The sequence below is a fragment of the Periplaneta americana genome, chromosome 14 (assembly GCF_040183065.1).
Source record: "Periplaneta americana isolate PAMFEO1 chromosome 14, P.americana_PAMFEO1_priV1, whole genome shotgun sequence".
NCBI classification, from domain to species: domain Eukaryota; kingdom Metazoa; phylum Arthropoda; class Insecta; order Blattodea; family Blattidae; genus Periplaneta; species Periplaneta americana.
In genome coordinates, this window is record NC_091130.1 from 80874453 (window position 1) to 80946541 (window position 72089).

The window sequence follows — 72089 nt, forward strand, 5'->3', positions numbered from 1 at the left end:
TTTCGAACTGTGTTTTGCGCGGCCAAGTCGTACGCAGGGTATTTGTTATCATCGGTTGCGTACGGCAACACAAATCAAATGCTCCGTGTCCATGTTGAACCGTCCAAGTTAATGTCAACAAATACGTAAGTAATCGTCTTAACCCTCTTCCCATATCCCGACAGTAAGAAAAAAAACACCTCAGTACATGTTTCGAAACAGTTCACATTCCTGCCACTACCGGCTTTACCGTACGTATCGGTAAGTACTCTTCTGAATGAACGCCGTACTTGCTAGGCAACTTCTCTGGCACGTAAGTAATACACCTCTGCGGAAGTGTAGGAAGATTGAATTCTCTAGGCTCATCGACTAGCCACATGACGGTATACAGCGAGTCATGACACACTTTGAACTGAACACCCAGTATATGCGAGTTAAATAAAATGTTAATAAGCATACTACCGTAAATAAATTATAGAAACTGTTTCAAAACAAAAATCATCACTTTCGCACGTACGTTGCTCAAGAATTACTGAATATGGTGACGTACTCCCCGTCCTTGTACTGGTCGTGGAAGCCACCGAATGCCCAGTTCGCAGTGGTCTCCTTCCAAAGCGGTACCAGCGCGTTGGCCTCGAACTCAGAGTTGATAACGAGGAGATGAGCACCTTCCTGTGTGCAGATGTTGAAAGCCTCGTGCCAAATGGTGGGCTCCGTGTGTATCTTGTAGTATCCCAGACCAGACAGCAGTTCGTATCCAGCTCATGGGGGACCTTTCGGCAGTGGAACTTTGCTTCGAAACGAAGCAGGTCCTAAGAAAATAATACAAATGATGAGCCAAATCACTTCTGGAATTGAGCCGGAATTCGAGAGTATATAAATGAGAAATAGATTTATTACAGAAACAATTTGAAGGACAACTTTTCATATTGGTTTTTGCTTATGCCTTTAACTGAAGAATGTGGATGTGGTTGTGGAAACATGACGATTATGGAAGTCTGAGAAAATGGAGTTAATGGTAATGAAAGTTGTGTAAGAGAACAACAAGATTTTCGGAATGTACTAAAGTGAATAATAAAATACACAATTTGGTCGATGTTCATTAAAGTTCATAAAATACAATAAAATTTAATAGGTAATACAACAGCACATGTGTTCATACAACTGTTGTATTATCTATTAATGTTATTGCATTTTATGATAAACTGAAATTTTCAATTATGAATTTCTTTCTGTATCCCACGTTTGTGGGTGTAATGAATACCTGATAACTGTTCATATAATAAACGGTAATTAAATTTGCTATATAAATAATTGCCTTTCACAACGGCTGCTATGAGGATGGACTCGGAATCTTTGCACTTCGTAGTCGTGTGATCGACGTCAACCGCCCACGGTCCAGCTTCTTGAAGTCCTCCTTCATGCCCTTCTCGACCTGGTGTAACAGATATTAATATCGTTTGATTAATAATTAATTTGCAAGTAAGTTTTTTTTTAAATTTATTCACGAATTTAATATTTCATCGATTTGTTTTTTCATTCTCTTCTATTTTGTTCCATCGGCGTTAGTTCATTTTATTAGAAAAATTTTTTTCATTTTCTTTTATTTTAGAAGTTCTGGTCACAGTGTTTTTTTTAATCTCTCGTATGAAAATTTTTACAACTCCCATATATATTTTACAATTGCAATATGTGATATTGTTTTTACAATATTTTGTCCAACAGTGTAGTTTCCTTATCGATCTTCTATCTTATATGCTTCTATTTATATCACATTTTGCTAGCAGAAGGATTTGTGTAAAATATATCTGTTGTGTGTACTTCAGATCTTGAAGCTGAGAGGAACAGAAATAATGTAACTCATTCCACGAAGCCATAAATATTTGCTAACAGAAGTCATAATATACAGGCTGGAGGCTATGCAATAACAGCTAATTTATGGGACTAATATAGACAGACAGACAGATAGATTTATTCGTTCTATAATTAAATAGTGTTACAGTTGTTTTGTAGCAAAAAGTTAAGAATATGTCCAATTCTTACCCTTAACATATAAAAATGCAAATCTATGTATACCATTAATAAATCTATAACCAAAATTTTTCTACTAATTTCTTTTAAATAATTAGTCCTAACATGTATAATCAACTGTCCTGAGAAGAAAATGGAGTCAATATTCATTTCTAATAAGTAGAACGAATCGCACAGGTATGGCTAGTATGAAATATATATAGAATTAATAACTTAATGGCAATAACATATAATACAATACAATATATTTACCATTTTATAGTATTAAAATATTAACAAAGTACTGTGAAATGTCAAGAATGGAGCTACAGACTCGAAAGAGTAAGATATTAAGTATTTGTTTAGTTTTACTTTAAATAATTCAAGGTTTTGGTTATGGTTCTCAATGTATTCAGGAAGACTATTGAAAACTTTTATTGCCATTTAACATACTTTCCTTTGATTGCATAATAAATCTCATGATGGCGTATAAAAATCATTCTTTCTGCAGGTATTTATACTACGTATGACCGAATTAGTTGGAAAATGTTCTTTATTACATAAGAGGAATTTTATTAAGAATATAAAATGTACTGATTTGTAATGTTTGGAGTCTGTAATTAAAAAAAATGATCTCTAGTTTTCGCTTCAACTATATTTCTAATTGCTTGAGCATATTATAAATGGAAAACTTCTACAATTTTTTTTCTTTTCGTTTAGATTGCTAGACTTAAATTATTTTGTCTGATAACTTTTGATTCCAATATTATAAAACGCCTTAAATATACATATTTATGAATGTCTTTACATTGGAATTGTCGCTTCCGACAAATAATTTTGCATAATATTCCTGTCATGTTTACGGTTTAGAAGTAGGTATTTTAATATTAAATAAGCCACTTTAAATAGTGGATGTTTAGCAACTCTCTTGCCAGACATGTTCTCCATTCTAAGAATGCCTGACTACCGCGGGAAGTAAGGACAATCACTTTGTGAGACAGGTTTTATGTTGACATTGGCTTTGTAGCCGTTTCCATTGTTGTGGAGATGTGATGTTTTCAAACGTTGCCAAATGCTACTGTATTTACTGCGATGTTGCAATTTTTCTAGAAACATAATCGGTCTTGCTCTAAATAAAGAGAAATAAGGAAAAATGAGAAAAGAAAATTCTGTTTCTATTGTGTTAAGGATTAATTCCGTGAAGTCACTATCATTGAACACCTTGCAGCATGTATTAGGAGAGAATAACATTAAATCAAAGAGATCTGCAGACTTAAAGTATATAAAACTACCAAGCATTCTAAATATCTGCCGGAATTTCGAATGCAATCATTGAAATAAGCTAAGAAGAAAATAATCTTCTATACGTTAATACATCCAAATATATCTCTGTAGAACTGAACGTTTTTGACCCATCACTATCTTTCATTTTGTATGACTCTGGTATTGTTGATACTTTTGAATGGTTTACTGATGGTTACTTACGAAATAGTGATGAGCTTAAACTCTTTTAATTGCAGACAAATAATTTCCTGCAAGTCTTACCTCAGCGATCCAGTTGCCAGTTTGGTTACGTCGACTGACGATGGAGAACTTGAAGGCGGAGTGGCACACTGGAGCTCTGATGACTCCCCGATGCACACCAGCACACAGCACATCACAACACACCTCAACATCGTACAATGTAGGAGATACAGCTGTCTGACTGCTCTGAAGGTACGGGACTTTATATATATCAGCAGATTGTTGAGTAGACTCTGGATTATCCGGATTATTCAAGATTAAGAAGTAAAGGATAAATTAGAGCATAACAACTCTGGACACTTGTTAGACACGAGAGATAATACAGAGCGTTTATTGGGACTGTGTAATATCATAAAAAAAAAACAAAAAAATCTGTGATGTAGTTTACTCATAAAGTAATGGGGATTATGAATGGACAAAGGAGCAATGGTAGTGTATAGACGGATAAATAAGTAAATGGATGGATGGATAGACATAATTCGAGGAATAGTAAGAAAACGGATGTACTTGGAAAATGAACGCATACCAAAATGTAGCTGAACCAACTCGTTTAAAGAATTTTTATATAATTAAAGGATGCAGAACCATATTGAGCCAAGCACCACTTACTAAAACCGCAGAAAACAAGGGTTAAAATGAAGTTATCACCATAATTCAATGTAAACCTATAGGAAGTAATATAACGTATACACTTTCAAACTAAATGATATGTCAATCTTCATTAAACTATGGTATTCACTTAACTTAAACCCTTGCTTTCTCCGTTTTTAATAAATGGCGCTTGGTCCACTATGGCTCTGAACACTTCAATTGTCGTAATATGATTCTCATTCATCTGTTTGAAGTCCGTCTGTTCCATGAAATAAATTAATGAAAAATAATAACTATTTATTTTCCTTCTGATTGAAGTTCTGGCTGATATGTAGGCTACATCTATTATTAGGCAGTACATTTTATTTGACGATATATGTCAGAGAAAGAACAATGATTGTTCATATGTGTCTGAAATCTGACTAGTGTAATATGTAGTTAGTCGGCGATGTGTGCAATGGAGGGGGGAAACGAACTAGCCACCTTAACTCATTACCTCGTGGCCTAGTTGCCCTCATATGTGGTGTCTTCTTGTTATTACTTTTGAGGTTGAAATCTGTCTTCGGACAATTGACTAATCAACAACAACTATTTTACAGCAAATAAGGAAAGCCCCTTTTAAAGCGCCGATTGTTTTTCCTGCAGCATTTACTAGAATCGCATCAATAGCGAATTAGCTTGGTTAGCAATACAATAACTCATCCTATCCTTGGATTTCCCCGGACCGGACACTAAGTCAAACTATATCGGAATGAGACCTAAAAGATATGGGCCATTGACCTGGTCCCTTCCTTCAAAACTTCTTCCCTTAATTTACTTGGCACATTTTTCTGAATTATCGATATTTAAGTTCTTCATTAGGCTCTCACATCTTATGCTTTTTTAAGCAGTTTTGAGGTAAAGTGCGGCGAATTCACAATGTAGTCCTCGAGAAATGCATTCCTCCATTGGGAGGGAGAGGCGATGACAGCATTCAGTGCGACCAACTTGTTTTCAGTAGTTGAGAGTATGTCACGCATCATTAAAGATGGACTTTACTGACAACATATGTTGTGATGTTAATATCTTTCATGTACAGTTAACACGATATATTCCAACGAAGTATTGGCGATTGACAAATGAAGGATGAATATTCCAACGTGATCTTGAGTTGGTTGTGGCGAGTTCATCACGTCATCTACCCGTAAATTTATTCGTAAAGAACCAGCTACAGCCTCAATTGAACAAGTCGAGAAGTTAAATTGGAAATCTTTGCAAGTGAATTTAAGTGAACAGAAAAATTCACAAAATGTCGAGGCATATGCAGTGCAAATGGGAGCGGTCTTACTGTAAAAACACTTGGTAGCAAACAATAGAGCATAATGGTTAGTGTAGCGACATGTTTACTCGGAATTCATTACAGATGACTAATTTCAGGACTCCCAACACAGCGAAGAAGTGTAGGGTTTTCAGGGTATCTGGAAAGAAGAGATGTTAATTGTCACTGCTGACGTTTACCTTTACAACAATTCTGTCAGGACGTATTAACCAAACCTTGCTGCTGTGTCTCCGGTACAGCCTACCCTATTGGGATGGAGATTGAATTAGCCTGAATCTGTTATAGTGTGTTAAGTTATTTTGAAACCTTGTGTAGTTATAGGAAAGCTGTACGTTTAAAACGTAAAAAAGGAATGGTAATTGATTTTTAAATATTTATTTTGGCAATATTATTATTTCAAAATGAAGGCGAGAACAATAGTTTTCTTTGCATTTTTATATGTTAAACGTAAGAATTGGACATGTACTTTATTCTATGCTATAAAGCAGTAGTGTCAGAATTGTAAGCTCCAAAACCGGTTGTGGAGCTAGAGTCGGAGCCTGAACTTGGTTATGTCTGTGGAAACACCGGAGCAGGCAACGAGTCTAGTGGAGCGCACCGCTCCGTTTAGTCTCTGTCTGACAACGCTGAGTATAAAGCAAATGTAAGAATGTAATGGAACGAATAAATCTATCTATCTATGTAGCTTGAAGCGAGAAACAGTTCAGGATATTTGTGGCAACATATCTAGCATTGGACTGCATCCGTGGTCTGTTGATCTGCATGCTGGCTTCCAGATCAGGAGTTCCCGGGTTCGATTCCAGGGTACGGTTCTCTGTGAATTTTTCTTGAAGAAGAAAAATTCCCTGGGTGTCTAGAGTCTGCAAATTTGTATGAATGTGAGTGTGATTGTAAGTGTGCCGGGTTAATATTAATTAACCAATCATCAAAAATATAAAGTACATCAGGACTGTCGCTGGGCAGTAACCTGAACACACGTTGCATTACATTATAACATTTCAATTACAATCGCAACTAACTTTTCGGACGGATATGGAGTTAAAATTGTCGACGTAAATATGTCTACGAAAAAGCTGATTCGATAAAAACAGCGTCATGTTAGGTTTAAGTGTAAGATCAACGCTGACATACCGTCAACTGTTAATTACTCAGGATTGGATAGTGTAATGGTAATACAACCTATAGATAAAATAACCAGAAAATTGATAACTTTAGTAACCTGTATTGTATTTTATTACAGTTACAATATTTAATTTTACATTATGTAATAAACAAATACAGTGTAACATCTCAGGTGCCTCCTGGTTCTCCATGCGGTTCGTCTCACTCCATTGGCTATGTAATTTATTAGATAGAGTGCATTTATCTCTGAGACATTAAGACAAATTTTCGGACGTAACCTGAAAGAAATGGGCTATGAACCCATCACCTACTAGTATACATTTTGACCTCCTAATTTCTAAATTATTTCGTTCACTTATGTTCGTATGACAATGAAACTTTAGCGTTCACTGAGCTCCTTAGAACTCTGGTAGGCAACAGAGACTTGTCTTTGGCGGTGCTGTTTTCCTCTCTCGGTTCGACGACTGGGCGGGGGATGCTGTGGGTTGCAGCGGTAGTAGCTGTCTATGCTGTTGCGATATTTGTGTTCGGTTGGCTTAACTGCCCAGCCACTTAACATTCTTTTACAGGAAGGTCCTTTCAGATTTCCCCCCTGCAAAATTTACTTAAACCATTTAATTGGAACAGTGTGAACGATGTGATACAGTTGGCCTTTAGGTTCAGAGCTCTCATAAATGTTAAGGTGAGTTCAAAGGAATCTTCCAAGGAGTAATAAGTCTCGTGTATCTTTCAAATTATACTTATTCCTTTCTCTCTCTTTTCATTCATTCGTTTGTTCGTTCATAAAATGTATTTGGACTAATACAGAACAGAATAATTTATGATATTTAAGCACCAACAACCAAAGTGGAGACTATTTTTCTTACGTGAATTTATCGAAGGTCGCTCTGCTTAACAAATAATTTTAATAGAATATGTATTTACGTCAATTTCTTCGGAACCACGGTTCCACTGTCAATTTTTTGTTGTTTTGAGGGACAACGAATAACATGTGGAATTGCCGACTACAGCTCTAGTTCACATATGAATAGGTTTTTAGTGCTGCAGGGATTGTCGGCTAGCAAGAGCTTTCGTCCAAATAAACCACACTTGTAGTCACCACTCCCCGGGTGACCGCTGTGCCACTTGGAGAAGCCAGCGGACGCGAGAGTCTCATCTGGAAAAAAATATACATCAAATGGAGTTGGTGTCTGAGATGAAACAGATGGGGCAAACATGACTGTAAAGTACTCTCACGTTGTTGACGTAAATAAATGAAATTGGAACAGACCAATAGAATTAATGCAATACAATGCTCTAAAAGCTATTAATACATTTTTCCATATAGGGATTATCATAAATTCAATTGGTCTACAAAAATTCTTAATTCGGTAATATATTATGTACTATTAAATACAAAGCTTCAATGATCGGTTCTTGATTCTAATAGTGTTTCAAAGCTTTGAGTTAGAGACAGGCCATTTTATTTTTTTCTCAATTTTGAGATTTTCCCACAAATGATTACGAATGAAAATAATGAATCAGATAGAAGTTAAGAAAAGAAGATCGCTTCAAAGTAGGTTTTCTGGCGGATCTCAGTATATCGTCGTTGTATCGTACATAGGAGACTGTGAATTCTTACATTTCCGAAAGAAATAAGTGTTGTAATGATAAGTAACAATTTTATTGGTATTATTGGTGTTGTGTAATTGAAGTCATTATTTCGTCAGAATATGTAACAATTTCGTGAGACTGAAATCTGGACCTTCAAAATTTGTGTTCCAATTATGTAGTTGTCTGAGTCTGTCTTGCTTCAGTTAAATTGTAACGCTAGATTTAAAATCTTTGCTTCATTTAAACGATTCGGTTCATTTATGAAACTATAAGAAGTAACAAGCAAATGTAAGACTTCTATTAAAGCCTGACTCCAAGGTTAAGGAAGACTACAGTCAAGAGGTTATCTGAGCTTGGTCAGCGTCCTCTTATCACTCTTTCGAGATTCTATATAAACTCTTAACTCATTGTAAAACGTGCTTGCCTGTCGGAATCGGTGTTAAAACTTTTCTGTTACGTACGCACTGAGGACTTAGTTCCTGCAACGAACCTACAACTTCAGTCTGTTCGAAACCCGAGGGCTACGGATACGACAGTGTAATTACTAAAGCGCTTTCAGAATTAGAAGGCATATAAGGCGGAGCTAGTTCAGGCCGGTCTATGTCGACTAGCCAATGCTAGTGAGGCGGTGTTGCCCAGTTAAATGGTCGCGAAGTCTCGCTGATGCGTCGCGTATTACTTTCTTTCTTGCGCGCACAATATTTATACTCAGGATTGTATTTTAAGCTGTATCGTTCGATAGAGCTTTGAGATCTGAATCTGACGGTACAAGAACGGAATTCATACATCACCTGGTTCGCATGTTATCGCTTAAAATAGTTCACATGTTATCGCTTAAACTGGGTCGCATGGTATCGCTTTAAGACTAAACAATTGATTATATCCAAGCCTTAACACCATATGCTGTGAAGTCTCTCGCTATAAAGAGAGATAGATTTGGTTTCTTTTCAAATTCAGACGTGGACTGTTTTCTGTGTTTACTGAACAGCCTTTATTGAACAATAATAATTACGTACAGTAGCAATGTCTCTTGAAAGGATTCAAGTGGATCTAGTGTTTCGTATGTTACACGCAAAAGGAAAATTCTAGGCTATGGTAAGATTTTAACTTTTCATCATAATATTACACACACTGTAATGAAGAAATATCGCAAAGAGTATGAGGTAATAGATTGATATTGTAAAGATCAATACCCTCCTCCCTTTTTCAGTTATTAATTACTAGCCGTACCCGTGCGCTCCGCTGCACCCGTTAGAAATAAATATAAAGTAATTACATAATTAAAATAGGATATTTGATCCAGGGAACATTCGTGTTTGATATAAGGATAAATCGTTTATTATGTTACTTAATTTAAATTGTATTTGCATAATTAAAATGCGACCATTTTGATCCAGAGACCACTCATTTGGTCTAAAAATTATTTTAGGAAATACATGAAACGAATGTACAGAATGGCCTATCAAGTTTTCTGTGCATAAGAAGCTATTTTAATCCTACCTGTCCTCGATTCACTCAGAAGTTAATGTAATAACATTATAGCATTATGTCCATCTAGAGAAACTACACTTTCCAATGGTGAATTAATAATTAATTATACAAATCGGTTAATTTAGCTTCTGATATTACTTCATACAAACACAGAAACATTTTCTGTAGGCTATCTTTCATAGCTTTCGATTGTTGCTGTCCAAGGCCCCTTATAGACGAAGTCATTAGTTTTTTAATTCATTACACGGCCTTAGATGGCAGTTATTTTAATTTTAAAACTCATTCATCTCATTAAATATCAGTCCTATCAAAATTTTTCAAGGAATATAACTTATCGCAAATTATTTTTAAAGAACCTTTTGTTATGTAACATTTTTCACAAAAATCAATAATAAGCGAGATATTTCGATTTATTTAATTATAACCCCCCTTTTAAATAATGTATTTTGAATGCCATGTAGCTAAAATCTAAGTTACAACGAACTTAATTTATATTCCAGTTTTCATCGAAATCTGGTCAGCCATTATCGCGTGAAAAGGTAACAAACATACAGACAGACAGACATACAAACAAAAATTTCAAAAAAGCTATTTTCGGTTTCAGGGTGGTTAATTGTATATGTTAGGACCAATTATTTTTGGAAAATCGAAAATTACCAGAAAAATTTCGGCTACAGATTTATTATTAGTATAGATAAGAAAGAGCATTAACATGCCCCTTTAATAAGAATGGAACTTTTTAAGATGAACCAATAATTAATTGCATTTCCAGTGGCATAAAAACAGGGTGGTGAGGGGTTAAGATATACCCCCAAAAATTTAGAGGTGTAAATATTATACACTCCTAAAATATTGGAGAGCTTTATAGTATAGTTTTTACCTTTCTTTGTGGCCAAAATTTGAAGTTTATAATTTTTAATTTATTTTAATGACATCGAAGAATTTCAAAATCATTTTACTATAATAAAAAAATAACAAAATTCGAACTATTGCATTGAGACAATGACACCAAATTAATCTTCTTTTTGTCTGTTCAAAACATCACAACAATGAATCGAACGGAATTACGTAATAGCAATAAGAAACTAAACGACAGAAACCTGTTTTCCAGATATTGACCATTGAAGTATATCTGATTATTTATTAAACATTTTACACAAGAAGTATTGTAACACTCATACTATTAAAAACATAGCACAAATAATAATAAGAAAAGGCTAACCGATTTTTAATAACAGACCAGCAGTTTACTTTTTATAATTGCTAGATTTTGGTTTTCTATTTATCGATCGAAGTATTATTAATATTAAGCTGTTGTTATGAAGAGGTCTGTCGCTAAATTATTCCAAGATCACACATTAAAAGAAACTACAAATGGAAGAGAACGGTAAGAACAGAACATACAGTAATATTATCACCAGGGAAAGGATTTATATGTAAATACATATTTACTTATAAAGCTAATATAATTTATATTTTGCATTATCTTTATGTTTCACAATGTGTAGGGTTGAAAAATCCTACTTTTATTTTCCATATTTTTCCATATTTTAGAGTTTAGTACATATTTTCGTTAATTTCCATATATTTTCCATATTTCATATAAAACAGTCCATATTATATTAGGTTTAACAATAAAACAAAACAAAATTCCATTAACTTTTAAAAATACATTTCAACAATAGAGATTTAAACACATGTTCAGTAATCCCTTTAACATCAGAGTTATTTGAAAATTAGCAGTCCTATCAACAATGGGAAAGTAAGTTACAAAACTGTATTAATTTAATTTAAAATTTTTAACAGACTTCAGTTGTGCAGCTCAACAGTTAAATGCCAGTCAGAGTACACATAGGTTCAGTTTTGTAAATCATACTATAAAGACGGTAAATATGCCAAAAGTACGTCATTCAGTCAATTTAAAATCAAAACTAACAAGTTACATTTCAGAATTTAAAGAAGATGGTTTATCAACTGACAATAAAATATTATTTTGTAATTTGTGTCAGTGTGCAGTATCATCTACACAAAAGTTCCTGGTGCAACAACACATTACAACTAGTAAACATCAGGCCAACAAACAACTAAATTCCAAGCAGAGACAATTGTTTTTAACACAACCAACAACATCGAATGTAAGATCTGAGTTTAACATCGACCTGTGCCGTTCTCTCATCTCTGCTGATATTCCTCTCTACAAACTAAAGAATAAGGTCTTCAGGGAATTCCTTGAAAAATATACTCAACATACAATCCCGGATGAGTCAACACTTAGGAAGACGTATGCTCCATCCATCTACGATGAGACAATACAGAAGATAAGAGATGAAATTAAAGATAGTTCAATTTGGGTTTCCATTGATGAGACTCCCGACAAAGAAGGTAGACTTGTTGGTAATGTAGTTATCGGTTTGTTAAGTGAACAATATTCTGAACGAATTCTTTTACATTGTGATGTTCTAGAAAAGTGCAATAACAAAACTATAGTTAAAAATGTTCAACGAAGCTATGGGTATCCTGTGGCCAAAGGGTATTATGTACGATAATGTGTTATTCTTTATTAGCGATGCTGCCCCTTATATGGTCAAAGCTGGACAAGCATTATCTGTTGTATATCCTAAATTGACTCATTTTACTTGTGTGGCGCATGCATTTCATCGTGTGGCAGAAGTGGTCAGAGACAATTTCCCTAAAGTAGATTTGTTGATTTCATCAGTGAAAAAAGTATTTCTCAAAGCTCCCAGTAGAGTTAACGTGTTGAAAGAAATGTACCCTGAAATTCCATTGCCACCAAAGCCAATTTTAACTAGATGGGGTACATGGCTAGAAGCAGTTGAATATTATGCCGAACATATAGACTCTATTAACAATGTTCTCCTTGCATTGGACTCTGAAGATGCAGTCTCAATTGATACTGCGAAAACAGTTACCTGTGACATAAGTGTGAAGAATGACTTAGCTCACATTCAGCATACATTTTCATGCATCATAAAAACGCTCAAAAGTCTCCAAAATAGACACCTTTCACTATCTGAAAGTTTTGAAATTATAAATAGTACTGTGGAACAACTGAATCGTGGTAGAGGTAAAGTTGCAGATGCAGTAAGAGCTAAGGTGGACACTGTACTTTCAAAAAACCCTGGATATGAAGAACTACAAAAGGTTGTTGCTGTGATGAGTGGTGAATCAACAGTGAAGATTAACTTGGACTTATCCCCAGCAGACATTGTGAAATTGAATTATGTACCAGTTACTTCTTGTGACGTCGAACGCTCTTTTAGTCAGTATAAATCTATCCTCAGAGACAATAGAAGAAGATTCACTTTTCAGCACTTGAAAGAAATGTTTGTAACCTATTGTTATGGTAACAGACAATAAAAATTGTGTTTTGTTGAAACTACATTGGAAGATAAGGTACGTCCATTATATTTTTTGTTTAGTTTGATTAAAATGTACCAATATTTAACGTACATAGTCATTTTTTTATAATTTTAAGTCCATATTTAATTCCATATTTTGGTAAAAATCCATATTTAATTCCATATTTTGGTAAAAATAACTACATATATATTTACATATTTCATATATTTTTAGTCCATATAAATCCGTTCCCTGATTATCACCATTAAATCGAGAAAAATTCGTTCCGGCACCGGGAATCGAACCCGGGACCTCTCAGCTTTGCGCGCTGAGGGCTCTTTCCAACCTGAGCTATGCCGGGACACGGTCCACGGTGCCGGTCGAACTCCTCTCATTGTACTGTTCTCGGGTTCGATTCACGGTGCCGGAACGAATTTTTCTCGATTTAATGGTGATAATACACATTGACTACTTCATAGTAGTCGTGTTAATATTCAGTGAGGATGGCGAGACCTCATATAATGAATATTTGATGTATACAGTAATATATATGTTCTTAAGGGGGCATGTTAATACTTTCTTATAATTATTAATAATTGAAAAACGGAAGAGGGTGTTCACTTTACAATATCAACCAAATACCTCATAGTTTTTGCGATATTTCTTCTTACACTGTGTGTAATATTATGATGAAAAGTGAAAATCTTACCATAGCCTTCCTTTTGCTTGTAACAGACTATATATATATATATATATATATATATATATATATATATATATATATATAGTCTTGTACTCTTCACTTTGTTCTTATCAGAGGTGGACATTTTGTAATTGATTACAGGATTACAGTCACAATGAGTAAAGCTATTATTTATCAGAAGTGCAAAAATACGCTTACTGTAACGTTCTGTTTCCTGCGGAGGAATGGAGACTAATAAATTCATGATTGCTGTACAGGGAAGTTTGGACATTTGAATGCACTTTCTCGCTTACAGTTTCTCAGGCGAGAATATCCACATACCAGATAGTGCAATACAGCCTACAATTTTTTGAAATGAAGTCACTGTTTCTCTCTCATTACGAGCAACATTTCTACATGTATCTGTCGCTTTATTTCGCAAGCTACTGACTCCAAGATCGGCTGATTTTTAAAGCGACTAAATAATGAAAATTGGGGTAAAAATGACTTTAGTAAGAGTATTTAAACATAAGACATAATGATGGAAGCAAAACGCTCCCTTCGCTAGCTGATATTTTCCGTCCTTGTCCTGCTGACTCTTTCACGTCTCACGCAACATGTGCCAACGCTGTACAGCAGCGAGCACTGTATTGGCTTAGTCCATATGCCTTCTTATTCTGAAACCGCTTTAGACTTCGTTGAATTGCCACACGCAGCATGTAATCAGGTTGCCGATGTACGGTAGTATAGAAGAGGTGAGCGACCTCGCGGTCTCGTAATATAAGCAGTTCATGTTAAGAATTGTGACCGGTCCAAATAGATAGAGCAGCTACAGCTAATGTATACCTAAGTAAGCACTTGTTTTTGCATTACTGTGATTGGAATAGTCAAAGCTTAACATTTGTTCAGTGCAGACAAGAATTCAATCAAACATGCTACAATGAGAGTGTTGCTGTTCCAAACAATTGCCCCTGGAATACCCTTACCCCCGCAGCCAGTCTTGACCCATTGGAGAACGTGGTTGGATGCTGTTAATTTTTGTACAAAACATTACGGCAAAATAATGGAGTAATTGATGCATTGGATAGCAGAGACAGTTCCGCTGTTGCAGCTGTAAAATCATTGCCTTCTGAACAGCTATTGGAAGATATTCTGTTCATTGATTCTAATTTTAAAATCATGTCCTAAAGCATCACCCTGTTAGAATCGTCTAAACTACAACTCTCAGACGCCCTTAATATAGAGTATAAAGTATCACAAACTGTTATCCAAAATAACAATTCACTAATTTCAGAAAAAGTGAAATGTAAGTTGAGAAATGTTATTGCTAAAACTTCTGCCTATTCACAACTTCGTATTATAAATGATGTACTATCAGGTCACGACAAGACGTCTGAAGTTGGTGTACTAAAAAGTAGTGACTTTCCGTTCTTCAAATATGTACGTATTACATCGTGTGATGTTGAACGTACATTTTCCCAATATAAAAACTGTTTGAGTGACCATCGGAGGAGGTTCACTTTGCAGTCGCTCAAAATGTACGTAACTCTTCACTTCAATGCACATATTCAAGGATGATGTAAGTACCTTACATTAAATTTTAAGAGTTAATATATCTCACTATAAAATAGTTGTGTATTTACATGTTTAGACATTTCCTAATTCAATGATCATTCATTATATTTCTTGCATGCAGGATACAGGTTTTATTGTAACCACAGTATACTGCTCAGTGTTTACATCAGAGGCATAGTCCATCCGTTGCACGTCCCCTTCTCATACAGTCTATACCCCGTGCGTAGTAAACCTTACGATTCTCGTGACAGTTCCACGAAGTCTAGTAATTACATATAGGAGATTTTATTATTTGCTGTATCACTATTTAAGTTATTTAATAGACCAAAAATATGAAAATCGATAAATATGTCACATATGAGTTATTGCAGGAACACCGACGATATGATAGTTGTATAAACAATGCGTAAAACTATTGACATACGATATTAAACGAACATATCTATAGTCTATTGTAAACCAAGCAGCTGTTGTTGCATTAGGGACAGAGGAAAAATGGCTTCATTGAAAGAGGCTTACAGGATGGAGAAGAGAAGTTACATGAAGTAGTTGCATTAAAAGTATATCTCAAGAAATAAGATTGGGATTTTGAGTACATTGCCACTGTCTTAAATTTTGAGACAAAGATTCTTCTCTTAACATTACGTAATATTTTGTGTAGTTGCTGTACTAAAAGCAATAATGGTAATATTTAAAAATATGAGAACATAAAACAAAATATTTTCATATGATTTCATAATTTGCATATGCGAGTTAAATAATATATTTTGTAAGCTTACTACTGTAAATCAATTGTAGAAACTGTTCTAAACCAAAAAGCCTCACCTTGGCACCTAAGGAACTCAACACTTACTGAATATGGTGACGTACTCCCCGTCCTTGTACTGATCGTGGAAGCCACCGAATGCCCAGTTCGCAGTGGTCTTCTTCCAAAGCGGTGCCATCGCGTTGGCCTCGAACTCAGAGTTGACGACGAGGAGGCGAGCACCTTCCTGTGTACAGGTATTGAAAGCCTCGTGCCAAGTGGTGGGCTCCGTGTGTATCTTGTAGTATCCCAGATTAGACAGCAGTTCGTATCCAGCTGAGGGGGGACCTTTGGGCACCGGAACTTTGCCTCGAAACGAAGCAGGCCCTAAGAAAATGATAAAAATTAAGAACCTAAATTAGTTTTGGAATTGGGCCGGAATTCGAGAGTATATAAATAAGAAACATTTATCACAGAAACACTTTGTAAAACAACTTTGCCATATTGGTTGATGATATGCCTTTAACTGAAGAATGTGAATGTGGTTGTGGAAACGTGACGATTGTGGAAATCTGAGGAAATGACTTAATGGTAATGAAGATTGTGTAAGAGAACAAGTAGAATTTCTGAAAATGCTAAAGTGAACAATAAAATACACAATTTGGTCAATTTTCAAGAGTGTTCATTAAAGTTCATAAAATGCAATGAAATTTAATAGATAATACCACTGTTGAAAGCATACGTGTTCATACAACTGTTGTATTATCGATTAAATGTTATTGCATTTTATGATAAACTGAAATTTTCAATTATGAATTTCTTTCTGTATCCCACGTTTGTGGGTGTAATGAATACCTGATATCTGTTCATATAATAAACGGAAGTTAAATTTGCTATATAAATAATTGCCTTTCACAACGGCTGCTATGAGGATGGACTCGGAATCTTCGCACTTCGTAGTTGTGTGATCGACGTCAACCGCCCACGGTCCAGCTTCTTGAAGTCCTCCTTCGTGCCCTATCTCGACCTGATGTAACAGATATTAATATCGTTTGATTAATAATTAATTTGCAAGTAAGTTCGTTAATTTATTCACGAACTTAATATTTCATTTTTTTATTTTCTCATTCTTTTCTATGTTGTTCCACCGGCGTTAATCCATTTTCTGAGAACAATTCTTTTCACTTTTTTATTTTAGAAGTTCGGGTCACAGTGTTATTTTTTTAAATTTCTCGTAATGTATATGAATTTTTACAAGTCCCATGTATATTTTACAATTGCAATGTGTGATACGTTTTTACAATATTTTGTCCAGCAATTTAGTTTCCTTACCGATCTTCTATCTTTTATGCTTCTATTTATGCCACAATTTCCCAGCAGAAGGATTTATGTAAACTATAGTGTGATTCAGACCACCCGTAACAGTTATTTATTTCGGAAACTACAGCATTAAAACTTTCGAGACAAAAATATTTATAGCTAAAGCACATGTGAACTTTCACTAAATCTTGATTTCATCAGTCAGTCCTAACAGGAAGTAGGGTCAGTGGCGTATTACTTTAAAAATTTAAATGAAAGTCAGGGTCAAATAGTTTGATAAAGCTCTTCAAAAGAAAGAACTTTCATAGGAAACGTGTTTATGAATTTCTATTCTTTCAAAAATATAAACAATTCCATCAATTTTGAGAAATGTTACAATACGAAAATGTAAACAAGGTAATCGCCCCATTCAGAAAGGGCTTCAGTCCATTAGACCTAGTTTTGAGAAAAAAAAACATTCTGTACACCGTATTCCTTTCTGCATAGAACTCTGAGCCTCACGCTTCACTTTCTATCTTTTAGAGAATTGGACTGAATACCTTTTTTGCACAGGCCGAAGGAGCCACCCATAAAGATATGATTTTCAACGATATCTCGGTTTTTTAAATTTGTGACTGAAGCCCTTTCTATATGGAGCGATTCAATTAATGTTGACAGATGTTACTGAAAGACTGGACAATGTCATTAATTTTAACAAACGTTCAAAGTGTTTGCCGTTCTGAGCAGCACAGACCCGTACTCTTCTTCTACCACTATTATTGACTCCTAACACTTCGGCGTGGTCAAGTGAATGGAATATCTCTCGGATTCGCTGCTTCGTGTCATCTCTTATTGTGGGACTATCTTGATAGGCGATGTTTTTTAACCGTCCCCAAAGATAGAAATCCAAAGGATTCAAGTCAGGAGATCGTGCTGGCCATGACACAGGGCCGCATTTGTTTGTAGTACGTAGGAGGTATTTGTAATCACTCTTCTCTTTTAGGTACTTATTTTATTAGTCACAAAAGTAATTGGAAAATTATAAATATGTACATACGTAGGTACAGAGAAAGCAAAACACTTTCTTCTTATTGTAAATTGTTGGGTAAGGCCATCTGAGCTTATTTGCCTAAGTGCAGTGTACATATAGGCCTGGCCGTAGATACTGCATTGGAGTGACTAAAGGAAACACTGCTGAGCGAGCAAAGGGGGAAGGGGTAGTTTACTTGTATTCACCCCTCGACGGTGCTGCCGGCCACCAGGTCTACACTCAGTCACGTAATTGTGCATATATACCACAGTCTTATACATACAGTCGCGCAACTTCAACACTTTTTTTGCCAACATTCGCGACACTAGCGCCCAAGCGGCAGGCAAGGCACTGGTCATAGGGTTGATATGCCAGCACGTGCTTTAAAGGGATGCGAGATGTTATAATAACGTTTTAATCATGCGTCGGAATAAAGGCAATGTGTGCAATGACGAAAATTGCAGTAACAACAAGTTTAAATCTCCGAATTTGTCGTTCTTCAGATTCCCCAAAGACCAAGAGAAAATCATAACTCAGTCATAACCAATAATCCACGTTGTAGATAGCCTACGTATTGTGTTCTATAAACCATTTATTAGTTATCGGTTACCTATTTGTATGTCAGGAAGGACAGTTTGAATAAAAACAAAGTAAATACCTGTTACAGTATATTATTTTTTTGCAGAGATCATATGTTTAAATGTGTAACCATTCCGATTTTGGATAATATATCTACAGTTTTTAATGCAAGTAATTCCATAATTTTTGTATTCGTGTTTTTTTTTCTTTATATTTTTAAAAAGTTGAATGTTATATAGCATTCAAGTGGGTATCATGGTGTTAATTTTGCAAGAATTCATGGAGTATAGTAATCCTTTTGTAAAATATTCACTTCTTGAATAAATCCAGACTGTGTCGATAAATTTCTGATGTGTTGGTGTAGATTCATGTGGCAGACGTATTAAGTTCTCAAGAAATAAAAGAGCCTTTTTAAATTTAATATAAAAAGCAATCTTTTCTGTAATAATTTGCATGACTGTTATTGGTGTTGATTTTACATTCCCAGTGATTATTTGAGCCGTTCAGTGCAGAAGTGGTGTAAGTCAAAAGCAGGTAATGGGGTTTACAGTAAGAATTCTGTAAAATACAGCGCAAAGTAGCAACTAATATATCCTTCGTTCTATTCACCGACTATTAATAGTTTAAATACATTCAATATTAACTGCCACTTTGCGCTGTATTTTACAGAATGTTTACTTTAACCCCTCATTACCCATTTTTGACTTACATCACTTCTGCTCTGAAAATAAAATTAGGCCTACATTTTCTGAGTTAATTGAAGTTACAATTTTTTTTAACAAAATTGTGTGTTCATTTATTTGTTCTCACCTACGTCATATTAACAGTAAGTGCGTGTAAATTACGTATTATATAGGTAGGATAAGTTAAACTTAGGCATTATGTGTGAAAACTGGAAATGTAATGTAAAATGCGGTAAACTTGCCATAAAAATTTAAACCATAACATCAGCACACTTTGTGACTCAAAATAATAAAGGAAATACAGGTTCTTAAGAAATGGAAAAATAATGAACTTCATATTAATGTTTAAATCCTCCCCTTTTCTTTATTTTCAAGTTTACCTCAGCGGCCGAGTTTACCCCAATTTGCGGAATGCAAAATTGTTAATTTCTCAGGAAATAGGGAGAGGAGTTCACCACGCGATGTACCCTACGAGATATGCCTTACAATTCTGAAGCTACTAATTTTTACTCTTCTCACAGGAAATACAAAGTTCCAATGATTCATAAATATATTTAGGAATGAATGAATTAACCGACCACGCACGAACAATTATATTATTTGAAACCATGATACGTGATCAGAGCCATGATTCAGTTGTAAGGAGCAGAAAGAATTACGTTTATTCCCAGCTTCTGAAACTTGTAGATTAGCTGCGTGTGAAATTCTTCCAGGATTCTGAAGTAGAATTAATAAGAACCATATACACTTATTGTATAGCATAAAAATATAAAATAAACTACGCAAAACCCGTTTTCTAATGTGTTATCATAAGTCGTGTGCACACTTTTAACTTGCCTGCCGCTAGAGGGCTACTATCGCGCCAGCTGTCAAATGTTGGCATATTTTATACGTATGAGTTGCGTGACTGTATCTATTAGACTGTGATATATACTATGTCAACATTAAATGTGCTTATCTAGTTTACATTTTCGTCTCGTAAAATTTCTCAGTATTAATGACATTATCTTTTCGTATGTTTTCTCATTGATACAGTAGGAATTAATAAAAACGTTTCCTTTGAAAGTTGTTTGTTTTGAAGAGCTCTATCAAATGGTACCCTATTTGATCCCGATGCTCATTTGAAATTTTAAAATGATACGCCACTGACCGTACTTCATGTTAAGGCTTATTGATGAAATCAAACTCAAGTGAAAGTTCACATGTGCTTTAGTAACCAATATTTTTGTCTCGAAAATTTTAATGCACTAGTTTCCGATATAAATGACTTACGTGTGGTCCGAATCACCCACTGTCTTTTCGTACGTTATCTCATTGAAAGAGTAGCAATTAATAAAGTTTCATATGAAAGTTGTTTTTTTGACGAGCTCTATCAAATGGTACCATATTTGACCACGACTCTCATTTGAAATTTTAAAATAATACGCGACTGACCCTACTTCCTGTTAAGGCTGATTAATGAAATCAAACTCAAGTAAAAGTTCACATGTGCTTAAGTTATAAATATTTTTTCTCGAAAATTTAAATGCCCTAGTTTCCGAAATAAATTACTGTTATGGGTGGTCTGAATCACTCTGTATATCGGTTGTCTGTACTTCAAATCTTGAAGCTGAGAGGAACAGAAATAATATAACCAATTCTACGAAGCAATAAATATTTGTCAACAGAAGTCAACATATACAGGCTGAAAGGTGTTCAATAACAGCCATTTTAAGGGACTAATTCAGATAGACAAAAAGACAGAGAGATTTATTCGTTCTATAATAGTTTTACAGTTGTATTATAGCAAAAACTGAAGAACATGTCCAATTCTTACGTTTAACATATAAAAATGCAAATCTGTACTAATAATAAATCTGTAACCAAACTTTTTCGGTAATTTTCGATTTTTTTTAATAATCAGTGTTAACATCTATAATTAACTGCCCTGATACCAAAAATCGGGTTTTTGAAATTTTTGTTTGTGTGTCTGTCTGTCTGGATGTTTATTGCCTTTTGCGATAATAGCTGAACCGATTTCTATGAAAATTTAAATCAAGTTTTTTTCTAACTTAGATTTTAGGCTATATGGCATTCAAAATACTTTACTTAAAAGAGGGGGTCATAAAGGGGCCTGAATTAAATAAATCGAAATATCTCGCTTATTACTGGTTTTGTGAAAAATACTGCGTGTTCAGTTCAAAGTGTGTCATGGCTCGCTATATGACGTCATGTGGCTAGCCGATGAACCTAGACAATTCAATCTTCCTACACTTCCGCAGAGGCGTATTACCTATGTGCCAGAGAAGTTGCCTAGCAAGTACGGCGTTCATTCCGAAGAGCACTTACCGATACGTATGCTAACTCCAGTAGTGGCAAGAATGTGAACTGTTTGGTAACACGTACTGGGGTGAGTTTATTTCTTACTGTCGGGATATGGGGAGAGGGTTAAGACGATTACTTACGTACAGTATTTGTTGACATTAACTTCGACTGTCAACATGGACACGGAGCATTTGATTTGTGTTGTGGAATGCTCCCGTACGCAACCGATGATAACAAATACCCTGAGTACGACTTGCCCGAACAAAACACAGTTCGAAAGAGGTTATGGTAGCACACAGGCCGTACAGACCGCCATCTGTTGATACGACGTTCAAGTTATACCGTACACGTTCTCAAGTTCAGATTGAACGCCTTGATTAATAGGCAACTTCTCTGACATAAAAGCTGAAACTCGCTTCAAATCGCTGACTCACAACAGTGACGTCATGACACACTTTGAAATGAACACCCAGTATTACGTAACAAAAGGTTCTTTAAAAACGATTTCCGACAATTTTATTCCATGCAAAATTTTGTAGACTGATATTTAACGAGATAGACGAGTTTTAAAATGACAGTTGTTTTTTATCATTGCTGCCTCAGACTAGTAGGCTACAATGAAATGAAAACAAATGATTTAGTCTATAAGGGATCTTGCACAACAACAAACGGAAGCTATTCGTTTAAAACTATTTATGGATTTCTATGAAAATTGTAATTTTGTGTCATGGGAATATATAAATGTTTATCAATATTCATATGCAGAGAATGTTTGTGTGCTTTATGAAATAATCTGAGAAGCTAATTAATCGATTATTTCACCATTGGTAAGTGTGGTTTCTCTAGATGGACGTAATGTTTATGCTATTACCGCAGTCTAGTATATACAGTCACAAAGCTCAATGCGTAGTAAATGTGCATCCATAGATAGTTGCTAACGACTAGGATCGCTAATATCGCCTCATTACAGACAATGCGAAATAGTACCGGCACAGTCTATTGTTCCTAGCACCCTCACAACTCAAGCTTCGTGTCTGTATATACTAGATTGTGCTATTACAGTAACTCCTAACTCCTTGAGTGAATCGAGGACAGGTGAGATTAAAATAGATTCTTAAGCACAGAAAACTTGATAATCTGTCGCAATTACATATTGCTTGATTACTTAAACTTTATTTGGTCCACATAAAATACTCTAATTTTATCACTTCAGTTTCTTTTTGTCGTAAAGATGAGTATTTTTGAGGGACCAAAAATACAACACATAATATGGAGTAAAAATTAGTATTTTACCGTTGTATTCACGGAAGCCGAGTTATTTTATAAAGTGTCACGAAATAGTGTTCCTGCACTCATCATTTATCCATATTCGTTTCCTGTGTTTCTTAAAATAATATTTATGAATCACATTCATTTTCATCTCAGAGAATTAGCGGACAATGAGACTGTATTGATTTAGTATGCAGTAATAATACGTTAGCTTTGCAGTTCATTATTTCAGAATCCAAAAATTATGTATGTTCATTTGAATTGTGTTGAAATAGATAAAATGAATAAACTATGCAATAAATGTAATACAAAAAATGGGACAATGAGCCAAACATATAATGTGGCGCTGTTGTAAAAGTTGTTTCTCCTGAGACTCAAGAGCCCCCACAACTAATTAAAAACTTTCGTATCGGAGCAAATCCGTTATCAACACACCTTTTTAATAATACCTAGGTATAAGACTGTACAACATATTATTTCAAGTGACATCGTTTGGCGCAAAAGAAATACATAAAGTCAATTCTACGCCATCATTAAACGTTCAAGAACAGTTTTATCATTTAATTGGAAATATTCCATCTGGGAGTAAGTGCCTTCAATTCTTACAAGTGTATTTCATTTCAGGCGCTGACCAATTGTTTATTAAGTCTAATATAGTATTAATCTTAAAAGTAGAATTGACTGAAGAACTCCAGAAAATATTGCTTGATAATAACAATTAAATTCATAGTTTTTAATACGACTTTGAAAATGATTCAGGAGCAAACGACTTACAACATATAAAAAGCTATTATTCACTAAGTAAGTAGAAAACTGTATTTAGATTTAAGTGAATATTTATTCTAACAAGAACAGCGAGCCGGACAGGTATGGCTTGTATGAAGTATATATAGAATACCTTAATAACAGTAACATATTATACAATGCAACATGTTTTCCATTTTATAGTATTAAAATATTAAAGTACTGTGAAATGTCAAGAACTGATCTACAGAATAGAAAGAGTAAGATATTAAGTATTTATTTAGTTTTACCTTAAAAATGCATTGTTTTGATTATGATTCTTAATATCTTCAGGAAGACTATTGAAAATATTTGTTGCCATGTAACGTACTCCCCTTTGATAACATGATAAATCTGATGACGTATGAAAATTATTATTTCTTCGGGTATTTATATGTTGTATGGCTGAAAATTTTCTTTATTACTTATGACGAAACTTATTTAAGAATATATTATGTATTGATTTGTTACGGTCGGAATCTCTAATTAAAAAAATGGTCTCTAATTTTCGCTTCAACTATATTTCTAATTGCTTGAGCATATTATAAATGGAAAAGTTCTACAGTTTTATGTCTTTTCGTTTAGATTTGCTAGATTTAAATTATGTATTTTACATGATAAATTTTGAACCAATTATTTTAAAACGCCTTAAATATATACATTTTATTAACGCCTTTACATTAGAATTAATTTTGTATAATATTCGTGTCATGTTTACGGTTCACAAATATATATTTTAATACTCTGAATAAATCAGTTTAAATAGTGAATGTTTAGCAACCAACTTACCAGACATGTTCTCCATTCTAAGAATGCCTGACTACCGCGGGACGTAAAGACAATCACTTCGTGAGAAAGATCTCATGTTGACATTTGTTTTGCAGTCGTTTCCGTTGTTGTGAAGATGAGATGTTTTCATGCTTTGCCAAATACTACTGTATTTACTGATATGTTGCAATTTTTCTAGAAACAAAATCGCTTTCGCACTAAATAAAAAGAAATAACGCAAAATGGAAAAAGAAAATTCTGTTTCTATGGTGTTAAGGATTTATTCTGTGCAGTCATTATCATTAAACATCCTGGTTTAGGGGAGAATAACATTAAATCAAAGAGCTCTGCAGACTTCAAGTATATAACGACCAAACATTCTAAATATCTGCCGGAATTTGGAATGTATCATTAAAATAAGATAAGAACGAAAAATCTTGTAGACATTAATGCAACCAAATATATCTTTGTAGGACTGACCATTTTTGGCCCATCACTATCTTTCATTTTGTATCACTCTGGTATTGTTGATAATTTGATGATTTGCTGATGGTGACTTAGGAAATAATTAATAGCTTAAACTCTTTGAATTGCAGACAAATCATTTCTTGAAGATCTCACCTCAGCGATCTAGTTGCCAGTTTGGTTACGTCGACTGATGATGGAGAACTTGAAGGCTGAGGTATGCGGAGTGGCACGCTGGAGCTCTGATGACGCCCCGATGCACATCAGCACACAGCACATCACAACACACCTCAACATCGTACAATGTAGGAGACACAGCTGTCTGACTGTTCTGAAGGTACGGGACTTTATATATATCAGCAGATTGTTGAGTAGACTTTGGATTATCCCGATTATCCAAGATTAAGAATTAGAGGATAAATTAGGGCATAATAACTCTGGACACTTGTTAGTTACGAGAGGTAATACAGGGTGCTTATTTTGACTGTAATATCATAAAAAAGATGAAAACTGTGATGAAGATGATTAATAAAATAATGGAGATTATAATGAACATAGGATTAAGGTTAGTGTATAGACGGATAAATAAATGGATGGACGGATGGATGGACAGACTTAATTCGAAGATGAGTAAGAAAACGGAATATATCATGGTAAAATGAATGATTGTACGGCGAAAATGAATGCATATGAATATGTAACCGAACTAACTCGTTTAAGGGAATCTTAATGTAATTATCGTAATATGATTCTCATTCTTCTGTTTGAAGTCCACCTGTTCCATGAACTAAATTTATGAATAATAACTATTTATTTTCCTTCTGATTGAGGTTCTGGCTGATGTGTAGGCTAATCTACTATGAGGCAGTACATCTCACTTGACGATATGTGTCAGGGGAAGAACAATAATTGTTTGTATGAGTCTGAAATCTGACTAATGTAATGTGTAGTTAGTCGGTGATGTATGCAGTGGAGGGGGAAAGGAACTGGCCGATAACCGTGATGCCGCGTGGCTGCCCTGAGTTTGTAGGAGCCCTTCCGATCCCCAGAGAGAGACAGCGAGCGAGTGGGAAGGAGACAAAATACCGATCGCTGAGAGAGTTACACGCGTGCAAGGGGTAGAGTGAGCCAGTGAGGTACATATATGGATGTCACATTTCATGTCACATGGGAAGAATTCAAGAATTACATTAATCGGCCATTACAAAATCATACAACAAAATAAAATTGTCCTTTTTTCTGTAGATAGAAAGACAAATAACATTTCTTTGATTTCACCAACTTAGCTATGTCAGGGAAAACTGTTTAAGTAGAATTAATGCGTAACACTGCTTCCAACTCAACATGGGACAAACATGACGTAGTTTTACTTTTATTCAGGTTCATGACTGAGAATATGTGTTCACAAAGGTATGTAAAGCCAAACACAGCAATTAACTTGCATGCCAATGCGTGGATAAACGGAAACTCTTTTTGTTCCAAGTTCTTATAAAACGTACGAGGCTGCCTGGAATATTGTAATATCTTTCAAAATTGTGTGACACTGAAGCCTTATCAATTCTCTTTGGAATTTGACTGGCCCTGCTCAACATTTACAGAAAATGGCGTCATAAAAATTTTCACATAGTTCCTGCACGTGACGACAGATTGATTGTGGAGAGAGACTAATTGTCTCAAATAACGTCACCAGGGAAGGACACAATATGCCTGAAGTTGAAATCATGCACTCCTTTACAAACATTCCTTCCGTAAAAGGTCGGCTACTTTTGACGATATTTAGGGTAACAATGTAGCTTGCATGAACAGCTCTTTCGAAACTAGGCTCAATGTGCTGGGAAAGGAAGGGAAAATGAATTTTTAATGGCATTGACACTAAAAAAAATCCATTACATAGTTAAACGGACAGAATATCCTTTAAGTACAATTTAACAAACGTTTTATAATAATTCCCATACATTGTTGACAACTGTTGAAAATAACCTAATAATTAGTTTAATCATATTCCTCTTAGAGTACTTAATTAGTTGAAATGATATTTACCTCGTTGTAAGAAGACAGCATTTCCAACTTTATTTTCGTCATTAATACATTCTCCTCGCCGATAATATGAGCGTGGGTATCAGAACGTTTAACTTCAAAGTGACGCTTAATGTTGTACGTTTTTGCCCATACATTGATATGGCATATTAAATATTGAACATTGTTGTCATCAGATTAAATAAGATACAAACCCTCCCAAGAGGTGTTAAATCTTAAATCGACTCGCGGCGCACTTCTCTTCATTCTTATTCAAAGCAATTAAGTACAAATATGGATGAATGAATGACTGATGGAACTCATAATCCAGCAGTGCCTGCAGTATATCATCAAACAGACGAGAAGAGTTGTTGAGCGCATAGATTCGTACACCACCACAGCCTCAGCGACAGAGAGGAGTGGGGGTCCGCCCTGCACACAGGACAGCGTCCAGGCGCCCTAACCCTCAAACGCTGTGTTGGAATGGTCTGGACCAGGCATGTCAAAACCCTGCACAATGTGCAATCGCGCAAATTGTGCACTTGTCTCTATGCGATGTGCAGTTCCTATTCCCCTACCTAGAGGGAGTGAATCGGGTCGGAGGGAAACGCTACAGGGCTGTACATTACCTGCAATAGCAGAACAGCTTTGGTTTCAGTACCGTAACACACATCAGTACGGGTGTGCTCATTGAGCTGTGATTGTGAATGCGTTATGAGAAATAAAGTGAGGAGTCCACAGATATAACGAAGAAGAGAAATCACGAATCATATAACGTAACTGTTATGATGTTTTCCTCAGCCAACAGTAATTATTTTAAAATGAAAGGCTTTCATCATATCATATGGACCTAATAGTGATGTGAGAATTTAAATCAGATTAGTGAAGTTCTCAAAATAAAATATTCGCCAGCTCTTATTTCTTAATTAGTACTCTCACGGCAAGACAAACATGACAATGATGTTGTTTTGGAGTCTGTACTCACAGCCATCAATGGTTACAGCTGTCAGCCCACTTTGAGGTCTGTGGATATAGAGGGAAAAATTAGATCGGTGTCTGGTAGAGTTCCCAGGTAGCTCAGTTGGTAGAGCGTTGGTTCGTTAAACCAAAGGTTCCAGGTTCGATTCCCTCAAAATTATTCAAATCGACTTTACACGGAGTTATACCTGAAAGCTTGATTTGTATATTTGATAAAATTTAAGGTTTCATAAATAGAAATACAGCAGACGTTTGAGATGGGCAGGGCATGTACCACGTATGGGCGAATCCAGAAATGCATATAGAGTGTTAGTTGGGAATCCGGAGGGAAAAAGACCTTTGGGGAGGCCGAGACATAGATGGGAAGATAATATTAAAATGGATTTGAGGGAGGTGGGATATGATGATAGAGAATGGATTAATCTTGCTCAGGATGAGGACCAATGGCGGGCTTATGTGAGGGCGGCAATGAACCTCCGGGTTCCTTAAAAGCCAGTAAGTAAGTGAGTAAGTAAGCAAGTAAGTAAGTAAGTAAGTAAGTAAGTAATGGCAAGATATGTAATTTTTTTAAGAATGGTCTGAAGCTGGTAGTTTGAGACACTTGAACTATGGCTCTAATTGCTATCTTTTGTAGTTTAAATATTTGGATTGCATTAGGTGTATTACCCCAAAAGATTATACCATACGTTAGGATACAGTGAAAGTATGCACAGTACAATGTGCGAGCAGATTCAATAGATGATGCTCATATTAGTAATCGCAAGGCAAACCAAATTTTAATTAATTTTTTTCCTAGTTCCTGAAGGTGTACGGAGTATTTTAAATGTTCATCTAGCCATATACCAAGAAATTTTGTATTGTTAGAATATTGAATTGTTTCAGTTTGATACTCTATGACCGGCCACTCAGAATTATTGTTTTGTGAATGATGAAAAGAAATGGCTATGGTTTTCGACTTATTGGTTATCAGTCTGTTTCTCTCAAACCATTCCACTAGTTGATTTATTGTCTTTTCTATACGAAAACGCATCGTATTGACATCTTTTCCTGATAAAATGATACTGGTATCATCTGCAAAGAAAGTTGGTTCTCCATGAATGATGTATGACTCTAAATCGTTCATATATATATAAAAGAGATTTGGTCCAAGAATTGAGTCCTGTGGAACACCATACCCTACACGGTTTTCTTCAGACAGATAATTTATTATTTTACCATTTTCTTTACAAGTAATCGATGTCCTTTGTTCACGGTTTTCCAGGTAAGAATTAAACCAACTGTGTGCCAAGCCTCTAATTCCAATAGTTTTTAATTTTTCCAACAAAATAGTGTGATCCACTAGCTCAAATGCTTTTGAGAGGTCTAAAAATTATCCTATTCCTATTTCTTTCTTGTCGATAGATTCATATATTAATATCTTTCATGTGCACTTAACACGATATATTCGAATGAAGTTATGGCGATTGACAAATGAAGGATGAATGATTTCAACGTGATCTTGAGTTGGTGGTGATGACGTCATCTAGCTCTACGCAGGAGAAGGGAAGTTGATGCACGAATTGGCTGATCGCGTGGCAGCTGAGACACTGTAACTCGAGAATTCGAAGCAAAAGAACTTTTGCATTGGCGTCAAATTATTCGCAAAGAACCAGTTGCAATCTGAATTGAACAAGAATTAGCAGTGGAGAAGTTAAATTGCAAAAATTTCGAGAGTGAATTTAAGTGAAGAGAAAAATTCACATAGTAGAGACATATACAGCGCAAATGGGAACGGTCTTACTGTTAAAATACCGAATAGCAAACGATAGAGCAATATGGTTACTATAGCGACATGTTTACTCTGAATGCATTGGAGATAACTAATCTCAGGATTCCCAACACAGCGAAGATATTATGTTACAGGGTTTTCAGGGTATCTGGAAAGAAGATATGTTTATTGTCATTGCTGACGTTTACCTTCACAGTAATTCTGTCAGGACGAATTTCGCAAAAACTTGCTGCTGTGTCTCCGATACAGCCTACCCAATTGGGATAGAGATTGAATTAGCCTGAATCTGTTATAGTGTGTAGTTAAGATTTGTTAAGTTATTTTGTAACCTTGTGTAGTTATAGGAAAGCTTTATGTTTAAAGCGTAAAAAAGAGATGGTAATTCATTTTTAGATATTTATTTTGGAAATATAATTATTTAAAAGTGAAGACAAAAACAATAGCTTTTCTTAGCATTTTGATATGTTAAATGTAAGAATTGGACATGTTCTTTATTCTACGCTATAAAGCAAATGTAAGAATACAATGGAACGAATAAGTCTATATATCTATATATGTAGCTTGGGGCAACAAACAGGTCAGAATAATTGTGGCAACATAACTAGCATAGCTGAATATATCTAAAGCACAAAATAAAAATACGGAATGAAAATGAGTGGAGTTGATGTATATTCAGGTAACATAGAAATAAATAGCAGCATTATTTTCAATGAAGTTGGTATTTTTTACCGCAACCAGTTTTTACTCATAGACTATATGTGGCTCTTTTAACATAATCACAAGATACTATAAAAATATGTGTATCACAAAGTGAAGAACAAGTCAGTAGAGTTGTTGCGAGAAACATTGTCTAGAAGGAAGTATTTTCTTCGGAAAACGTATTGTTTGTCTTTCTTGTATTAAATTATATATTACCTCGTTAACATGTGTCAGCCTGCTATTGGCCATCTTTAGAACTGGTTGTTGCTGATCTTGGCGCCTTTTGTTTTGTTTCCTGTGGGGGTGTGTTTGTGTAGTGTAATGTGGAGTAATAGAGTGTATGTGTTCTGAAATTGAGTTGTGTGTTGGGAATTTCATTTGGATGTGTTTTTGTGTGTCTGTAGATTTCGAATTGTTCTAATCTGTTTACTATCTGGGTTTTTGGTTGGATGTGTAGAATTTCCATGTCTGTGTTGATGTCCACGTAAAATATTAGTTTTTACTAGATTTTATTTTTTGTCCATGGAATATAATTATATTTTTACGAATGTTGTCGTAAAAGGCAAGTAGGCCTATTTTACTTGGACCAAAAGTAAAAAGGATTTGAGTAAAAATAAGTATTTTTACCTTGGAACTCACTGGAGCTGTTAATTTTATACATTATCCGAGTCATTTTGCAAACTGCCATGAAATGGCGTTCTTTTGCTCATTATGTACCCACATTAGTTTCCTATGGTTCTTAAAATAATATTTATGTACTATGTTAGCTTTAATGTATTTTTATTTTCGTAAAAAATAATGCGCAATGAGACCAACAAAAAATTACCTTCGTACACAATCCAAGTTGTATTCATATCGGTTTGGAATGGTTTGTTAAGGAATGTATTCAAGACTAATTTAGAAACACATTAAACGAATTATTCTTGCACCAAAAAACGGATGCTCCCTGGACCAAATACCGGTACTTGAATTATATTACTTCATAGTTCCATCTGATATTGTATCACGTTATGACTGAGATATCTATTGTTAATTGTTTTTACTCATAAAATTAAGCCATAACAAGTAGAATATAAAAGATCTCGCACGCAGAGGGGTGGAGTTCGAGGTTTGAGGTGGCCTACACACCATAAATCGTGCTGAAGATGTTGTTTTGCTAATTATTCAATATGACGTGTTGTGCACTATACAGAACTCTTACCTATTAAATATATAACCTTCTCAGTGATCACATCGTGTCTGTAGAGTAGTGTGTTATAATTCTGAGGTTATTTTCATTGATTTAAGTACGTTGTAGTGTGAGAGGATATCGAAGTTTCATCTTATTTTGTTAAGTAGGTTGGACATTAATAAATAATGTGTCCTATTTTGTAGGTTCTATATGCTAGAGAGTATTCGCCTACATAATGTAATTGACAGGGTGAAGCGAGACCGGCTCGAAGGCCATGCAACACGCGGCAAACAGTCTCTCGTACGCTCGGCAGTTTTATTATTTCTGAACTTACCTGAAATATAATAGGTTTTGGAAATGATGACCTTCTACTGCAACACATCTCTGATATCTTCTAGGATTTAAGGATTTTAATGGCTTCATATGGTTTTAAAGAACCAATTTTTTGTGCGAGATGACGGAGATATTTTTATGAGATGTGATCCAGTCTTGCTCATATTTCATTCAGTTTTTCCTCAGTAAGTACACAACGTGGTGTTTTGTTGATTTTATTCCATATTGACCCAGTTTCTCTAAATGTTTAGCGAGGTTGCGTATAGTCTTAATATGTGGAACAGTAACATTAGAAAATCATCTTGCAAAGAATCTTTTTACCTTTCCGCAATCACTGTTTTCCGACAAGTCTCTACCATGAAAATCCTTTGCTTTAATATAAATTAAAAATTTCTGTCAATGATATTTATTTATTAAAAGATGTGCTGCGAAGTGCCCGGGTACGGCTAGTACAAAGTATAAAAATATGATACATCAATTATAATGATAATAACAAAATAGTATAGTGCAAAGCATACAGTGAACACAATATTTATTAAGCACACACAGCAAGGAAAATTATTATAATAAGTAGCAAAAGTTATCATGTGATAGACATAGCATTATCGGGGAATATGATGAAACGAAAACAGATAAAATAAAATAAATATTACTAGAATTTAAAAAAATATATATATATATAGTGAATACGTGTAAACAAGCAATACAAAACTTGTCATAACAGTAGTTGGTTTGGCAACTAGTCATAAGATAATTTTCTAACTTGGATTTAAAAGATTTCAAGGTTCGGCAGCCCTTGATTTCAGGCGGTGCAGAGAGTTCCAGCGGGAAAAGTGAGGATGAGGAATACGGAGATGATGTGTGGAATGGAATTTCTAGCGTGTTGTCGCGTTGTGATAGAATATTAATATTATGATAGAGACAGAGGCTGTGGAACACGGATGAATAATTAATAAGAGGAGGCTATAGTTAGCAAGAAAAGGGGAAAGTAACTGTTGATTTGTTACCACGATATGTTCTCAATTTCTTAAGCTAGATAAGAGTTAGTAGGAAAATGGAAAATTAGGCCTACCGGTACTTGTTCATATGTTACAACGATATATTTCTCAATTTTTAAGATAGGTCAGTGTAGTTAGTAGAAGGAAAATTACCTGTTGATTCGTTACCAACATACATTCTCCGGTTTCTAAGATAGGTAAGGTTTAGTTGGAAAAGAGGAAATTATCTATTGATTCGTTACTAACATTCTCTGGGTTTTAAGGTAAGTGAGGATTATTCGAAAAAGAGGAAATTACCTAGGTTCATTCGTTGCCAAGCTACATTCTCTTGTTTTTAGAATAGGTAATAGTTATTCGGAAAAGGAAATTTACATGCTGATTGGTTACCATCAGATATTTTCCAGACTTTATAATACATATAGTTTAGTCGCAAAGAGGAATTTACGTGTTCATTCATTACAAAAGATATTCTCCAGTTCTTAAAATAGTTAAGAGTTAGTCGGAAAAGGGGAAATTATCTGTTAATTCGATACCAACAAATGTTACTCAGTTTGTATGATAGATTTAGTCGGAAAAGGAAAATTACACTTTAAATCTATACTGACAGATATTCTGCAGTTTTAAGATAGGTAAGCGTTAGTCGGAAAAGTGGAAATTACTTTTTAATTCGCTTTCAACAAATGTTACCCAGTTTATAAGATAATATAGTAGTATTTTAAATTAGTTTCTTTACGAATTATTTTACATTTTTTCGACGATTTTCAGTACATTTCCCTCTGTAACGTCTGCAAAATTTAACAAATTAAAAAAACATTGAGTACATGTAAAACATCAAAATAAGTCCTATAACTTTAAACTTTCTAGATTAAATAGAAGATGAAAAATATTCATTTTGTGTGAAGAAATTAAACATATGGAAAATGAGTATTAAAATAAGACATACATACCTAATAATAGTTTTATTTTCTCTGGTAGAGTTAAGACCATCAGGTCTTCTGTTCCACTCAACCAGGATCAAAGCATATACAGGAAAATACATATTGCTATACAAGTATTAACTTAAAAAAATAATAATAATAATAATAATAATGATAATGATAATGATAATGATGATTGAATACATATGAATATAATCAGAAATAGGACAATACATTTCGGTATACAAGTATTAACTTAAAAAAAAAACATAAACTAAGAATTAAAAAATATAATCACTCAACTAAAGGAATAGTACAATTGGTATAATCAGTATGGGTTACATTGAAACGATGACAGTTACCTAGATATTAGTATTAACGGAAAGAAACAAAATAACGACTATATTTTTAAAAATAATTATAACAATAACAAAGAAAGAGAGAGAGATTTTTGTGTTTTTGTGTGTGTGTCTGTTTTTTGTGTTTTTGTGTGTATTTTCTTGTTTTGTGTGTGTTTTTGTGTTTGTGGTTTTTGTGTTTTTGGATGTTTGTGTGTTTTTTGTGTTTTTGTTGTGTTTGTTTTTGTGTGTGTTTTTGTGTTTTTTGTGTGTATGTGTTTTTTGTCTTTTTGTGTGTTTTTTTGTTGTTTGTTTGTATCTGTGTTTTTGTGTGTGTGGTTTATGTGTTTTTGTATGTATGTGTGTGTTTTTGTGTCTGTGTTTTTTAAGTTTTTGTATGTGTTTTTTGTGTTTTGTGCGTGTTTTTTGTGTTTGTGTGTGTTTTTGTGTTTTTATAGATGTATGTTTATTGTGTTTTTGTATGTATGTTTATTGTGTTTTTGTCTGTTTTTTGTTTGTGTGTGTTTTTTGTGTTTATGTGTGTGTTTTGTGTTTTTGTGTGTGTTGTTTTGTGTTTTTGTGTGTATTTTTTGTGTTTTTGTTTTTTGTGTCTTTGTGTGTGTGTTTTTTGTGTTTGTGTGCCCCCAAAAAACTAATTCTGTTCATTTAAAATATTTCTAAATAACCTAATTCTAAACGACTGAGGACTAAGACTACCCCTGATTTCCAGCGGCAGCGAATTCCAGGAGCGGGTCATGGCTATTGAGAAAGAACTTGAGTACAGAGATGTCTGATGACGTGGTATTGATAGCAACAGATTGTGCTGTGAACGTGTATTACGATTATGATGTGAAGCTAGGAGAGTAAACCGAGAAGCAAGGTAGTTGGGTGTGGAATCATGTATAATTCGATATAGCAGGCAAAGAGAATGTACTAAACGTCTATCTTACAAGCGGAGCCAGGAGAGTCGTAGAAAATATTCCGATATATGATATACATATACTACGCCCACTACTAAAAAAGAAACAAACAAAAGTTAACATGGATCTAATTTAGTACATTTATATATGATATACTCTACAATTAAAAATAGGAAAAATCAGAGAATAATTTGGGAGAGAGGGAAACTACTTTACACTCAAAATCCGTAAGTTTTTTCTTTTTAATGAGCGTTACAATGAAATCTTGGACATCTCTTCTCAGAGAATCGAAAAAGGAAATGGTTAGAATTTTAGTGGCCTCTAGTCCTATGTGATATACCATTTTGAAGAGGAAAAGCCAAACAATAAATGCGAAATATATATATATATATTTTTTTTTCACCCAAAATCCAATTCCATTTTCTTTCATAAATTTAGCGATACCTTGAATTTTACTATGTGCTCTAATATCTGTATTTGGTATTCTGTTGAAAAATATTATCCCTTTGACAGTTCTGAATTTTCATTTCACAGGTTCTCAGTTGTTGTTTATTAGTTTTCTTTGTCTTAACTCTGGTTTCTGCTATGTATGCCAAAATAGGTGTAACTGTTGGTTTGCAAATTCTTACTTTACTTTGGTCTGTCACACATTGCGGCAAATGATACCTACCAATAAGCGCTATATAGCTGGTATTTTACTGTACCAGTGTTAAACAGTATACGTCATAACTTCATCATTTTATTACGTCGTAAGTCTTTCTCGTCACACAGGGCTATAGACTGAATCTCGTTCGATTTGTATAAACCGATAATCGATATTACATAAGTGTTCACTGTTTCTTATTTTAACCAAAATAAATGCCTAAACATCCGGGCTCTACTTATAATAAAAGACGAAGCTTATTTACGTCAAATTCTTCAGAAGCAAGGTTTCACTGCTAGTTTTATGTTGTGTTGAGTGACAAAGAAGAAGATGTGGAATTATTGTCGACTACAGCTCTAGTTCGCATATGAAAATGTTTTTAGCGTTGCAAGGATTGTCGGATAGGTCAAGTGAGCGTTCGAATAAACCACACTTGTAGTCCCCGCTCACTGGGTGATTCTTGTGTCACTTGGAGAAGCCAGCGGATGCGAGAGTTTCATCTGAAAAAAAAAAAAAAAATGAAATTGAGATTTAGAGTTATACCATTAAGGCAGACACGAATGTGATGTACTGTTCCACAAATAAAAAAATGACCCGCCTGAATTTTCTAAGTTCCAGATTGAACGCATTGAGAATGTTCAGTGCTAGAAAGCAGAGGTGTACACGACTTCGCTTTGGCAGTTACTGAAATTCATTTTGCGTGTAACCCGAAAAGCATTTGAAAAGATGCGATTGTAGTGATTTTATTCTGGATCTTTATGTTCACCCTCACTGAGGGCAGACTATTTTATTAAAAAATAAAACTCACTAATAGTAGATAAATATTTATAAATCATGCAGTGAATTATGTTAAACGAATTTAATCTGCATAACTAATTAAAAAAACTCTCTTCTCATAGTATCCGAACCCTGAACTTCGTAGGCAACGAGCAAGCACACTAGCACAGAGCTATCGGAATGCTTGCGTTGAATTGTCATAATCGGTGTTGTCTACTGTATCGTGTTTATTATAAAAAGACCCTTAGATATTAATTTGTTCTTATTTTCGGATTAATTTTGTGATTTTTGCATTTGTTGTGAAATACCTTCCTGTAATATTATACAAATAATACTGAGTTGAAAACCATTGTAAAATTGTTGTCTTGTGAATCGTGCCCTGTAAACCTGGTCCAGATGCAATAGCTTACTTGACGTTTTACTTGCGTAAGCAAAAAGTTGTAAGTAAGAAAGAGCGTGTGAACCGTAAAACTGAGCGATTTTTAGAACTCCAACTCAATCTTCAGTCTTCGTTCAGTTCTACACGTAAAAATCGCTCAGTTTTACGGTTCACACGCTCATCCTTACTTGCAACGTTTTGCATGTGCAAGTAAAACGTCACGTAAGCTGTTACGTCTTGACTAAGTAGCTTTAGCGATCGGACCGTTGTTTCTTTCTTGGATTGTACTTTCACGTCGGTAACGTAATTAAAAGGAATGAAACATACTAGTACAAAAATTAGTGCTATGCAATTTTCTTACAGCAACTAATAACTTTTTCGCAAATACAAATTTTCATAAATTCATTTGCTCTGAAAAAAAAAATTAACTCGATAATGCCCCTGTAGGGAGAGGAAGGTAGGTTGGCTGAAATTTTACGTTTATTATATTTTATTTTTTGTAATTTGAATATAATTTTATGAAATCCTCAAATATGGTCGTTCTACATGGTTCTTTGGCTATGTGGAGAAATATTTGAATTCAGACTTAACCACGATTTAATTTTAAAATTTTGTATTATGTTGAAACGTGCAGATTGAGTCGACTTATCTCGCCCTGAAGACAGGTTGGCACATGGTGTGGGATAAATTGGCTACATGTTAAATAAAAGCAAACTGCATATAAGATTCGATTTTTTAATTTAGAATTTCTTTCTTTAGACAGACAAATGATTCAATATGAAGAACACATAAATATATAACCATGGAGTTAAACACTCAGATAAAAGAATAACTGAATCCTAGAAAAACAAGGTAGAAAAATTAATTTTGAACTTGTAAATGACTATATATCATATTGTCTTATTAAATAATATCTGAGAAGGATTTCATGCATAGAAACTTTCTATTTCGATGTGTAAAGTTTTTATGTGCCATAATTTACACTCGAGACACTGTCACCTGTACACATTCTGAGTAAGATTTAACACAATACAAGCATATGTCTCTCTGTCTTCTTCGTTACTTTCCCTTCTTGAATTATTTTTTGTCTTTCGACTGGTCTTAAAATTTCTTTTCTCACTACTAAATTTCTCTCCTCTAGTGCTTTCTTAACTGGAGAGTCGGTAAGTATCGCAGTAAAAATTTCCCTTATGTCCTTATCCGTAGCTTACCTAAAACACCGAGTGGGAGTCTTGAATGGGATATTAAATTTCTTGGCCCCTTGGCCAAACTTTTGTTTTCCAACTTTACAGCACTGACAGCTCGTAGCATCATATTATCAGTAGAAGTAGTTGCTCTGTCAGTTTTTTATAAGTCCTCATTTTATTATTCATTGCAATGAACATATATTTTTTTTATTTTTACAATCAATTAAAATGTACTTTTGTAATAACAAATTGTATGATTAAGTTAATTATGTATTATATAATTTATATAATCATTTACTGTAAAGTAACACAGCAGAGTAGATTAAATAAGCTGCCAATCTGTCCCCTAACAAATGTGCCAACTTGCCTCTGGTCTAGATATTTAATTTGGGTTAAAAATTACGAACTAGAATAATGAATGATCGAAATGTAATTAATACGAAACAAAGCAAATTAAATGTAGTTTCCAACGATGTATTTAAAGTTCACCTAATATTACACATGTACCCTGTAAAAAAAATAATCACGAGATGGTGAAAATTTACTTATCTATGGCTTTCTTCAACCGCTTGCCATAAGGGTCTGACGCTTCCGTGGATCATGCTTTATAAAGCAGGGATCATATTGTCTGCGTGATGCTGCAACCTATCGCATAACTATAGAAATAAAACTGGTGTGCCAAGGTGCCTCTGTAGGCAACCTGCCTCCATCTCCCCTACCGTGTGTCCTAATTACAGGTATAACATTTAAAACAGTTATAGCTTTTATTGTGTTAGATACCGATTGGAGATACTTGAATATTGAAGACATCTATGGCAGTTTATGAAAAATACCACATGACGCTGACGTCGTGCGCATGATCAGGATGTGCAAATGGTGATGTGGACACCTCAACAGAAAGTGATCTGCGTTCTTTCTCTGGTGGAAATGAAACCAGTGAAGCATGTGAAATATGCATTTCGGCTTGAATTTAACCTTAGACGTCACGACAATGTTCCCACTACATGAACGTTATTAAATGGTACAAGCAGTTACAAAAATGTTCAATGTTATGTGCTTGCGTGGCAAGCAGAGTAGGCAGAAGGTGTCCAAGGAAAACGTATAAAAGATTCGCGGGTTTTCGCAAAAATTCCGAGAAGGTCAATTCGACTTCAGCCACTCGCTTAGCCTCCACGCTCTCCATATCGTAACCCCTGTGGACTTTTTCCACTGTGATTTCATGAAGGACAAAGTGTATCCTATCGGATTCCTGTGGAGATCTTTAACCAATTGCGACGCAAAATTCGTCAGGCTGTCCATATCGTAACACCGAAATGGAAGATTTAAACGATTATTTAATAAGTACAGAGGTCATTGAGAGTGCGAGTGAAAATCTAAGTGCTTATAACTGTAAATTCAGGAGTTGAATATTACACTGGGTAACAAATTTTGAGAAAATTTTTGTTTCTCCTGGTTTTTTGGTGTCATATCGATACAACACACACGCTGAGTTCAGAAATATCAGTATTTTCATTGTAGCATCAATAGTTCTTTGGGAAATTAACTGTATATGTTTAAGTAATATGCATATTTATTAGGCCTACCAGAAAGAATAATGACTATATAGTATAATATTTACGATGGACAATACATATTTATACAATAACAGTCTTGAATTAAGTATGTTAGAAATGCAGATGTGTTCGTGCTTTCCTTTTGTGTTGCTGATTACTATCTCTGATGAAACCCCACACATAGTTTCCCATCATGGCTGTATCACGTTTTCCTTCATATCGCAATTCCATAGTTTGCATGTCTTGGTGGAATCGTTTTCCATATTCTTCAGACACATCACCTAGATTCTGCATAAAGAAGTCCAAATGGGAGTGCAGGTAATGCAGCTTTGTTGACATTCCACACCTAAGTTATGATATGTATGTAGCAAGTTCTCAGACTGCTCTCTTGCACTCTTCTTATTGTCTAGGAAGCCGTGCACATCACGAAATGCTTGCCAGGTACTTGATTCGAATGGTGTCATTTTTTGTTCCAACTCTGTGGAGTTCAGCATCTGTCTAATGTGAGGTCCAGGAAACACTCCAGCAATTACTTTTGCATCAGATAAACGTGGAAACATGGAACGAATATATTGCAAAGCATATGGCTATTAGTCCAGATCTTTAACAAACTGCTTCCCCATTCTCAATTTAATGTGGAGAGGATGTAGCAACATCTTTTCCCTCACAATAAGAGATTCATGTAGGACATTCGGTTATCCTGGAACAAGTTTGTTACGTAAAGGCCACTCTCATTGGATATAGTGTTTTCCTGTTGCTCGATTGTCCCATAAACAGAGGAAGCATGGATACTTAGTGAATCCACCTTGGAGTCCCAGCAAAAAACCTATCATCTTGAAATCATCGCAGACATCCCACTTATGGCGCTCGTACGCGATCCTTTCTAGTTTAACATTGCTGTAGTCTCGTTCAATAGAACAGAGTGATCAACTGGTATGCTAGGATGTAAGTTGCCGTTGTGCAGCAACGCAGCCTTCGAACTAGTAGGTACTGTATGTGTGCTGCCTATGAAGAGACGCCATTCAGTGGGATTGTGCGGTACTCCAATTTTACCAAAGAGACCACTGATGTCACTACAGTAACAGAAATGACCATCATTAATGTAATATTGTACGAAAGTCTGATGCCGCTTCCTGTATTTTGTGATCCTGCAGCTTTCGTCAAGCAAATTACATTCTTGTAGACCGGATGCTAAAAGATCTCCTTTCGATTTTGGTAATTAAAGATCACGTACAAGGTCATCTAGTTCCTTCTGATTTAGAAAATGATGATTTTAGCTGGAACAGTCACTGTCACTGTAGTCTGAGTCACTTTCGGGCACGGGTACATGCCGCACTGGCGATACAGATTCGTTTGAGTCAACAGCTGGTGGTTCAAGAACTGGTAAACCTTGACCACGCGGGATAGGAACAATGGAAGATGAGATATCCGGATACTGCAATCTTCCTCGATGTTTTAAATTTTTCAAAGATGACATATCGACCATGCAAAAGTAGCAATTGTCATGGTGGTTGGTTGGTTCCCTCCAAACTCTGGGAACAGCGAAAGGCATACATTTCCGAAATCCTCGTAGCCATCCTTCCAAAGTTGTATTACAGGAACCACAGCACACATGTGGTGCCCATGAATTGTCTTGGTCTCGTATTGGTACTTCAAAGTAAACATTGTGAGCTGTATAATATTTGGTGCCAGGTCTTATGTTATGGTTCTTCTGCTTTGTACTGATGTAATATTCACAAACGTAACAGAAAGAGTCCGGTAAATTCCTGCAATCACCTTTAGAAGTCATGGTTTAACGTAGAGCAAACATAATTAAGAATATCGTCATATTTCTGGAACCGTTATCATTTCAGAAAAAGTAGTTACAGATTTGAAATCAGCGCAAAAAAACTGGACCAGAAACAATTAAAATATCGAGAGAAACATTTTCGTTGTTACCCATTGTTATAAGTGGTTAAATGTTGTTTTATTCAGTATAAAGGCAACTAACTTTCTATTTGCAATAAATTAATGAGAGAAAACTTGTGCCTTTCAGTAATCAATATTTAGATATTTATATCTGAATTTCGACTAGTACAATATGTAGCTAGTCGGCTATAAATGCAATGGAGGGAAAAAGGAACTGGCCACCCTACCTCATTATCTCTTGACTTAGTTGCCTTATAAATGGTGTCTTCTTGGTATAACTTGTGAGGTTCAGACTTATCTTCGGACAGTTGACTAAACAATAATCTACAGTATCTCCTTGTTTTCCTTAAGAATAAGACTAAGTACCGCATATGTGTCGTCCTATATTTAATCAAAACATACGTTTATGGTATTGTAAAATATTAGCTGAGTATTCTAATGGCTTATTAATATAATGCCTACTAGTGTCCTGCAATATTCGAACACGAGAGAGGCAACCATGACATTAAAAACTTCAACTTATTTTATTTCAAAAACTAATCGCAAGATCTGTGATAAAATCCTTAAGCGGTTAAAGCATGAGTAGAGGACAGGGAATATTTTTATAATAAGTTGAAACAAACACGACAGGCCTCCTGCAGAGCGAACATAGGCGAATATGGAACTTCGCCATACTCGACGAACTTGAACCGAACATAGCGACTGTAATGCATGACGCTAATGCCTACCTATTATGAAAGATGTTTAATAATATACACAATGACGTATTAAAGTACTGTATATGGTACTTAATTTTTCTATATTGTCCCAATTTCGAGATCGTACTTTCTTACCCCTTCCCATTTCTTTTCGTGTGAGATTTGTGCTCTAAACCATCAGCAATCTTACAGAAACAGTGAACACTTATGTAATATCGATTATCGGGTTATACAAATCGAACGAGATTCAGTCGATAGGCCTATGTGACGGGAAAGAGTTACGACGTAATAAAATGATGGCGAAGTTATGACGTATACTGTTTAACACTGATATAATAAAACACCAACTATATAGCGTTTACTGGTAAGAAAAATATACATGACTTATGCAAGTCTCGTTCTGTGTAAAACTATACAATTGTTTAACATATCTATAATCAACTTTTATTAGGAAAACTCTAAAAGTTTAAAACATAAGCGATGCTTATGAAGTTGCTGCAAGTTATGTGTGTTATAGTGTGATGTGTTATAGTGTAGAATCAAGTGTAGGAGTACCTGCAAACACTTAATTTTAATAAGACAACGTAAATTTCCTCCAATTGTTACTCCGGTTGTGTACTCGAAAACTGTCAGTTTCATGTATGATTAAATGCGCCTGGTGTTTTGTCTTGTCTACAATACATAAGGCGTAATCGTCCGACAATCGAATATTCGATCTGATGTTCAACCTAGCCGGTTGTAGCTCCGACCTGTCGTATCTAAACCGGTTCTAAGCACTATTTTGCATCTCTCAGCTATGGAACTCATATCACTTACTGAATATGGTGACGTACTCCCCGTCCTTGTACTGGTCGTGGAAGCCACTGAAGGCCCAGTTCTCAGTGGTCTTCTTCCAAAGCGGTGCCATCGCGTTGGCCTCGAACTCAGAGTTGACAACGAGGAGGTAAGCACCTTCCTGTGTGCAGATATTGAATGCCTCGTGCCAAGTGGTGGGCTCTGTGTGCATCTTGTAATATCCCAGACCAGACAGCAGTTCGTACCCAGCAGAGGGAGGACCTTTCGGCATTAGGGCACCTTTTGGCAAAGAGGCTTTACCCTCAAACGAAGCAGGTCCTGAGGAAAATGAAGAGCCTGAATTAGTTTTAAAATGGGGCTAGAATTCGAGAATATGTAAATGAGAAATAGGGTTATCATAGAACACTTTGAACACAACATTATCATATAGCTACTGCAGAATATGTAGTGGGAGGGTAATGATAGTGAAAATCTGAGAAAATGAAGATTATCGTAATAATAATTAAGTACGAGACTGAGAAGAAACGTTGAAAATGGTTCGGAATTATGGATATCTTTCTATTTCCTAAGTTTGTGGGTCTAATGAATACCTGATAACTGCTCAAAAATAAACGGAAGTAAAATTTGCTACATAAATAATTGCCTTTTATGATGGCTGCTATGAGGATGGACTCGGAATCTTCGCACTTCGTAGTCGTGTGATCGACATCAACCGCCCACGGTCCAGCTTCTTGAAGTCCTCCTTCATGCCCCACCTCAACCTGATGAAACATATATTAGTATTTTGTTTGATTATTTATTAAATTCCAAGGAAGTTTGTTAATTTGTTCACAAATTTAATATTTCATCGATTTATTTTCTCATCCTTTTCTATGTTGTTCTAACGGCGTTGTTCCATTTTCTGAGTACACTTTTCACTCTTTTATTGTAGAAGTTCGGGTCTCAATAATATTGCTTTTTTCTATTTATCGTATGAGAATATTTATAGATCCCATGTACACTTGATCAAAATGAAAGTTGTAGGTCTCTTGAGCAGTGAAAATTTTTTTAAGTCCCTTCGGGTGAGCGCGCAGTTCATTACTGTACACCTCCGTGCGCCGCTTTAGTTAACTTCATAATACAAGGCGCTGATTTGGGCTACCTCCACAGCATGCTTCGAATCTCCGTTGAGAATGTTTTGTTTTGCCTTTCTTGTATTTTTACAACTCCTTTTAGTGTAATATCAAATAATTTTGCTTATGTTAATTCATGTTACTTACAGATAATTACAAAATTGGTGAAAATTTTTGGTTATAATTCCAGGAAATGAGAATATATTTCGTCATCAGAATTACGGTTTTTCTTTTTGTTTACAATTGCTACGTTTAGGACCTGATGAATAATGATTTAGATTAGTATAATAATCATATTCCCTGTAACAGAACTTGCGAATTAATTATTGCCAATTATTTAACCCTCAACATATTTACTGAATGTTTCTTAGACAATAGAGTGCAAAGCAGCAGGTATTAATAAAATAATTAACACAGCATTTTAATAATTCCACAGCATGCTTGGCGTGGAGCAGTTGTTAGGCTACTTAATTTCTATGCATATAGTTCGAGTTCGAATCTCCGTAGTGATTTATTTTTGTTTTTTTTTTCCTGTCTTATTTTTTACAATTCCTTTTAATGTAATATAATCAAATAATTTTGCTTATGTTAATTCATGTTACTTACAGATAATTACAAAATTGGTGGAAATTTTTGGTTATAATTCCACGAAATCTGGATATATTTTGTCATATAATTTATGGTTTTTCTTCTTGTTTACAATTATTACGTTTAGGACCTGATGATCACGGATTTAGATTAGTATAATAATCATACTCCCTGTAACACAACTTGCAAATTAATTATTGCCAATTATTTAACCTTCAACATATTTACTGAATGTTTATTAGGCAATAGAGTGCAAAGCAGTAGAGATTAATAAAATAATTAACACAGCATTTTAATATGAAAGCCCCTAATTGTCGTCTTTAGTGTTACCGTCGAGCGGGGTGACATTGTGCCATGAGGGTGACTTCGTGCCATTCGCGCATTTCATAAAAAAAAAGGTGAGGAAGTAGTCTTTAAAATCGTCACAGGGTTTTAAAGACTACTAAACGTAAGGAAGTAGACTTTAAAACCTTGTCATGGTCTTAAAGCGTAGGCTATTTTAAATCAATACTATAATTAAACAGTTGCGATCGTCTTTTTTTCTTTCCTAGCAGTAATACTAATCGTATTCCACTACGGTTTAACTTAACCGAGACTCTGTAAAACGGCACGTTGAGTTAAACTCACAGTTAGGTTTAACTTAGGTTTAACATAATCTTTAGATTAACCGTATTTATAAAACCGCGTAAGAGAATGGAATTGTAACGAACAATGGTCATACTCCATTTGAGAACCCGTTATACAGTATACTGTATAGTGTTTGTGTTAAAATATTCACTGTTCAAACACTCTGAACGATCTGTCTGTTTTAAATCTCGTATATGAATTATTTTCTCGGAAGATTTGAGTGATTAATAGTTGTGTTCCCCATTATCACTACTAGAAGAATATACGCAATCTTTTGAACAAAGCCCGGCTGTCCCTAGCTCTCACGGAAATACCCGATTCGAACTTAGTCTCTCAGACGCCGGCCACTTTCATTTTGACCAAGCGTACAGTTTCTTCTAAATTTCCGATTCTGATATGATCGTAAAAATTTTTTCTATCTATTTAGTTTCCTTCTCGATTTTTCTTTATCTTGTTGTTAGTCAACTGTCCGAAGACAGGTCTGAACCTCACAAGCGATACCAAGAAGGCACCCCTTATGAGGCAACTAGGCCAGGAAATAATGGGGTAGTGTGGCCATTCCTTTCCCTTTCCATTGCATACATCGCCGACTAGCTACATATTCCACTAATCGGACTTCAGATGCATACAAACATTTGTTCTTCCTCTGACGCATATCGTCAAGTGAGATGTACTGCCTGATAATAGATGTACATATAAGCCAGAATCTCAATCAGAGGATTTCTTTATCTTGTGCTGCTATTTACCACATATTTTGCAGAAGAAACATTTGTAGAAGACATGTTGCGAGTCTGGACTTCAGATCTTGAAGCTGAAATAAACAGAAATAACGTCACGCATTCCAAGAAGCAATGGGAAATACATTAATAGGAGTTAAAATAAACAGAGTGTGGAAGGTATTCAGTGCCAGTCCTTTTAAGGGACGAATTTTTCACCCGAAAAGAAATAACACAAAATGGTAAGGAATATTTCTGTTTCTTTGGTTTCAAGGATTAAATTTTGTGAAATTACTGTCATTAAACATTCTCAGTGCATTAAGAAAGAGTAACATGAAACCGCCACCGGAGTGGCTCAGTGTGTTAAGGCGCTTGTCTGCCGGTCTGAAGTTGCGCTCGGGTTCGGGTTCGATCCGCGCTTGGGCTGATTACCTGGTTGGGTTTTTCCGAGGTTTTTCGCTACCGTAAGGTGAATCTCAGGTAATCTATGGCGAATCTTCGGCCTCATCTCGCCAAAATACCATCTCGCTATCACCAGTCTCATCGGCGCTAAATAACCTCGTAGTTGATACAGCGTCGTTAAATAATCAACTTAAAAAAACATGAAACCAAAGAGATCGGCAGACTTTATAACCACGAAGAATTTTAAATATCTGCCTGAATTTGGAATTTAATCGATAAATAAGCTAAGAAGAAAATCGTAGTGTAGATTTCAATATATCCCAATATAGTCTATATATTATATTTATAGAAGTGAACATTTTTGGTCCATGAGCATCTTTCATTTTCATATCACTTCGGTATTTTTTTTTACTTGGTTACTTAACGATTTTGTTTCAACTACAATTTTATATAGCGTCGATGAAATTAGTGAAAGCGAATTTATATATTGCGATATGAGACGTGTAGTTGCAAAATCAGATATGTCACTTTTTTTTTTTTAGAAAATGAGTTAATGTTATATTTCATATCTTCATATGATTCTGCAATTACTATAGAACTTTTATGCTCCACAGCCAGATACAGCACATGGATTTGTATGACGAAAGAATAGTATTGGTTGCAAATTCTTGGTTCCTTGCAAACGTTTTCCCTTCATATTGAAAAATTATGTTTTAGTGATGTATCTGGTTTTGTAACTAAACGCCTCATATGAGGCAGAGGATTAACCATAGATCACCTGACATTCGCCTTAAGGTTGGGGAAAACCTCGGATAAAATCCAACCAGGAAATCAGCCCAAGCGGGAATCGAGTCCACACCCGATCCCAACTCCGCGTTATCAGGCAAACGCGCTGCCGCCTGGGCTATGTCGGTGGCCCACTGCACTATTGAAGATGATGGCGTACTTAGGAAATATGAGCTTAAACTGTTTGAATTGCAGATAAATAATTTCTTGCAGATCTCACCTCAGCGATCCAGTTGCCAGTTTGGTTACGTCGACTGACGATGGAGAACTTGAAGACTGAGGTATGAGGAGAGGCACACTGGAGCCCTGATGACTCCCCAAAACACACCAACACATACCATACCAGAATACTCCACAACATCGTACAATGGAGGAGATACAGCTGGCTGACTGATCTGAAGGTACGAGACTTTATATATTAGCAGAATCTTGAGTAGACTGTGGATTATCCGGATTATCCAAGATTAAGATTTGGAAGATAAATTAAGGTAGACACTTGTTAATTAAGAGCGAGAATACAGTGTGTTCAGTTAAATGTTTGACATTAAGTTTCATTTATAAGTGATTACAACATAACGTTTTACAGGGGAACAAAATGATTTATTAATAAATATCTTGACAAAATAATAATGATAATAATGATAATAATAATAATAATAATAATAATAATAATAATAATAATAATAATAATAATAAGGGAGACTATTGTACCTTTAAACACTTTTTACATTTTATGTATTTATTTTTTTAATTTTGGGAAATGAAATGTTTGAAATGAACAAATGCTTGAAATAATTATTGTAGATTACTTTACAACTTCCTGTATATATTTTCCTGTTTTACAGATCTATTAAGAATGAAAAAAATACAATGAAGTGATATGTATTGTGTTCAAAGGTACAACAGGTTCATGTACCTTGGAACACACTCTGTTATAAGTTGGAACACGTGCAATATAGGGAACAATATAGCTGTAAAAACTGACAATCATATTTAAAATGTATTTGCCATCATAAACCAAAGAAGGCCTGTCTCATTGAGATTTTATTTCCTGGAGGAGCAATAACTGCTTTAACAGCTTTCTTCAGGGCATCCGGATCTTAACTCCAGACTTACTTCGTGACATGATCTTGAAATAAAAAAAAACAAAAACCGATAATTTCGTGCACTTTGGAACATGTTCCATGGTACAAGATGTTTTGTGTTCAACGGTACAAGAGGGTGCACTTTTAAACAAATAAGTCTCCCAAAACTAGAGATTCGAATAAATCATGGAAATTAAAATATGTTATTAATCACCAGATGGGCAAACCCTACTTGAAAGATATTAATAAATGCAATTTGGTTTTGTGTTAGAAAAAATTTATAAATGATCAAAATGTTTACTTTTGGTACTAAAAAATTATTTTGTCCACGGAACTCACACTTCGCAGTAAATCAAACTGAAACTACAACCAGAGCTACTTAGCGGCTTTTTCTACAATCTACTTCAGTTTGAGTCCTCTAGGTAGCAGCAAAAATTAAAAAAAAATGTTCAAAGGTACACTATGCTAAAGGTACAACATTCTTCCCTAATAATAATAATTTATTTAATTTGGCAGAGCTAAGGCCAGTAAGCCTTCTCTTCCTTCCAGCCACAATGTAATTCTAATTGAATAGAATTGGCTTACAGTATAATTACATTAATATTTAGATCGTAAAAGAACGTGAAAGTGAATAATGAAAGTAAAAGTAAATAATGAAAGTTAGATAAGTAATGTTAGGGAGAGATAACGCGTATGTATGTATGTATGTATGTATGTATGTATGTATGTATGTATGTATGTATTTATTGGGTTATTTTACGACGCTGTATCAACATCTCGGTTATTTAGCGTCTGAATGAAATGAAGGTGATAATGCCGGTGAAATGAGTCCGGGGTCCAGCACCGAAAGTTACCCAGCATTTGCTCGTATTGGGTTAAGGGAAAACTCCGGAAAAAACCTCAACCAGGTAACTTGCCCCGACCGGGATTTGAACCCGGGCCACCTGGTTTCGCGGCCAGACTCGCTGACCGTTACTCCACAGGTGTGGACTGTATGTATGTATGTATGTATGTATGTATGTATGTATGCATGCATGCATGCATGTATGTATGTATGTATGTATGTATGTATGTATGTATGTATGTATGTATGTATGTATGTATGTATGTATGTATGTATGCATTTATTTACACTGCAAGTGGGCAAACACCCGGTGGCAGTGGTATACACAATATAAACAATACACAGTAAAATTACAATACACAATACAATTATATACACAATACAATAAGAATACACAATATAGTTTAACACAATAATTACAATTAATAATATAGCATAAAATAAGCTAATATTACAATACAACCTACATAAGGCCCTAGTCTTTCACTTTACTCTCATCTCACTCACTGTAGTGACACTGTGACGCATTTCACTGACACTTTAGGACACATTTCCCTGACACTCTATAACACATTTCACGACACTATAGAACACATTTCATTGACTCTATAAATTATCACTGATCGGAACTATTCACTGCACTGTAAAATCATAACTTCACTGACTCACCTCGTTTCATTGATACAACAGTTCAAATAAGACAAATAATTACACCCTTATGCATACTGTACTTATAAACAGAACGACATTTAAACTAAACATTTCTAGTCTAAGGCCCTCTTACACGCTATTTTTAAATAATTTACAATTCAAACCAAGGGAGTAATTCGTCAGGCTAAATAAAATACATGTCACCTTACAAAATTATATGTTAAATATCACCTTAATTTTAATTTGCACTTTATACACAACTTTTTAAGTTCTTCTGGAATCTCCTTAAGGAAGGACAGCCCTCAAAGTTTTATTTAAAAATGAGAATTTACCTACATCCGTTTTCTGTTTCCTACATTTGATTTTAAAATCATGATCGTTCCTACCATAGTACGTTGGCTTTTCTAACTGAGCCGTTATGTCTACCCATGCTTTCTGATCTAGATGTGCCCTATACAATGATGTTATTCTAGTTTTCCTACGTCTGTTTTCCAAAGTTTCCCATTTAAGTTCTTTCATCGTATCGTTTCCATCTTCTCTTTTACCTTTAACAAATTTAGCTGTCCTATACTGGATTCTTTCTAAGGAATTTACCTGATATATTCTATAGGGATCCCAACATGTATTTCCGTATTCCATTAACGGTCGCACTAACGTTAGATATGCTATTTCCCTCGATTTGGGGCTAGCCTTTTTCAAGATTCTCATAATAAAGTGAAGTGCCCTCCATGCTCTACCCGTAACATTATCAACATGCTCTCCCCAAGAAAGTTTGGAGTTTAAATACACTCCTAGGTATTTACAACATTGTACTTGCGGAATTACAACACCACTGAATTCGTAACCAAGACTAATTTCCTCTCGGGTTTTACAAAATGGTATAGATTTACTTTTAGAAACCTTTATTTTCATCCTATGCATTAACGCCCAGTTATAAATTTTGTTTGTCTGTTTCAATAGCTTCCACATCTGAATTATTTCTAATCTTTCTATAGATAATGCAGTCGTCTGCAAATAGCCTCACATTTGATGTAATATTTTGGCATGTCATTTACGTATATTATAAAAAGTAATGGCCCCAGAACGCTGCTCTGTGGCACCCCTGAACTTACATTTCCAATTTCATTACCTACTCTAACTCTCTGGGTCCTACCTTTTAAGAATTCTTGGATCCATAGCACCACTCTTTTATCTATTCCTAGTCTACTTAACTTATCTATTAATATATCATGTGGCACCAAATCAAATGCTTTCGAAAAATCAATCACAACTGCATCGATTCTTCCGCCTCTATCTACCTCTTCAGCTGGATCCTGAACCAGCGACGTAATTTGACTATCACATGAGAAGCCTTCCCTAAAACCATGCTGGCGGTTGTAAAACCAGTCTTTCGCATTTATAACACGACGAATATAATCCGATATCAGATGCTCCATGACTTTACATACGACAGACGTAAGGCTAATCGGTCTAATTTATTTCCACCTTGGAGGATATAGAAATAAGTGCAGTTAATAGTCGAGTATAAACAAATGGTTGAATGAATTAATCAGCTGAGTACTAGAATGGAGGATTCTACGCATAATTGACTTTACATACCCTGGAATGGATGTATAAACTTCACACTCAGTAATGGATACATGGGATATCCGGTTAAGCCTTGGTTTTTCTGAACCGACGCATGCGACGTGCGAGGTGCGAGGTCCGCCTCGCACAAATCTGGACTACATGAGAGATAGTGAGTGGTTTCTATGGCTGCGAAGTGTGCAATCTGCGGAGCTTCGCAGAAAGGCCTCGCAGCGTCGTCTCGGACCGAATCGCGCGGCCGGATTTGTGCGAAGCGCGCACTGCGAGGCCTCAGCAAATAGCTTTGGTTCTAGAGGGAAGAAACAATGGTGGGTGGTAAAGAAAATTTGTAAATTCACATTTTTTCACTCCTTAAATTTAATGGAATTCACAACTTTTCTATGATTGGTTCTATCTCCCTATTCAGGTGAGAAAATAAGAGGTAAGAAAGGTAGCCTACTCGTCGGAGTCGTTACAAATACGTGTTTTACTTGACTAACCAACAATAGATTGCAAAGAGGGGAATATAAAATAAGTAAGAAATGAAAAACAAACATGAGGGTTCACAAGAAAGGATATATATGAAGAAAATACTGACGTATCTAGAAAAAAATTGAAATTAGATAGCCTAGATAGAGTAGAAAAAGACAGTCTACTGATCGCAAATACTGTGCATGTAGCAGTAAAACCGTATTAATTCACTGACAGTGTTCGTCCCAACGACAGATCCTTCACTGCAAATCTGGCATTATTCAATCTTCCATATTTTATGCCTTCTTCTTAGTCTCCACATACGTTTCAAATATCTTATATTGTGTAACATCTGATAATTATTTCTGCTCCGAACTTCTTTTCCCGTTCACAATTCCTTCCAGTGCATCTTTCAGTAGGTAGCTTCTTTTCAGCCAGTGAACCAACCAATCTGTTATCTGTTCACAGCAGGGATGTTAAATTGCCTGTATTACGTGAAGCGGTCGTCGTCGCCCTCGGCTGCCAGCTCCGAAATATGGAAAGTATCTCGAGGAAGCACGTCGATGTCAATAATTAATTATATACACTGATTAATTTGGGCGCCAGCCTCCTCGAGATTACTCCGGTAGAGGTATGAGATTCCCAGGTCAGCTGCAAAACGGTCGGGACATGGGGTTTGGGAGACGTGCTCGTAGGTTGAAATGATGTAGGCGCACACCAGAAGTTGTTGGTAAGAACTATGAAAACGTTTATTATTATTATTAAGTGTTCGTTTCAGATTAGCAGAAATGCGCGTCCAAGTGTATAATATCTCGCTCTCACTTCCCGCAAGTTGGTATACTAATTTCTGAGTTCACGTAATTATATATTTTGTACTATAAAACACCAGTAATATAACGGACAGTTGATAACGTGATGAGAGGAAAGAATTCAGACTTATAATAATATTGCAACACACGACTTCTTACTACACCCACTAAAAAATTCTAAGTCCGTAAATTGTTATACTTCCGAGTTAGGTTTGCCGAGAATATGTGGAGTGCAACTTCTCCGTACGCGTTCTATATGCCTTCTGTCTATCTGCCAAATCTACCCTCTACTTTCAACCACCAAACATAGAATTTCGCCCTCCTATCTATATATCACGTGTCTCTATTAAGAATCCTGATTGGCCATGATTACACTTACGTCACTTAAGACGCGTTCTTCAAAAATTGTTCGTTAACTAGAACATCCCCCTACTTCCGGCGTCCTGACAATTCTCTGACATATACCAGATCATCTCTTTTGGAACCTGGCTTGGCGTCATCTTACTGACCACCCGCAGGCAAAGTCCATACATTCCCTCATCAGTCAACTCCACGCCTGGACACATGTTTCCTGTCAGCCTGGCTTCCCTTCGGCCTTCCTGTCCACCTGTTACTTCCGTCTCACATTCTGTAACTTACACGTCCATGCTTCTTACTATCCATATGAGAATATTAACACGAAATACTAATCTAATCAAAACCTCCTTATCCTATACGAGGAACCGTCTCATACGTGCTCATACTACAAGCATTACAAATCCAACAAGATTCACTTTTCAGCAAGATAAAGTGCAATCATCGCTCTTAACGAAATGGTTTGCAGGTTCTTGAGAGCACGCAGTGCAGGCGCTTTGATAGCCCTGGTTTATAGCTTTTTAAAATGAATCCAGTACTCATTATTATTTTCAGGCGTGGATTCTAATTTAGTGGCTTTCTCTTGAAAACTTGCTTCAAATTTTCTTCTTTCTCTTCGTTCTTCAGTTTATGTATATCCAATTTCGTCACAAGAAAAATATTAGAATTAGATACATATAGCGTTGACAAATAGTCTAATGAAGATATCACTGTCTTCTCCACTAACAATGCAGGATAATTTTGGCTTATTCTTTCAAAAGTAGCAAGACGGTGAAATACATTGGACATAACAAGCGCTCACCAACTGATTCACGCGATCTCGCAGGCTGAGAAACCACAAGCTTTTCAGCGTCATTGCGAAAATGGTACGCAGGCTCGGGGTTGGTTTTTCTGAACCGATGCAAGAGAGGTGCGAGGTGCAAGGCCCGCATCGCACAAATCTGGACTACACTAGAGATAGTGAGTGGTTTCTACAGCTGCGAGATGCGCGGTCTGCGCAGCGTCGCAGAGAGGTCTCGCTGCGTCACCTCGGACAGATTCGTCCGGCCGAATTTGTGCGAGGCGCGCACTGCGAGGCTTCAGAAAATAGCTTTGCATCTAGAGGGAAGAAACAATGGTGGGTTGTATAGGAGAGATGTAGATTGGATTATTTTTACATTGCTTAATTGTAAATGAATTCACAACTTTTCGTAGAATGGTTTTATCTTCGTCATAGGCGAAAAAAGGGAAGTGAGAAGTTGAAGATCAATATGAGAGTTCACATAAACAGATAAATGAAGAAAATAATGAAGTATATGGGAAATAAAATTATTATAATTTAGATATGTTGAGTAGGGAAAATCTCCATTCACGTCCACGTCGTGGTCCCCGGGGCAGTGTAATCAGTGGTTACACTGAACAGACTTTTATATTTTATCTTGCTCCGAAACAAAAATAGGTGAATATTACTAATAATTATGTGTACCCTAAATCTGAATTTAAAATCCAAATTGCCCCATTACGTACCATTTTTCACGGAAAATGAATTTAATTTTTGATGAAAAACTTGTTTTTAATTTTTCACTACTTCTGGTAAAATGACAACACACTTGGGATTCAAAACGCCTCATAATATTTGAAAAATGTTTGCTGGATACAAACATGATGTTATATAGTTTAAAATAGAATAACAATAAAAATATTTCATGCATATAATGAGAAAATTTTTGAAATTTGAACTTACATTAAATGAATTTTCTGGATAACTTCTGTTTATAACTAGACCCGATACTTTCTTTTACAACGAACGAACAATAGTTTCCAAGCAGCCTGGATGATGATCTTCCTGTATATCGTCTTTCCATTTCAGATATTTCTTGATGAACTCTTTTCCCATGCTCCTCGCTTACCGCTCCAAGGTTGGGAGAAAAGAAATTCAGATGAGAATGTAAAAAGGGTACTTTGAGAGACATATTACACCCCATTTTCTCATATGCACGTGACATGGCTTCCACAACAAGTTCTATGTAGTTGTCTGCCATAGAATTTCCAAGGAAATTTCAGCATACATCTTTGAAAGCACGTCATGCCATTTTTCTATAATGGAAAGTTTTTCCTCAAACAAAGAGTCAGCCATAACTTTGTGAATTTGTGAACCGATGAAAATGCCTTCTTTTAATTTACCTTCACTCAAACTGGTAAACTTTTCTTTTAAATACTGAAAACCACACCCTTGTTTATTCATTGCGTATACTTCACGTTGAACTGTTCTGAAATTTACTGAATAGAAGGGACCAATATCTGTTAATTTATTACGAGTACAAAATAAAATGCCAACAACCATAAGAAACCGGAAATAAGTTATAAACTCATAAAATGCATTAGCTTTAGGTGCATTTTCAGATTCAGCGCACACAAAACCATAAGGAACACATTGTTTTAAGTCGGAGCAAAATTCTTATTATTCAATGTTATAGAAAACGGGAGAGAATGAGAGCGTGGGTCCGTTCCGTACAAACCGGAATCCTCTGGCTTTGGGGTCATAACTAGATAGAAAAGCAGACAGGTTTAGAGGTTTTAAGATAACAGTCCCACCATGAAACTCACTCATTGAGGGACTAATGCCCTAGTCTGAGGATATTTTCAAATACTCGAAATTTTCAGGAAAAAAGTCGGAAGCGGTGGAGAGACCAGCTTTTAATCAGCGTTCAGTCTGAAGCGGAACAGACGAGAAGGCCTAATCCAAGATAATTAATGATGAGGATAGTGATGATAATGACGATGATGATGGAGTAGGGAGATAGTGTCTACTGGATGCAAATAACCGTGAATCTAGTAGTAGAATAGCATAGGGAAGCGTAAATCTGTAGAAAATGTGTAAAAAAAACCAGCAATCATACCTCAGGAAGGTTTAAACTAGGTCGAAGTTTTCAGATGTCCCCATCAAGCAACCGAGTTTAAACCTCCCTGGCGTGTGCTGAGCTATCATACAGCAATATTAAAGCTAAATAGAAAATATTACAACGCCCTTTCACGTGATTCGTTTCGCAGCCGGAAGATGTAGGTTAGTTAATTTTACGGCTCTTTATCAATATATTATGGCTATTTAGCGTCTGAATGAAGGTGATAATGCCAGTGAAATGAGTCCGGGGTCCAGCACCGACAGTTACCCAGCATTTGCTCATATTTGGTTGAGGGAAAACCCCGGAAAAACCTTAACCAGGTAACTTGCCCCGACCGGGAATAGAATCTGAGCCACCTGGTTTCGCTGCCAGATGCGCTAACCTTTACTCCACAGGTGTGGACCACAGATCATAGAGAACTCTAGTAAGTACATGGGTTGATTGGAGCATGATAACTGGTTAGCAGGCAAATATGCCACTTCAATCCGCGGCAAAGAGTGGTCAGAAAGTTGGTTATGGATATAGTAAATGGTTGGATCTTAGCCTCCAAGTAAGTAGAAGCCTACTCACTAGTAACATACCTTATGTAAACAGTGTCGGCGCTGCGATGCAAGATTTCTCCGCTTGAAGCGCCACAAGCAAACCTCATTTCATGAAGACCTCTTATGGAAGCAGAGTAGAAGATGACACGTTTGCGAATTATTCTTCTTTACCACTTCGAGTCCATCTGATTCTTGACGTCGAGAATTATAGTTCATGTCTTAATATTTATTTTACAATGATAAGAAAACTGTTTTGTTCATATTAATATATTATAAATATTGTAATGAAGATACGAAGTGCGCGGGTTGTCCACTGGGCCTAATTAATAGGAATTGTCTTAACACTTTTCCTGGAGAGCTTCTTCTCTGAATTTTCCTTTCTTTTCGCAACATAGTCCCTGCGAAACTGGTCCGTCAAATTGTTGGTGAAATTAGTAATATATGGTCGCAGGAATTTTTGCAATATTAATTTGCTCAATATCTCTGAATGAACATCTTTACCACACTGCAAAACCGGATTACGACTCATATAAGGCAATAACATATCTGACAGTGTACGTAATATTCTTGGTTGACCAATCATTGATTTCAGACCCTCATCAACTACACGTTCCAGTCTTGTTAGGAGCATTACGAATATGGGTTTCGGATATCGTAAACCACCCCTATCTTTACCTTTTATTAGGGCCATTATTGGAGAAGGAGATTGTGCACTACTGACTGTGTTCACACAATCGTCGCATTGTATATTTTCTTCGACGACACGTACCAAATATCCTCCGATATAAGCAGCAGCAGCAGTTGTCATTGAAACAGAAGGCAATTCTGTTGGCTCTTCTTCCATATATTTCAATTGTGCAAGCATTTGTGAATTTAATACTGGAACACAGACATCCTGGATTTCCTCGTTTACTGACTTACGTGTGGATGGCATCCAACTACTACAGGCGGAATCAGGTCTTACATTTCCAGAAAATGATGAACTAACAAGGCCAGTTACTAAAATTTTGTGGAGCGCCTGAGTAACACTTGCTGCGTTTGTTTGATCGTTACTGCCTGCAAGCTGTCTGATACAACTAAACAGACTTTCTATTTCGTCAGAGGAAAATTTCCGTGTGAGTACAAAATGGAAACCATTCTGCAGAAGGTACTTAATGCACTCAACAGCAGATTTGGTTGTGAGACAAGCTGCTTCAAATGTTTCACTGCCAATGAACTCGGCCTTTCTAGTTACATTTTCCAACCAGAAGAGTCTTGCGTCATCAACCGAAAAAAAATGCATTGCATCATCGTTCCTTTTGTGTACATACTGGTGAGTGTTTTTCACATTTAAAATGGTAAACCATTTGTTTACCATTTTCAGGAACTCGATCGTTCCTTCTGCATTTTTAAATTCGGAAATTCCGAATTCAGGTCCATGCTCCTTCAAAAATTCAAGAGCAGATATTATATCTGTAGAGAATATATCTACTGCCCTGCCCATGTGCATTTTCTCGAAATTAGTAGGATACACATGCTTGTGTGTAAGGCGCCTAACTAATTTCAAGTTTTTTTTTCTCTCTGCAGTTCGTAGAGCCTCCTAACAAACCAGCCAGTGACAGGTTTCCCACAATTACTCAGCTCTCTTTTTACGTCCAGTAAAGCATTTCTCAGATTCTTCAGGATATGACATTGGTCATAAGACAGAAAAACGTGACGAGAACTGTCCAGTGGGTGTGGCACTACAGGTTGGGGGGCGTTACCACTTGACAGAATCCGGAACAGCTTCACATTTGTGGCATGGTTGTCTGCTACAATCCGTAAAACAACGAGCGATGCATTTTCAACTTTTTCAATTACTTTAATTGTCAGTTGATGCAGCTCCTCTGCTTTCACGTCTTTTGTGAAGAAATAAGCAACCGGTATCTTGAAATGGGAAGCTAAGCCAACAAACACAAAACACAACAATTTTGTTGCAATCACTTTTCCCAAGCCAAGGTTATTTTCAAGCCCATTCATTGAAACCAGTCCCAGAACTTCATCTGTCGCTTTACAATACATTGAGCGTGGTTGTATAGCCATTTCGTCTAATATAATGGAGCCACATATATTTATTCCTTCCGAACATTTTGCTTCCGCGTGTAGCCTCTTTTCAATTAGACTCGACACCATTACACCAGTAGTACTACCAACATACCTCTTTAAAGTAGATTTTGATGGCAAGGTTAATATATATGCATTTCTTACAAATTTATATCCTGCCGGTGATTTGCTTTGCCACAAAATACAATATCTTATAGTTGCGTCGCTCCAGCGAGGTTTAATATGGGAGAAGACTCTCAGCTGCTCCAATAAAAACATTGCCTTAATATTTTCTTCTTCGCTTGCACTTTCAATTTTATTGATGTTATAGTGAGCAACCTTTTCTTCTAATTCTTTAACTCTGTCTTTGAGCTTCTTCTGCTCTTTTTGTAGAGCAGATATCTTTTGTTTCGCACGCTGACGAAACCTTTGCAGCGTTTGCAGTTTCCTATTTTGCAACGAAATACTGCGTCCATTTATCTTTAACTTTGTTTGAACTCCAATGTCATTTTTAAGCTGATGTGAAGTATGGCTGTATTGGCAGGATTCGTTATTCATATTTCCATGATCTTCATCAAGATTATCATGGTTACTAGATTTTAAACATTTTGTTTCAGCTCTTACGATTACTCTTCTCGGTTCATTCAATTTAATTCTTTTACTTGGAGGGTAATCTTGAAAAACACTAGGAAGTGCATCGGGCTTCAATTTCTTTATCTTCAGACCAGTTTTATAGTCCGTGGCAAGAAAATGATTACTGCATACCACAGAATGATCATTAGGCTGCCATAATTTATCCTTCGTATCACCTACATAAGAGATAAAATGAAAACTATTTAGGTAGGAACTGAATATAAACATTTAAAATATTTCTTTCAGGAACGTACATACCTTGTCTGCTTATTGTTTTAATCCATAGTTGTCTAGTGGAATCTTGACTAGGGAATTCATGAAAACTAACGCCAGGAGCTTTATTACGGGAGCCCTGTTTACAAAATGGCACGCAGCAATATACCATTTTTCACAATACACTACTAAACGCACAAGGAACTACAGCATATTACCCGCTTTCGTCATGTACACATACATTATCTATATATAAATAATACTGTAGCAGAAGCCGGCACAAATTGCGCGAGGTAGAGTCACTGTATGTGAGGTTGTCTTGCAGCGCCTCTATCGGTTGCTTTTAAGGGCGAGCGAGCCGACAAGTGTTTACTGCTAGTGAGAGGGCTTTAAATCTCTTTGGCGGCTAAGGTTGGATTATCTACAGAGAAATACATGGACGAGACTCCCTGGACCTACTTAAAATCCGATGATACTTGGCTGTTCAATATCTCAAGATGTTTTCGAATTGCAAGAGAATGGGGCGCCTAATTTCATCACCTCGAGGAGTGAAATTTGATATGAGGTTTGATAATAGAGTTCATTTCATGGCAAATTGACCCTCTCGAAACACTGCCGGATGGAATGGTGTAAATGGAGACCAGTAATATTTCGCAAGAAGTGTGATGTAACACACTGTCAAAGATGCTTTGAGCCTTACCACACTTGGTAAAGACATATATTACTAAAATAAGTGTGTTTCATTATTGCTACAGCATTGTATTGTTGCATTAATTACTAAAACCGTCATAAATAAATTTATTTATATTGGTGTAAATATTTCTGGTTATAATACATTAAGGGCCTGTATTACGATCGCCTGTTAAAGCTCCAGATTCGTATACTCCAGTTTAGTAATCTGGAAGTTAAATATTTTGTTCTGTACTACCAGCGGATTTTAACTGCAGGATTGTTATCCGGAAGATATAGTAACATTTTTATTACGTTGGCAATGAAGTTACTGAAAATGTAGTGAAATTTATTGCGTTGGTATACCTTTCCCCGCGTATTTCATGTTTTTGTTCCGTGTTTATATGGTACTATTTATTTTGAGGTTTTATTGTAAGCATTATTGTTATTATTTATTATAATACTGAAGCTCCAGCCAGAGTGAAGAACAGAAAATTACACATACTGTATGAAGAAACTTTACATGGAAGCAAAAGGTAAGATTTTAAAGGTTATGTTTCTTTTCGAATAGTAATAATTCCTACCATATGATAGTATTTTGGTTTTAATTGGTAGCCCTAAACAGGACGGGTGCGGGTTCCAGCAAAAGTGCGTTTTTCTCCATAATCATTGTTTTATTCATGTGTAACTGCACAAGAAGTGTAGGTGGCAATTATTTTTGTATTGTAATTAATATTAAGTGTGCTTTCAGTTTGTTGTATAGCCTACATTATTAGTGAATAGGGCCTATTTCGGTAATTTTTTAGAAATAGTGTACTTCACGGCTTCAAATCATGGGTCGAAGGCACAATAACTCGTTTAAAAAAGAAAAGTTCACTGATACTGATAATAATGAATGATGTCTTTGGCCTGGGAGTTCTAACCAATATTAGTACAGCAAGGTACACTGTTCCTAGCAAATTACCAATATTTCAGTATGTTAGGCCTACGTATTTTACTGTTAATAAATGGGCGGGTATTTTCTATTAGGCCCATAATACCATTCGATCACAGATAGGGCCTAACATTATTTTTTAAAAGAACAGCATGAGGTGGAGAGACGTTTCCACTAAAATGCAATAGGCCTATCTGTTTGTAATGCACATTCAACACCTCGTAAAATAACATAGAAACAGCAGATATTAAGTTTTTTCCAAAGTTTCTATGTACAGTATAATCATATGTTTGATATTGTACTGACAGTCGTCCATTAAAAGCTTTTGCTTATTTAGGTATAGAAACTTAGATAAGGGAAAAAGAGAAATACAGTATATTTTCTAATGTTGTAAGTTGCATATGAATTAACCTAGTTTTACTTCCTTTTTAGTAATATAGAATGAAGCATGGGAAGAATATAGTAACGTCAGCACAAATACAAGGACCTGAAAACAGGTGAGAAGCAAATTTGAATTCTTGGAAAAGAACACAAATAAAATTGCTGCTGCAGAGAGACAATGCAGGCTACAAACAAATTGGAGCCCCTCCAACTGAAGCAAAACCAAATCCAAACTTAGCCAAGGTAAGTGATTTAATTCTCCTATCAATTGAGTGATTTCTCAGTGATTTTGATTCCTATTCAATGCATAAGTTCACTTATATGTTAAATTATACAATTATTAAATAATAAGCAGAGGAAATTGTATAACACAAGCTTGAATTCTATTTATTTATTTATTCATTCACTCATTTATTTATTTACTTACTTTTGTTACAGCCGAAGTAGTAACAAAACCAAGTTCCACTGATACCAGTGCAGCTAATAACACGAATGAGGTTAGTGTGTAAGGAATTAAGAGTAAGAAGAAGAGATGATGAGCTTTAGAGATAAAAAAAATATTAGATTCTTGAAAATTTTTATACAAATTTAATTTAATGTCGGTATTACATTATAATACTATTATTTCTTTTTTATTTACAGTACCATTCAGCTTCACAGTACAATTCTTTAGTTTTTGAAGTGAAACTGGACATCCCAACAATATCTCCATCTAATTTGATTTATACTACAAAATGTTCTTTCACATTCTACATATGATGCTTACTTTTCCAATCTGAAATAGCTGTAACATGTAAACACATTTTCAGCCAACATGTTGAAAATAAAACTAACACACATACTATATGAAATCTGCAGCAAGCAGTAGATAAATTAGATGCAAAAAAAAAAAAAAAAAAAAAAAAAAAAAAAAAAATGTTAAAATATAAATTGTACATAATGATGAAATGGTCACAAGAAATGGATGTCATAAAAAGTAAACATCATTGTATTATAATATTATGTGGGATTTGAGTGGGAATTTGAAATTTATAAATGTAGGCCTAAAATAGAAAGTACACTAAACTGAAGAATTTATTTTGAGATTTCTCTGTAATGGGTTTGTAATCAGATTAGGCCACATTAGTTAAGTTGTATTTCAATTCTACTGTGAGGATTCTCACTTTGAAACTTGTGAATGATTTCTTGTGTAGAGAAAAACTGAAAAATATCTCTTCATAAGGTAAAACAGAAACTGACTACACTCTATTTACAAAAGAACTATTTGCTTGGTTTTTTCTCTCTCTTTTTTATTGCAGCTTTCCTTTCTTATTGTTAAAAATGAGTTTGGATTAATAGCACGTTAGAAAATACAATATTGTTACAGCTGCTGACTTTGAAGTGTCCACACATTTATGATAAAACATCATCTTTCTCCAGAATTAAATATCTTAAGAATTAATTCCACTCTTAAAATATTACAGAGTCAGCTGGTGCAGCAGATGAAGGTCTTCCACTGTACGGGTGTCTACACAGTGTAATGAAAGTAAGTTTTAAGTGAAATTACTGGTTTATTCAGTGTAGGTAGTGTAGGCTAAACCCAGAAAGGTCTGAATATAAGCATATATCCATCTCTTAAATATTTCAGCTGATAATGGGATAATAGCTGATCGAGTTACAACCCAAGGATGCTTAAAAAAAAAAAGAGAAAAAAAAGCAAGCCTCTGAGGAGTGCATTAGCCACATTGAAAAATCTTTCTCCATCTGTGAACTGTAAGTTTAATGTTGACTTAATTATACTTGAGATGTTAGAAGTGCATGAACTTCAATACTATTACACTGATTTCTTTAAAAAATACATTAGTTGAAAGTTGGATGCTAACATTATAACAAAGAATGATTTGAAATAAAAATAAGTCATGTCCTCATGTTTGGAAAGAGATGGGGTTTGGAATATCAAAAGTAACATTTGGAGTTTTTACATTACTTTTTCCTCTTCTTTAATGGGTGGTCCATCTACAAGGACATCTTCAATTAGTGGCAGAAAGTAAATGCTACAAAAATCACCCATTCTTTATGTTTTAACAAAAGATATGTTTAATTTTGTTGATCAGATTTGTTTGACTTGGATGACTGGGAGATTACTTCTTCTCATCCTTCTAATGGAGTGATAATCTCTTGCACCTGTTCTTGATCCCTATGGTCTCTGCTTTATCTGCTAGTCTTCAGGATTAGGTTCGAGTCAAGTGATAATTATAAACTAATCTAAGGTTTCTGGTTGGGTTTGGGTCTGGTTCAGATCAGGCTGAGATGGGCCGGGCCTAAGAATTATGGCCCGTGCAGATCTCTAACAAATGGGGCTTATAGCTGAAGTTGGCTCTGCCACAGTTTTCCAAGTTTTGTGTATTTGCATATGTATTTGTGTTATGTTTAATTACAGTTACTATGTACTCTTATGTATTAGCCTGCATATTATTAATTTGTAAATATGACATGTACCATAGCATATATAATGAGACAGTGGATGTAATAAATGATTATGCTTATTGTGTCTCCTGAAAAATGTCGTGTTTTGTTTACACAAAATAAATAAATAAATTTTAAATTTAATTGCAGCTATAGTCCATCTCTCTTGTTTTAAGTACACATTCACAGAGTACCTGAATACAATTGAAGCGTCAGCTGGAACAACGTTGTAAGTTACAAAATTTTCATTCAGCATGTTTCTGTGTAATAATGTTGTATGTCATGTTACCTTGCTATACTCCTTTGCTTGCAACTGTCCATCAATGCAGTACGTGAAATTTGTCCACTCAAAAGTTTGCTACCCTCATAAGAACAAAGTTGTGCGCATACACATTTTTGCAGCTCCTATAAATTTTACCAAATGTAACTTATTACGTTGTTCCAGCTGACGCTTCAATTAATGTGCCTCTTGAAAAATGTTGTTTTACCATATTTTGCTTATGTAAAATAAATTTGAATTGCAGATACAGTGCATTAGCCTGTTAAGAGATCACTGTGAGGGATCCAAGCAATAAAATATGTTTAAAAAGTAACGATATGAATATGTTTGCATACATGAATCACTAGGCCTAGCGTGAATGAAACAGCTCCCTTGCAAAACATAAATGCCAATTCCAAAACTTTCAGGAAATGAAGAAAACCTGTCATGTCTAAAATTCAATAAACTGTTACAGTTTGTTAAATAATAATATATAGCAAGCATATCTTAAGTCTGATTAGTGAAATATGTTAGGCCTACTCCTACTGGCGAGCGATATATGCAAGGAAGGAGAAGGGAACTTGCCGCCCTACCACATTATCTCCTGAGAGTTGTCTCATGAGTGATGCTTTATTGGTATTCCAATCTATCTTCGGAGAGTTGACTAAACAACTAGCAGACACAAAATGAAACAGTTCTAGGAAAACTTTAATCAAGACCTATAATATGTACATAAAACCTGTATTAAAATACTATTCAGAAGTATTTGTAACAGCATCAAAAAGAGAGACAGAATCCCTTGAAAAAAAAAAAAAAAAAAAAACAAGCCTTGCACTTAATTACTGGAGCAAATAAAACTACTCCCAATGAAGCATTAAAAGTCATCACTTCAATTAAACCAAGCAGCAAGTGCAGCACTAGCTCGATTGACAACAATTCCTGCTGTAACTTCGTGGACCCCACAAAAATCTCCTACTGTTGTCAATGTTCTCCCAGTGGCATAGAATCTCAATACCAGTAGTAATTGGTCCATTGGAGGTAAGGCATTATTTCTGGAAAAATGAACAAACAATGAGATTTGGTTACACCTTTACTGGTAAATCTTTACAATAGCGTTACCAAAAGAAGGCAAGGACTCCCTACAGGATAGCCTGGAAGAGAGAGGTTTGGATGTAGTTTTGACATTTTTTTTTTTTAAGACAATTGTAAATATATGCAAATCATACTAACCTAACCTGTCACTAACTCGATCTTACGAAAACTTGTCTTTTCCCTTTAATTAGTAAGGAAACACAGTAATGAAATGAATGTGCTGCCCTTTCCTGCCGCCTACCCCTTCTATCTCGATAGAGCGATCCTGCCTACCCGTACCTCTCCACCGGACTCCACTTTCACAGCAACTTTCCACCTTTATTTGGGAAATTGGTGTCGGCACTCAATTTTTCTTTCGTTTACGGTACATCTGACTTGACTAGAAACCAAATATGTGAATACATTTGTATCTTAAAGTGGTAACGCAATTGTGAAGAAATGATAGTTACATTTGTATCTTAAAGTGGTAACGCAATTGTGAAGAAATGATAGTTTACCATATGAAGGATTTTGATATATTATATACGGTTATTATTATTTTTTTTATATAAAAGTGTTTTGAAACTTATTGTAGGTTGCCCTATATTATTATATTAATCACCTTAATACCTTGTAAGGGCAACAGAACACCTGCATGAAGCAACATTCTAACCTCACTTCTACTGTACGCTTATTACAGGTTACTGTACTTCAAAATAATTATTATAGTGCTATTATATACAAAATATTAATGTAATACCTACCGAAATAGTGTAGCTTATTATTAACTGTGTACTTACGATCTGTGTCTTGTTTCAGTTGATCATTGATTTCATGTAGTAGGTTTCATTATTCGAAACTGTCTCAAAAATTTATGGTCATCCCACTCTTCAAAATTATTTTGACGCAGCCTAATTCGTTTTGCTGTTCTGATATAACGAAGCATCTGCTCCAGAACGTATCATCAGAATCAGTATCAAAATTAAATTGATCCTTCAAATCACCAGCTGTACGACGTGCAGCCATCTTGATTTCAACACTGAGTTCCAACCTCCGGACTTAGCCTCCAAGTAACTCTTTGGAGGCTAAGCTCCGGATAACGCCTATCTGCCACTCTGGCTTCCGGATTGCTAATCTGGAAGTTTAGCCTCCAGATTGCACATAACCCAACGAGTTAGATACTCGTTGACATAACCAAAGTCGTAGTACGCAATTACAACCCAACTTCCGGATAAATATGCCATCTGCCGGATAAGTTTAAACTAGAACTTTATCCGAGAGTCGTAGTACAGGCCCTAAATATACAAAACATATATTTACTTTATTGCAAATGAATACGCAGATATCATAAGTTCCCAGAGGTCTATTTACAGACAGGGTGATATTCAACTGCTTGGTGCACGGCAGAAGAAACAAAATATATTCTTGACATCTTATGGATTAAATTTTGGAACAACTGGATAATACCCACGGCAGACGAATATCGATAGTGGACGTTACTCGCCGGCCACTAGTCACCAGGCCGTACCGAGCCGTGCCAAACAAAACACAATCGAAATGGTGGTAGTAAAATTCGCGACTATATTCTTAAATAATTCACTGCATTAGTCAAGAGCAAGGTTTTATGTAGTACAACGGCGGTGTTTTGAACGCATTAAAAGAAATGCAGATGTAGTAAGATCTTAAAGTGGGCTATCACAAGGAAATGAATATGAAAAAAGGCGTGTTTGATGGAATATCATTCAAATGACGGAAAGTAAATTTGCGGTTAATGTTCCCCAAAGCGTTAAGTACGTAATTATGACCGCGTTGCCGTTTTATTTCTGGCGTAGAGAAAAATAGCCTGCCTTTTACGAAAAAAAATTTAGGGTCCATGAAATTATTCACCGCTTTCATTATAGGCCTATTATTGTTTATCAATATTACGAAACAAAAACTGTCATAAAGGCCATGACCGAATACAAAACATCGATACGAAAGAAATGAACACATTCGGCCGTAATAAAACAAAAGAAAATTCGACAGATATCTTAGTTCGAGATAAAATGGACACTTTAGAAGACATTGTAAAACGTTTCCAGAAGGAAATGACAGAAAGGTACAATTCTTGCGTCGGATCTTACAACAGATCAACAATAGGCAATGAAGGTAAACCCAACAGAAAATTTTTCGTAATATTATTCACTGATATTCAAATGAGTGTCAAATTTCTTCAGGAAGTGGGTCTTATGAAAACTTCTGCCAAATGCAAAAAATGTGGAATCCAAATGAAACTCAACACGAAATGCGATAAATGGCGATGTAACAAAAAGAATTGCAATACGCAGTTGACTACAAGATACGAGTCATTGTTCAACAACAGCAACTTAACATATGAAGAAATCATGTTCCTGCTATATGAAATCCTCAATAATACGCCCGGGAATAACATAAAACAAGAGTACAATTTTGATGACCATACTCTCAGTAAGTGGAGATCCCTTGTAAGATCTGTGTTAATTTTCTATGTAGAAATGTCTTCCACCCAAATTGGCGGTCCAGGGAAAGTCATCGAAATAGATGAGAGTAAATTTGGTAAACAAAAATACTACAAAGGTCGTTATGTACAGGGACAGTGGGTCTTTGGAGGTGTCGAACGTGGTACCGGACTGTGTTTTTTAGTGCCAATAGAGGACCGTAGTGAACAAACACTCCTAAGACTAATAAAAAAGTGGGTAAAACCAGGAACAACTATCTTCTCAGACTGTTGGAAATCATATAACAACATAAGTGAACATGGTTTTAATCATCTAACAGTCAACCACTCCGTACAATTTGTGAACAAATTATCTGGTGCACACACAAATACGATTGAGTCAACTTGGCGCCATGTAAAAGCTTCGCTCCCCCAATACCACCGGCGCAAAAGTGAATTTACAGGCTACCTAGCAACTTACATATTCAACAAGGAATGCAGTGCAAAAGAAGAAAGCCGAATGCTAAAATTCATCCATCTAGCATCCTGTATCCAGTGGGACTAGAAATAAAAACTGATATTGCAACCACGCTCCTGTGAAATCCATCCTAATTACGTCTTTATCTTAAAATTACTCTACAGCCCTCGGTTTTCTGTCACTTAGCTATCCCTCAAGAAACCCATTCTAACCTCATAGTAGTCCTCGGTCTCCTGTCACGAATCTATTCTCTCATCAAACCCACTCTAACCTTGTCACATTCTTCGGTCTCCTGTAACATTATTATACTGTAATTTTTCATGAAATCAATCCAGTTTTACCTTACATCGGCAAGTTACAGAATTATAACACTAACAATACATTGTTTAATGAAAAGTTTGTTTAAAGTTCTATTTTTCCAAATAAGTAAAATTTTCTATAATTTTAACTACTACATGAACAATTGAAATCAAATTTTATGTTGAAATAAAAAAGGTTCGTCAAATACATGAAAACAATATTTATATTACATAATGTGTAAATAAACTTCATGTTAAAATCTTCTGTCACTTCCCCATCCCTAACCTAACCTATCCTAACCTAACTCAACCTAACCTACCCTAACCTAAACTATCCTAACCTATCCTAACCTAACCTATCCTAACCCAGCCTAATCTATCCTAAACTAACCTAACCCAACCTAACCTATCCTAACCTAACCCAACCTATCCTATCCTAACCTATCCTAACCTATCCTATCCTAACCTAACCTATCCTAACCTACCCTAACCTAAACTATCCTAAACTATCCTAACATATCCTAACCTAACCTATCCTAACCCAACCTAATCTATCCTAAACTAACCTAACCCAACCTAACCTATCCTAACCTATCCTAACCTAGCCTAACCTAACCTAACCCAACCTATCCTATCCCAACCTATCCTAACCTATCCTATCCTAACCTAACCTAACCTATCCTAACCTAACCTATCCTAACCCAACCTAATTTATTCTAAACTAACCTAACCCAACCTAACCTATCCTAACCTAACCTATCCTAATCTAACCCAACCTATCCTATCCTAACCTATCCTATCCTAACCTATCCTATCCTAACCTAATCTATCCTAACCTAACCTATCCTAACCCAACCTAACCTATCCTAACCTAACCCAACCTAACCTATCCTATCCTAACCCAACCTAACCTATCCTATCCTAACCTAACCTTACCCAACCCAACCAAACTTAACCTAACCCAACCTAACCTAACCTTCTCCCATTCCTCGACCTCATATCACTTATCACATGCGGCTCGCGACAGGATATTGCCTGTCTGCGCATGCGCGGACTTGGCTAATAAAAACCTAAACTAACCAAACCTAACCTTCGTATATCCAAGGTCTGTAACCGGAACAAGAAGGGATCTCAATCATTTAATCTTCAATGTACACGCGAAAATAATTTCAAGGATCACGCTTCCACTGCATGAGAGGTCCGCGCATGCGCTACAGCAAAACTGTTTCTGTCGCGAGCCTCTCATCTAAGCCACTCGTCATAATTTACCCGCAATATTTGCGCAAATACACCTTGTACCTAACAGTGGTGCTTAACATTTAATAAAAAAAACAAATATAGCAAAACTGTTTTGTCTCGAAACTCTCATCTAAGTCATGTAATAAGTTTCAAACAATTATAAAATACGATAATTTGGTCCAGGGAGCATCCGTTTTTGATGCAAAGATAATTCGTTTGGCTTGTTTCTTAAATGAAATTACGAAATGGCGTTCCTGTGCTTAAGTCACGTAATCTACTTGCAATATATTTGCGCAAATATACCTTGTAGCTAACAGTGGTGCTATCTCTCAGTAATGTTCAGAACGAAGGAGGCACAGAAAGAAAATAAACAAATTTCTCTCTCTAATGACGCCACACACCAACATCGTGTTCTTATGTTGGCGAGATTGTGTATTTAGTAAAATTTGGCGCTAAATGTAACGGCACGGTTCAATGATACCGTGGGAATTCTCCAGTATAGCGCAAAAGTCTATAGAAGAGATCCATTGAGACTCCAAAATAACTTTTAAATTTTGTTTCACTATCAATCAGATGGCGGTTTACAAGAATATTGTAAGCACCTTCGCTTTTCCTATTCTTGAAGATATCACTGTCTTCACCAAAAAGAATACAGGATCATTTCCTCTTCATCATTATCTTCCTCTTTCATCATTAGCAAACAGGTGACGAGATCCCCATGCGCTCAGCGACTGATCCACGGATCTCGCAGCCTGAGAAACCACAAGCCTCGCAGCGTCATTGCGAAGATGGTTCGCAGTGGCGGCCTCGCATCTCGCACGTCGCATGCGTCGGTTCAGAGAAACCAAGGCTTTACCCGAAAAGAAATGTTAACATAGTACAGGATTGTCAGAAAGCAATATATTTAATTTTGACAATTCATTTGGTGATCAGTTTACATTTATGTTTCTTTGCACATAAGGCACACATCCAATCGATGATCTTGACATACAGACCTATTATATTTGGAACACACAATTTTTGTTTTTTTCTGTGTTTTGCTCTTGGGCAGAGGTGAAACCTGGCACTCCTGTTGATATTCGTCGACAATTCTGGCTCATTCTCATCCTCTTCAATGTGTTATATTCCTTGAATATTTGAGCGAAGATCTGTAGGCAAGGTTAGAGTAAGAAATAATACATACGTGGTTGAATACAGGAGTAACAGATGACTCTCAGTAGAACTGCTATAAAATCACACTATTCCACGAGCTACAATCTCAACACAACCTAAAATGAGTATACACAAAGTATCGAATTTTCCAATATTAAAACAAAAAAAAAAAAAAAGAGAGAGAGAGAGAGAACTATAAACATAACAAATGGTATGGGGTAACAGGTTATCCCTGTAATCATTTCAGATTAAATGAATTAATATCAAAAGAAGTACTTATACAAATTTTGGCCACTCGACCGCATTTACGAGTGACGTAAAGAAATAAGTTCGCCAGAGGCCGTTAACAGAAAGAAAACACAATTTCATTGGACAAATTTATTGGAACATACACAGCAATTGTTGAGCTATTTTTCAACATATTCCCCACCGAAATTGAGACATTTATCATTTCATGGGATCGACAGAGAGTGTTCAGTTTTAGTTTCAACAATCAATTTGGCTGGGCTATATTGACTTGGTTGCTATATGCTTATTAATTTGTCTTAACCCCTTTACTCCCACTGTTCCCGAATGGGAACATGCATTATTTACGGCGTAAATGGTTTGAGAGGACCAATAATCATCTTATTTTGTTTCTTATGTGTCAATAAGTAGGAATATATAAGAAACACCATTTTTAATAAAAAATAATTTGGGCATAAATGGGTTAAATATATTTTTAATGACTTCACTAGTATGATAAAACCTGTAGTAATTTTTTGTTTTCTTTTCGACACCTAAGACGTAAATCAACCTATTTTTTAACCATGAAGCTTTAATTTGCTTACTAGTAATTTACATTAAGATTTATGCAATGAAAAGCTTTAGCAAATCACAAAATATTCGTACAACATGCAAATTCGAACTTAAGGAATTCATTACTTCATCCACCTTCGTAAAACCTGAATTTTCTGTTCTCTTTTATTTTCTAGTTCGAAATTATTATAAAACTTAAATATATAAAGGCTAATGGCAAGCCTTACGTAAAAGCGAGAAAAATTGACATAGAGGCATTAAATTATTTTTTCTTGTGCACTAGCATTATAAACGCTCTTTACTTTTAGTCAGAATCTTG

At 35.5% G+C, this 72089-nt stretch overlaps 1 protein-coding gene and 2 long non-coding RNA genes across 4 annotated transcripts; 1 reads left to right on the top strand and 2 right to left on the bottom strand.

Annotated features, from left to right (window-relative positions):
• Nucleotides 1–6710: 6710 nt before the first annotated feature.
• Nucleotides 6711–25498, bottom strand: LOC138713509 (uncharacterized). Its single transcript, XR_011335882.1, has 4 exons — nucleotides 25327–25498; nucleotides 16900–17017; nucleotides 16099–16377; nucleotides 6711–7700 (listed from the first exon to the last, which is right to left on the bottom strand). It is a non-coding gene; the product is annotated as an uncharacterized lncRNA (long non-coding RNA).
• Nucleotides 25499–33964: 8466 nt separating this feature from the next.
• On the bottom strand, nucleotides 33965–47874 carry LOC138713510 (hemolymph lipopolysaccharide-binding protein-like). The gene is made up of 4 exons (XM_069845676.1): nucleotides 47700–47874; nucleotides 43892–44009; nucleotides 43270–43566; nucleotides 33965–36451 (listed from the first exon to the last, which is right to left on the bottom strand). Exons 1-4 carry the CDS (start codon nucleotides 47838–47840, stop codon nucleotides 36417–36419), a joined length of 591 nt encoding a protein of 196 aa, XP_069701777.1. The 5' UTR covers nucleotides 47841–47874; the 3' UTR covers nucleotides 33965–36416.
• Nucleotides 47875–59898: 12024 nt separating this feature from the next.
• On the top strand, nucleotides 59899–64168 carry LOC138713508 (uncharacterized). Of its 2 annotated transcripts, XR_011335881.1 has the most exons (5): nucleotides 59899–61817; nucleotides 62013–62071; nucleotides 63038–63099; nucleotides 63202–63326; nucleotides 63668–64168. It is a non-coding gene; the product is annotated as an uncharacterized lncRNA (long non-coding RNA). The 2 variants fall into 2 exon arrangements; XR_011335880.1 differs by lacking the exons at nucleotides 59899–61817; nucleotides 62013–62071 and having other exon boundaries at nucleotides 62941–63099.
• The last annotated feature ends 7921 nt before the right edge of the window (nucleotides 64169–72089 follow it).

What these genes read in the sequence shown, in the direction of transcription:
- LOC138713510 (XM_069845676.1), bottom strand. Translation starts at nt 47,840, where the DNA reads ATGTTGTGGAGTATTCTGGTATGGTATGTGTTGGTGTGTTTTGGGGAG. An exon ending in CATAGCAGCCATCATAAAAG is followed by an intron (nt 43,567 to 43,891) that starts GCAATTATTTAT and finishes CATTTTCCTCAG; the next exon opens with GACCTGCTTCGTTTGAGGGT. An exon ending in GGAGTACGTCACCATATTCA is followed by an intron (nt 36,452 to 43,269) that starts GTAAGTGATATG and finishes TTTTTTTTTCAG; the next exon opens with ATGAAACTCTCGCATCCGCT.